The following is a 72,089-nucleotide window of genomic DNA, read 5'->3' as shown; positions in this document are numbered from 1 at the left end:
CCAAATCAAACTTCCATTCTGAATTCAAATCAGAATTGGACCTGGATCAATACATGCATGTCTTGAGCACCACTGCATGCCTGCCATGTAAAGCTTCACTGACCTGAATACTAGGTGAATGCCTCCACCAGGCATCCTGGCAGAACTGGGCTGAGACTCAGACCCATTTGGAAACTGGCAGAAATGGAACTGGGAAAGAAGCTTCCATCCTAAAGAAGCAATGCAGAAAGGAAATGGGTACCTCTGTAAAAATACTCCCATCAGCACAGTTAGATACTGAAGGCTTGAGGAAATACCTTACAGTTCTTTGCACAGGAAACACAGACAAGTCCTTTATCAGCCCTATACAGCAATGCTGGCCAATTTTCCCAGCCTTGACCCGCAATAACTTCAGAGTAAGATGAAAAGAGAGAACCAGCAAATCATGTAGAAACGCGCCACATGTCCCTCACTCGTGGATTAAAGAAAACAAAGAACACTTCATTTCATATTTCTGCAGAGTACTGATACCCTGTGATAGCTCAGCAAGAAAGCTTTAGGATGGTACATACTGTATTCCTCCTTGCTTTCTTAATAAAAGAATAATGAACACAGTGGGACTGAAGCAACACAACATGCTGCTATGAAGGAGATCTCAAAGCCCACTCAGCTGCTTCACTGGTGTGTATTAAAATTAATGAGTTTCTGCTACACACACACAGAAAAAAGAGGTATCCTTACATGGGAATGAGATCTATGATCTTTGTACTGTAGCACAACCACTGAGCAGCACAGAAACCCATACAGCTCAGTCTCAAATAATAAATTTCTTTTAACAGGAGGAAAGCAAGGACAGACCGAATACACTTACTGCATATATTGAAAGAGGGGATAGGGGAGCTTTTCATTTGCATCTTAAGCACCTTCCCATTAGTAAAGACTGGATTGCTGTTAAGGCTCTCTTTTCTCCCCCCTATTTACGTAGCTAACAGAGCAAAAAATTGGCAATATTGAATGCCAGCCAGCACCTGAGGCTGCTAACTCAGCCACTATAGCCACAACACTTAATGCGTCTCAATTACAGAGCCCTTATTTTTGTGCATAGGAACATATATCTGGAGGCCAGCACATTTCATTAATATTTTTGATTAACACAACCCTCACAGTGGTTTTGAGCTTTTAATGCTTCTCCGTTAATGAAGCAAAATTTTGAAGCAGCTATTAGCTTGGTACAAAGTACAATTAAAAAAATGCTGTTTCATTAAGACAGCTCAGTTTTATCCCATATTCTTCAAGGCTTCATCCAACTGCAAAGAGAAGCTAACAACACCCTGCTAAACTAACATCTCTCTGCAGCTTATTTCCTGCCTGAGTTGCAGTGGACAAGAGAAATGACTAGCATGTTCCCTATCTGTATTTTGAGTTCAGCTCAAGCCTGAACTTCTAACCTAGATTTAGATTATCTAAATCCCACAGAACAATAGCCCAAATTTATGGACAATCACTTCCTTTTCTTAGGTGCCAGTGACACAACCTCCAATACACTGAGTGCCAGCTTCAACCACAGTATACAATTACAAATGCCAAATCTTGGTAAAAGTCAGAAAATCAGGATTGACTAGAAACTGCTCTGAACTGTCCTACAGGCAGCAGATATTCCCATTTCACTGAGGGGATGTGATCTCAAACAATTCAGATTTAACATTTATATGCTTCCTGTTACAGAATTCATTGCAACCTGTAGCAAACTCTGCTTTTACAGAGCAGGGAAAATAAATTTAAAAAAAAAAACATAAAACAAACAACCTAAAGAAGCATCAACAATCCAACCTACCAATGCATGCAGCTTTCCAAATTCTGTTGTTGTTGTTATTCCTGTGATTGATTTATGCCTAAAAATCTTTGCTATGTCACTGATGTTGAACTCAATGTTTCCACAGTATACCTGCGTCAGTTTGCAAACTGCTTCAGTTCTAATTTAATCAAGTTCAGCCTATTAATAGTATCATATAAAGGGCAGTTATTTGGCTTATCTCATTAAACTACAGAAATTTGCTACACTGCCATGCCATTAAATCCCAGTCAGCCTAGGAGCATTCCATTAGGCCTGTGTTGGTCCATTGTTAGAGAAAACCATTTTTCTTTTAGTCCTACCAGAGTCAAGCTTCCTCAAAAGAGATACCATGTGAAGAAACGTGACATCTGAAGGTCAGCCTCCATCACTTTTTGGTGGGAACTATTTGGGAAGGCAAGAAAGAAAATGGAAATGAAAACACATCCCAGAATACTCCAGAAACATTTATATGGCATAAACTGAGAACCCTCCATTTTGCCACTTGTCTGTTGCTAGCTGGCAACCCCCCCCATTGTGTCTCTCTCCATTCCCCTACAGTTGTAGAAGGTGCAAGTCTGAAGTTAAGCTCCAGAAAATACCTGGAGAATACTCTGATTCTGGGGCTATTTGACCTAGAATAGAACCCCAGCACTGAGCAATTTGCCATGTATTCAGTGAAACCTCTGATTGAGCTTTGGGAAAGAACTGATTTCCTTCCTCCATTCATCCCCCTAAAACAGAGGAAGTGAAAACAGATGTGTGGTCCCACAGAAACATAATCGTTTAGAGATTATTTCCACAAGGACTTCCTAGGCCAAAGAGACCAATACAACCTCTGCTGAAAGGAATCATACTAGCAAGGCAGAGGCCATGTTTGTAGAAACAGCTGTAGAATGAAACAGTTGGTGCTGATGACCTGACATCCTCATGATTCCTATTTCATGGGGGTTTACCTCAGGCAAGAACTAATCAGGCACCCATTCAAGGCTGAATGCAATTGGTGAGCACTGAATGTGCACTCAGAAAACTCCCTCCTCTTCAGTTTCATCTGAAAGAGATCCTATAAAGCACCCCAAGACTGCTCCATGATGTGAGTCAAAGCACGTTTAGCAGGGACAGGCAGATACAGCTTCCTGACCTGAATTAAACCACTAATTAAACACACTCTAAATTCTTCTATATGAAACCCCAACAGCAGAAATACAGGCAAATAGAATACTTTCTGTGCTATGCCCAGAGATGCTCCCCTGAAAAGTGGAATCAGGATGCATGTTCCAAAGTGAGGTGATGCTATGTGAGACACAGATGGGCAGGCAATTTTTTAAATTAGAGATAATGGAATAAGGCAATTTAAAGCAATTTTACTCCCTCCAAGAGTAAAATTCGCTTTTATATCTTAAGCAAATGAGAGCAGCTATGCAGCACAGGCCACAGAGCTAAGCACCAAGAGGAGCGTCTCCTCCAGTGTCCTGGATCTATCTCCAGTGACATTCAACTGTCAGAAAAAAAGACTGGGATTTTTTCCAGGTTTAAGACCTTTGACACTCTCAGCTTTTCTTTATCTAGGCTTTATCACACAAAATTAACCAAAGGTATTTTGACATTAATTTCATTCTGAATAAAAATAAATATAGTAATAAAACATCAAAGCAATATCTGAGTGCTTGAACAAAAAAACCCCACGAAGCATAAAATTATCAGCTGCCCTGAGCCATTCAGTCATCAGCCCACCATGCTACTGCTTCTGTTCTGGTTAAACTCAGCAACAGTGAAACAGATGATACCTTAACAGAGGGGGAAAGGCATTCTTTTGTTTTAAAGCTGTTTGAGTTAAAATTCAGTAGTAACAAGAACCAAAATAAAGTAATCAAGAAAGTATCACACTATAATACTGTGTGGTTGGTCAGGAAACGAAATTATCTCTTCAGACAAGAAGCAAAGCTCCTATAGTACAGCAAATAACATCAAGATAACGTCAAGCCACAGCCACTACTATATGAAGACTAAGGTCTCAATATAAAGTAAAACCACCATGGTCTGTGATTCCTAACGTACACCTATGCATACTGCATGTTCCAATCTTTTGCATCACATAGGCCCAGACAAGGTTTTCATGTATAAACAAGAACATTTTTCTGTTCTGAAGGGAGATTTTTCTCACCAGTGACAGTCTGCCAGGTACCTCTCTGTTTAGTCTAGTCTTTTCTGAGTGTCTGTGTGTATTCATTCCATTCCCATCCTGCTTTTCAGGTTACTATTCAGGTATTGTTTTACCTGACTTTGACCAAAACATTTACAGTAGAGCAGAACTAAACCTTTGTGACTAATGCACAGACGTGGCACGCAGTAAGCCTTTATTAAACATATATAGGGGATGCATATAAATTAAAGAATTTTAATATTATAGTTACACTTCTGATCCCCTTTTTAAAGGGTGACATCCGTATAGCAAACAATAATCCCTTGTGTATGGTTTAAGATACATTAAAGCATTCAAAATAAAAATATCCACAAATTAACTCTATGGGGTCTGTCCAAGTAAGAAGCAGAATTTTTAAGGAATCAGGACTCTTACACTGCTCCAAAAATACCTGTGCCCAGAGGCATTAGGCAGTTAATACATCAAGCTTGAAATTCAGTGCTCTGTTCCTGCCGGTAACTATGGAGGTGTCAGGAAAGTGAGCAGCTTTTGGGATCGCCTCTACCTTTCTTTCGTGTCCGCCAGCGCAGCAGCGCTCGCACCGCGGCTCGCCGGGCTCCCGCAGTGCCCCCCGCAGTGCCCCCCCAGTGCCCCCCGCAGTGCCCCCCCAGTGCCCGCGGGCCGGCCCAAGGCGCGCAGCCCCCAGCCCGCACGCCCTGCGCAGCGCCCGTGCGAGCCCCTGCAATACCATAGAGATCCCATCAGAGGGAGACTGCACCGCACCGGGCGTTGTAAAGGAGTTACTTAACACGCAGCTATTAAAAGCGCTTTTATCCAGACAGACTCCACACTGCGGACTTTCCGGAAAGATTTAAATGTAAAGAATTAGTTTTAAAGGATTTTTTTTTTAAATGACAACATTTTCGTTCTTACACAACCTAACGAGGCAAACGTTGCCTTAAGGAGTTCATATTCAAGGCAGTGTAGTTAAAACAATCTTTAATCTCCTTCAAAATTATTTCCTCACTAGTATTTAGCATTTTTCTTCTCCTTCACTGAAGGCAGATAACTAGGGCAATATGTACACAAGCAGCATAGGATTTTTAGGGGTTTTACCTGACCAGTTCAGTTACATTTATGACCCAAAAGAACAGATTATGAGTTAAGAATCATAGAATCATAGAATCATAGAATCATAGAATGGTCTGGGTTGGAAGGGACCCCAAGGATCATAGAGCTCCAACCCCCCTGCCACAGGCAGGGACACCAACCTCCAGGCCTGGAGCTACACAAGGCTGCCCAGGGCCCCATCCAACCTGGCCTTGAACACCCCCAGGGATGGGGAATCCACCACCTCTCTGGGCAGCCTGTTCCAGCACCTCACCACTCTTTCTGTAAAAAACTTCCCCCTAATATCTAATCTAAACCTTCCCTCCTTTAGCTTTAGTCCGTTCCCCCTTGTCCTGCCATTATCTGCTCTTTTAAAAAGTCGAATCCCCTCCTGCCTATAAGCTCCCTTCAGGTACTGGAAGGCTTCAATGAGGTCCCCCCGCAGCCTTCTCTTCTCCAGGCTGAACAAGAAGGAAGGCTAGGAGCTGGTACCATGAGACTATTCACCTGCCTTCAGCTCTGCTGGTAGGAGACCAACACGCTGGGACCAGTAAGCAGATCTCCCTATCAGCAAACGCAAGACCTTATTTATAGCTGGTAATCTTGTGCAGTAGGAGTCACCTCTGGGACTTGCATAATAAAGCACGTATCAGCCAGCACAGGTTTCATAGACTTGGACCCAGACTGCCACTCAGCTGGCGGTTTTGTGCTAACCAATACCTGTGCCATTTTACCTTTGGTTGTGGATGTCACCTACATGGACTTCAGCAAAGTCTTGAACACAATTTCCCACAGCATTCTCCTGGAGAAACTGGCTGCTCATGGCTTAGACAGGCATAACCTTCACTGGGTAAAAAAACATGGCTGGATTGCCAGGCCCAAAGAGTTGTGGTGAACAGGTTAAATTCAGCTGGTGACTGGTCACAGGGCTCAATACTGGGGCCAGTTCTCTCTCATATTTTTTCCAGTCACCAGAATGAGGGGATGGAGTGCACCCTCAGTCAGTTTGCAGATGGCACCAAGTTGTGTGGGAGCGTTGATCTGCCTCAGGGCAGGAAGGCTCTACAGAGTGGTCTGGCCAGGCTGGACTGCTAGGCCGAGGCCAACTGTATGAGGTCCAGCAAGGCTCAGTACCGGGTCCTGCACTTGGGACACAAAAACCCCCTGTAATGCTGCAGGCTTGGGGAACAGTGGCTGGAAAGCTGCCCGGGAGAAAAGGGCCTGGGGTTGTTCATCCATAGCCAGCTGAATGTGAGCCAGCAGTGTGACCAGGTGGCCAAGAAGGTCAAGAACATCCTGGCTTGTACCAGAATAGTCTAGCCAGCAGGACTAGGGAAGTGACTGTCCCATACTCAGCGCTGGTGAGGCCACACCTCACATACTTTGGGCCACCACTACAAGAACAACGTTGAGGTGCTGGAACATACCCAAAGAAAGGCACAAGTCTCTGTAGCACAAGTTTTATGAGGAGCAGCTGAGGGAACTGAGGTTGCTTAGCCTAGAGAAAAGGAGGCTTCAAGTACAAGCAATAGGACAAGAGGAAATAGTCTCAAGTTGCACCAGGAGATGTTTAGATTGGATATTAGGAACAATTTCGTCACAAAAGGATTATCAAGCATTGGAACAGGCTGCCCAGGGAAGAGGTTGGGTTATCATCCTTGGAGGTATTTAAAAGACATGCAGATGTGGTGCTTAGGGACATGGCTTAGTGGTGGGCTTGGCAGTGTAAGGTTAATGGTTGGACTTGATGATGTTAAGAGTCTTTTTCAGCCTAGATGTTGTTATGTTTCTGTGTTTAAAAACACTAAACAAAATCCCAGATTGCCTTAGAACATTTCCATGTCTCAGAGATCCCACACTGACAAAATGGAAAGAACTAAAACAACTGTGTCTTTCCATGATAGCTCAGAGATTCACATGCCAGATACCCCAACCCCTGAAACTTCCACTGCAGGGAGCAGTGACCCCTCACATTTCTGCCCTGATCCCAATCTCCCTACTTCCTGAACATTTTGTTTGTGATGTATTTGTTTGGAGAAGTGTCTGCATCATATATGTTGAATCTTGCCCAGTGTGAGATACGGCTCAGAGAATGAGCATGGCATCCTGTTAAATACGGAGCCATGTTCCCTTTCATTCTTCTCAACACCACTTCAATGATAAATTGCTTTCAAAGCAATTTTGCATGAAACAAAATATGTACTAATTCCATATCCAATATAGTTCTCTCATTGTATCTTTAAGAAAATGTAGCATTCTTGAGCACAGTTGTTCAATTTTAGATTGCATGTGCTGTGAATTTTCCAGAAGACTTTTATTTCATTTAAAACATTTCATGAGATGAAAGTTTATAATTTTTGTTAAAAGCAACCTTTAGTACCTGTGGAGCATTTTTATCTGTGCAGAAATTACAGTAAATCAACACAATCTTTACCTCACCAGCTAATTCAGTTAGTCTATGTCCAGAACAAAGGGCCACAATAAATGCCAAAGTAAGGGCTACACCCACTTATAAATCACACAACCCCAAGTCTCTTATTTAGCAAGTTAAATATTTACTAGATGATAACCTGCACACAACACAAGTAGGACCCTTCAATGATAACTGATTTCTCAGAGGAAAAGGGTTTAGCAAATATTTCTTAGCACCAGCGTGGACATTTCTGAAACATCTTTTTCTGCTGGTTTTTCGTAGCCTCACAGAAGAAGATCACACTCACCTGGATGGATATGTTCATGAACAAACCACAATAACACAGCATCACAAGGATTCTTCATCTCAGACCACACTTCTTTCAGTCCTCTACCTCATCAGCCTTTGTAAAGTGGTAACAATAAATGTGACATCAAAATGCAGCCTGACACTTTGGTTTCTGAACATCAAAGTCAAAAAAGGTAAGATCCCAATTTTTTAAAAAACTATTTAGGCTTCATGCTGCTCTTGATGTGACTATCAAAATCTGTCTTTCCATAGTATTCTGGATCCTGCTCCTCACTCTGCTTTTCTTTCTTACTAAAAAAAAATTAAAATTGTTCATAGTTCATATATCTACAGTTATGGTGCAGATCTAGATTATGGGTTCCTGTGCTTTCAGATATGGGGAGACAGGACAGAGAACTAACCCAGCATCCCTTTAATCATTTGTGCCCATTCACAATAGATGAGTAACTGTTTCAAAGTTACAACTACACAAATATTAAAATATTTACGTGACTGACTCCAGCTGTTCTTGGGGCACACAGGGGAAACAGGGGGAGAGGATAGAAAGATGAAGAAGAAAGGGGAAGGGGATATTGAAATATAGTTATGCTTCATCTAGCTGTGCTAAGCCTGCTTCTGTGACATTAAGCAGTATTAGAGTGTCATTTTGAATGCAGAAGAACCTGCAGTCACTGTGCTGATTTGGCCATCAGCAAAGCAGCCATGCATAGCAATAATCAGAGCTATTTAGATACACAGATTGCATGGTTTGCTTTAATTTAAACCACTTTTCCACTGTCAGAATTAGAATTATTTATTTTAATAAGAGATTCTAATTAGCCAGTTCTAGTTTAAGCATTCTGCATGATCAGGAAAGGAAAGGCAGTAAAAAGCATTGTGAGGAGAGCCATCACTGAGAAACAAGTATAAAAAAAGATGACTTTTGCCTTGCTCTGCACATCACCTCTGGATATCAGAACTATATCCAGCAATAGATTGCCTTAAACATCCCCTCACTGGGTTTTCTGTCTTCTTTGTCCGTTCCCCTGTCAGAAGTTGCATTCTCATGAAGCTCATGTTCGACCTAACTTCTCAGTCCCTAACCATCACAATTTAGAACTCCTGCTCAGCTTTTCTCTTTCTTAAAATTGGTTATTATACCTTTCATACACTATGACACCCTAATCTTCTCTTTAAGTTACTGAAAACAGATCATTTCAATCTTCTCTCTCGTCTCTCTAAATTATATCCTCAGATTACAGTTTTAATTCGAGATCTCTTCTCCCAATTTTCTGTTGAATTTTGCTCCTCCCCTCCCTAGCCTCCACCTCATCTATCTAATTTGCTTGCACAGACAGAATTTCCTTCAAATTTAAGGGGTTTTCCTTGTTCAGGAGAAGCCTGCCCTGGCTGTTTACCTTTCTCTCACATCCTGCTTTAGTAATAAGGCTCAGGCTATTCAATTCAGTTTGAACCCTCAGAGATGAAAATTAACCACAGTCATTTTTGCCCAATTTGTTATGTTACAACCCTGGACATCCAGGGCAGGATGGAGGGTAGGAAGGCTCAGTTTTGGATTTGTTTTGGTAGAGACACCTGTCTTTCAGAGAAATCAACAGATGAAGAAACTCATTTAGAAATTAGCTAATTTCTCCTATGCTTTTTTCTTTCTTTCACACATTTAACTATAGCTGTTAGTGGTAGTTATTTCATGTAAATAATACACATAACACCATATATAGGTTGGGGGGGGCTTAATATGCTTAGCTACAACTTAAAGTTTCCCTATGCAGATTACTATGGGTTATTATTTCTATCTATAGGAATGTAGAATCTCAGTTTCACTATTAATAAATCAACACACCATGCACATCACAATAAAAACTGAAATTCTTACACAGAGGGCTCCAGGCACACTAGGTGAATAAACACACAGATGGAAAAGGGAAATCAAAGTTTTTAAGTGTGGTGTGAACACTTTGCTGAACTCTAAGTGAGCTGTAGGTATGTTCACACAGCAATATTTGGTCAAGAATGGACATCAGCATTATCTTAGGTAAGTAAAAGTGTAACTGTGTACTCAACTGTCACCAAAAATACAAAATTGTTGTGAATAACAATGTTAGAATGTGTTTCTAGAAATCATTAGCACAAATTTGTCTGCAATGCTGTACGTACTCTGACCTCTGCATCTGTGGAAAAGATTTTGGAGAATTAGAACAGACTTGGGGAAGGGTTAAAAAAACCAAACACCTTAGTCCCTGAAAAACAGAGACTATTAAAATCACTTATTTTAGAAACAATGCAGAAAGGAGCAGACAACGTGAGGAAGATGAAAACACTCCTAATCTTTGTGCATCTCCGTTCAAAAACAAAGGAGGCATTTCACAAAATGTAGAAAAATCAAAATAATGCTTTTATATTCACTGTGCAACCACACTGTGGAACCTGTTGCCACAGAAAGCTGTTAAAACCTATGACACAACATCAAGAAAGGGATTCAGTAGTTATTTCCAGAAATTAGGATACCACCTTCGTAGAAAAATTATTTAATATTTCCACATTTCTGTTCTCCTAGATTTGACAGTAGTCAACAGTCCAACAGTCCAACAGAGTTGGCACTCCTGAATGCTCCTATTTGGGGGCTCAAGAATGTACATTAACATGAAACCACAACAGAAATGCTTCTGTTCATGTTAAAATGCCTGTGGACATTCATCTGCCCACACACCAGACTTGTTCTAGCCTGCACAGGTTGTCAGTTGGGGCTTTTGATGCAAAAATATCAGGAACATGGTTTTGGTCAAGAGGAAAACTAACCCATCAGAAATAGACTCTAAATCAGCAGAGGGAGTCAGCCACTTCCAGAAAGAAACCCATCTACTTCAGGAACAACCAAAGTGCCCTCTGGAGATGCCCATCTCCACTACAGACTGCAGAGGGAATCTTGTCTGTCCTACCATTAGTGAAACTTGTACATGGAGTTGGTGGGCTGACACCCTCCCTCAAACTTGGGAACAATATTGGTGTGTAATGAGTTTGGCCTCAGGATGGCTATCTCAACAGAGGGCTGCTCTGCTAACTTCCTCTGAGAAGTATAAAGCAGGTGTAGGTTAATACATAGCAAAGACTTTCAATTATTATGGTTTTAAAAATATAGCTCATTTTAAAAGTGAAAATAAATCCAACCTCAGGTAAGGAGAAGGCTGAAATAAAATTCTGGCAGGTTCAGTCCATCAATCAGCCATTGATTTCTATAGTAAGGACTTACAAAGTTGCCCCAGTGTTTACATGCTCCTGTTGGTTGAAGCCTCATGTAAATTCCTCTCAGAAATCCAGGCCCTAGATGAACATGAAGGTTCTCCAGGTTTCCAGCAGTGCTCTACCACCATTCGCCTTCCAATCTGCATCAGAAAAATCTTTTTTAAAAGATTGCTGGTGTCTTTTAAAATATTTTTTTAAAAAATCTTACTGTCAGAAGGGCACAGAACACAGCTACACAGAGCAAAAGGCAAAGAGCTGCACTGGGATTGCCTGGCACTGTCTCTGTCCCTTCAGGCTGGGACTCGTGTGAATCAGTCACAGCCCACCATGCAACTGATAGCAAGGTTTATCTGCACACAGAGGAACAGGGGCCTGTATGATTTGGCTAATTTAAGTACTTGGAAGTAGCAAAGAAGAGGCACAACAGGTTGTTGTCTCAAAAGTCTGAAAGTAGAGGGGTTCAGAGGAGGGTAGGAAGGCTTGGTGTCGAGGGGAAGTCTGGACTGACTCAGAGTGACAGCAGTAACAGCCTGTTTGACATACAGTCTGTCAGTGCACAGAGTTTCCAGCAGTGCTACATAGCAGGACTCAGTGGTAGCAACCACAACCCAACACCTATCCAGCTGTTTTCAGGTGTGGGGGGGGTTGTAATAAGAGAGTAACTTTATGCAGGCGTTTGAAATGGTATAAACTGGTACTCACAGAACATGCTCATGACTTAAGACTCAAGAGAGCTGCTGCTATTTGTTTAAAGACACTTTAAGTTTTGGAAATCCAGGGGGAATTCACTGTCTACTATGGAAACACAGTGTCTACTGTGTATTTCCATATATGTTGGTGGACAACATGTTTCCTAGCAAACACTATGAAGGTGTAGTTACAGGTGTTTTCTAGCTACAGCACCAAAGCTTCGCTTGTTAACATTTTGGAAAGGTTTCCTTGGCTTATGCTATGGCAAATGCAGTTCTCTTCTTCTATCTAATTGTTGCACATCTTGAGGTACCTTTGTCCATACTGATCCCTAAAGAGATTAGAAGAATCAAGTTTCCCAAAGGCTAGATAGCAAGCAGTAAGAATGAAAGGGAAACCTCTAATGAGCAGCACTTATCAATTAGCCATTAGCTAGGGAGATTCCCACTCCATCTGTTGACTGAGAGTTATTTCAACAGGAAGATTACCCAGATCTGATAAGGAATATTCCCAGCATAGGAAGATCTCATGGCTAATAGATAATAACAATGAGACTAACATGTAAAGAGTGGCAAGCAGCACAAACAGGTTCCAAAGTATTTGATTATGGATTCATTATAGTATAAATTAACTAAAACTCAGTGATGCCATGCTGATAGTTTAATTCTCAAATTCATATATCATTTTCTACTTTGGACGAGCCACGCACTGAATGACAGAGTCAACGTGGACCTCTGGACAAATTAAATCATGGGAGAAGAGAGGAAGGTTTTTTCCTGGTTTGCTTTATAGCACTGTACTTACCTTTGGCCTGTAATAAACCCCCTGAAATTAGCAAACGAGAGCAATTTTCCAGAAATTGATAAATATAAGAAAGGCTGGGGATGCCAGTGACACAGCAAGCACTTGCCAGGCCTGCCAGTGAAAGTTCTTATGAAAAAAGCACATGGAAGCTGCTGGTGAGTTCCATAACTTCCCAAAACGGTTCCTCATTACCCAGCAGAGAACTGAGGGATGGCTTGTCACACCCTATTCTTGCAAAGCAGCCATTTCTAACAGTTACATTGTCTATATAAAAACAGAAATAAGGCTCTATAAACCAGTACTTGTTGCTGGTTTCTTTACTTGTTCTTTTCTAGCAGTTGCCACATGTAAGTTACAGAAAAACACGGCTCCCTCTGAGATCTATATATACACACACACAAATAGAATGACCATCAATTAATTCAGTTGATAATCCAATTCTTAATCTGGTTTTAAGACAGGGAGATCCCAATATCTTAATAGTTACCTATGAAATCTGGCCTGTCTAAAGCCTTTTGCAGAAAGTTGGAATAATTTTTACACATCCCTCTACTTTTTCCGCAGTTCTGGGTATTTCCTAATTGAGGCATTTCTGAATGGGCAACACTGCCTTAACTGTAAAGTCATTCCATACACCAGGTGAGGCTGAGAAATGACTCAGTAGATCAGAATTTCATATCCTGAAAAAACTACCCTGCAACACTCTGGCTGTAGACCGCAGGAAAATGAAGACAGCAGTCACGCTCCTTCAGGAGTCCTGGCCATGCTGACTAGAAATCCAAAATAGCCAAGCCAGAGTTCTGGGATCACAAATCCCCATCACAAAAATGACACAAGACATCTCTTAGGTAAGTTAACGACATCTCTGCCCCCGTGGTGGCACCCATGGTACCTGACCACTCCCATTTATAGAACAGGATCAGCCAACTGAAAGGACGCCAGGAGGCAGGCTCAGAGATCCTTGCACTTTGGCAGCTGCACATGGAGGTGGAACACTTGGCCCCTCAGCCCAGTTCTAAAGTTCTCCTGATGACTGCAATGGAATTTGGGTGTGAATCTATTCATCTTCCATTCCTCTATCTAGAACATGATAAGGCTAGGCCAACAATTCAGGCTGCAGTTGTGCTTTTTCCTTAAATGCCTTCTTTTCCTGTTTGCCACACTTTTCAAGATGCTATCTCCTGTGGGAATATAGAGCTCAAGAAGCAAAAGAAAAATAATAACTTTCTGCATTTCATGATGAGATGCTTGGAACACATTTCTTTCACATTCCCAAATGTTTTTTCCAGCTCACAGCTATTTCAAAGATATATTTGAGATCCAGGCATTAACAGTGCTTTGCTTCTATATTTATGGTAAGATCTTATTTCTTTGTATGTAAAGATTACAAATGTTTTCCATCTTCAAACAGATGACAGGACAACTTGCTTCATTCAAAAGAAAGTTTCCATTAGTCTGGGAACAGCTAGTGTTGGTGATGTTCACTTAGGAAACAGCAAGCTGGAAAATACAGCAGCTGTTATGTTAAAGAGAATAAAGTGGGAAAAATAGCAAAAGTTTGTCTCCCAGCCTGGGTTTGTCCATCAGAGTTCCATTGTGATGGCCCCCAAAGCAAATGCTTGTAGGTAACTGTATGTCTGCTATATAGACCAAAAATGCCAAGTATTTGCAACTTGCTCTGAGTTGCAAATGATGCAAGTCAATCCTATTGGTAACATCCTAATGTGATACTAAAGTGGGAGTACTGGGGAAGAAAACCTTCAACAGGGATTATCAGGTGCATAAAACTCCCATTAACATCCAGTGAAAAAGCCCTAATGAGGCAAGTGAAGCAGACAGTGGAAAACCAGATGCTTTTCTCTCACAGTGACCCTGGCTGTAACCTTGGTCAAAGGCTGCAGACACCAGGCCTATTGTGACTTTTTACACCAAGCAGAGAAGATGAGGTAAAGACACAGTGCTGTAATGGCAAAAGGAACCCTATTAAGTCTTTTGGGCACCAAGAAACATTTTAATGCAGTAATGGAAGCAGAATATTATCACCTTTATTATGACCTTTACCCTAGCTGACCCATCTTCTCATTAACCCACAGCATGCTGATGGGCCTAAGCATGACTCTTAATTGTTTTCTTGAGATTTTTTTCATGTTTCACTGAAAACTGAGAAAAGCCAAAACCACTTCTCTGCAAATGCATCTTTTGAACAGGCAGCAAGGTGACTCATGATGATAATGAAAAGTTACACTAAACACAGCATTCCATTAGAGAAAAGCTCACAAAAGAGGATTCTCCTGCAAGATTCAACACTATGTTTATACTAAGCAGCTTGGGACTTTGTACAACTGAAACTCCTCTGACTTCAAAGATAGCCAGAAAATGAATTTGGCCCTCATTGTTTTGGTGATGGCTGATTAGACATAAATGAAAACTAAAAGACTCAGGAAATGCCAGGGTAATTTTATTTCCTTTTTCCCTAACAGTTAGTGCAGAGCTCCCAGCTGACTACAGGACAGCCAGGATGATGTGTGTGTTGTGTTAACTGTGATATGTCCACACACTGCTGCTAAAAATTAAAGATTTATTTTCTAAAAAAACCTTCTTGGCAGATATTCCTAACTGCACTGCAGAGCAATTTGATGTACAGAGCACGTTAATGCAGGTTTGTCTTGCATTTGGGCAGATGAGAAATATATTCCTAGATAGACTTAATCCTTAGCTGCCATTTCCCACAAAAATTCTTTCTCGAGGCAACAAGCCTGACCTGGAGTCTGCCTAGACAACTGTATGTTTGAACTACAAATACTTAATCTCTAGGTGCTCATTGCTTCCTCAGCCCCTGCTAATAGAGAACCCAGTGCCCTGGGATTGCTCAGTAGAGCCCAAAACCAGTCAGCAAATGCCATAAGTGAAATTCCTTATGATAAGATGTTATTTTACATATTGAAAGAAAAAACTGAACTGTATCTATCTACAAACATACAATTTAAGAATTAGATTTCAGGGGTGCTTAAACAAATAATACATGGATGCTCTTTTGGGACATGCACAGTGATCCATGCAAGACTGAGCATAAGGATGGACACGGTCCCTCAGTGGGATTTTTGGTTGATTCAAGAATTTTTGCTTCAAAACAAACATGTTCTTTCCAGAAGGTTCACAGAGTTCCCAGAAGTGACTCTCTCTGAAGTGAAAATTGAACTGTATCAAGAAGTGATATTTCCCATCTACACATCGCTTTTCAAGGGCTCCCAGGTAGAAGATAGATCCAGGCTGTTTATTGTTCCTAGCATCACACTACAGCATCTATCAAAATAACAGATATAAAATACTCAACCTTCCTTGCAAAGTCAGTATTGGGGGGATAAATATTGCATGTGTGTCTTCAGAAAGATACCCACAAGAAATGTTATTTTAGAAAACTACACCCAGGAGTCTGAGAATGAGCCAAAACCTACCTTATGCATGCCACTGAAAATCACTTTAGCTTTCCAGTCAATTCTGAGCATTACAAGAGAACATTCTTTTGGCTGGCTCCCTCGGTGAAGATGAGATGCTAAGCTGCTTGGTTGGCCTGTCCTTCAGCCCAAGTGTGCACTATCCCAGCAGATGCTTTAAAGAAATTACACTGCACAGCCAGCACCTTTCTTAATGAATTTATGTCTACAAATGACGACAACTACTTCCCCCCCAGCTCACCCCCAGGAGCAAACGTTTTGCCATAGCCAGGGGACTAAAGCTCTTTGGAGCCTCACATTGGCAGGCAATGCCCAGAGCTGCTTAAAAACAGCAGGCCTGATTCTGTGCATTGTTGACAGAAACCTGAAGTAACTCCATCAAGGTTACTCATTACACTTGGGGGACTTGGGCTACATCTGAACTGGTGAACAGACATAAAGGAGAATCAGGCTCTAGAGACTGAGGATCAGTTTCCATATAATTAAGTCCTAGGCACACTGAGTTGTTAGTATTAATTTCCCTATGCTGTAGGCTAAAAGGATCACAATGGATAAGTATGAAGTGTGTGCTAGTACTCACAGCTCTCAGAGCCATGGTACACAAACACCTATGGACACTTCCTTGGCACCACTAATTTCATACAGTACCAGATGACACAAAGTGAACTGCTGGTACCCTTAGAAGGAACCATTATCGTGTTGTGACTTCAGAATAGGGAGAGTTCTCTCACATACATGGAAATCCCAGCTCAAGCAGTGTCTTTCTGCTCTCACCAAGTTTCATGCAGTCTGAGGACTCTGTCATTGTGCTGTTTCCACACTATACTGTGTCATCCCACGTTTACCTGTCAGAACACAGCCCAGCCCTCTCCACAGGCAGTGCCAGATCTGATGAAACACGTAGAGAACCTACCCACCCTCCACACACAGCTGCCATCTACAAGCCCTGGCAGGTTCCCCTCTGGAGCAAGGCCAGTTTCTGTGCTTCCTTTTGAAAAAGTACTTCCTTTGCTCCAGCTGAACAAGTAACACCAGATGTGCTGTTGGTTAACCTCTCCATGCTCTCCTCCTACAGGCAGGAGTCACACTGACTCCAGCTCTATGTCCATCCTGTAACGCTGTGTGTGTGTCAGAAGGAGGTATCAGTTGAGTGATCCCTGCCTCATCCCCAGCGTGGGAGCTGAACTGCTGATCAAAGAGCTTTCAAGCTTTGTTATTATGTACCAAACTATAGATCATGAATACTGCTTCTTCAGCAACTTCCTTTTGCATGTATCAGTTAACTTTTTCCCCAGTGTTCATCATGATCTCTGATCCTCATGATCTCTTCCCTGTTTTATGTGTTCTTGAGATTACCTTTACAACACAACCTCTTCCAGAAATTCAAGCATGATCTATTTGAACATTTCCAGAGGTGCTAAGACACATCTATAAGTTAGTCATTAACATGAAATAGCACCCAAAGGTAAAATGAAATCAAACTTATCAAAAGTAGTGAGCTTCCTATATGTTTTTCTGACACTTTTTTCCCCCTGGTTTTAAATACCCCTTCTGGTGTTAATTTTCCCCTCATCTCACTCATTTTCAATACTACCACCCAGAGAAATCTCCCACTACCAGATGCATTTTTCTGCCAAGCCTCTATGACTACTCATCAGAAACATGTTTACTCATATATTCCAAATGTTCAGGACCATGCCCCACTTTTCCCATTAAATCTTGTAACCTTTCAGGCAGTGAAATGTTCTGTATCTTGTCCCAAACTGGAAGGTATATCTGTAAAAAAACCCCAAAACCATAAATACCTTAAACCACACTACTGACTAGAATAAATGCAGATAAACCTTTTTGAAAATGAGTTATCTAGTTAGAGCTCAAGTTAAGGAGTGGAAGGCTAAGTAAGTTCAGCTAGCTGCAGGTGATCTTTGGTCACAGTAAGCACTGAATCATGTTATGTTAACGTACATTAAAATAGGTGTTTTCTATCAGTGCACTTTGCCCTGTATAGATAAGGGCTCTAACGTTATCAGAAAGGGTTGTGCATACAAAGCATTGCAGATCTGAAGCCAGGCCTCTTAGGAAGGCCCACTCTATTTTCTGAAGCTTGTAAGGTCACCACTGGCACCATCACCTGCCCAAGTGTTTATAAACAGCTGGCATGACTGGAGCACAAGCTACAGTGGTCGTACAGACCCTGCACAGGCTGTGTTCTGTCAGTGGTCAGCTCTCTGAATGGAGGGGTTAGAGACATGTGCCTAAGAGGAATATCTAGGTTTGTGGGGTTTACATTCACAGGTACACACCTTCCTGATGTGTGCAGGCAGCTAGAGAGAGCTGTTGTGATTCTTCTGCCCTGTATTGTGGCTTGTGCTGTATGTTCACCATACAGGAATCTGTCACTACCTACTAAAACTTAGCAAGGCAGGAGGGCTTCAATGCCAACCAGAAGCTCAGCTATTTTATCCTTTCAAAAGCAAATAAACAGGCCCTCTGAGAACAAGAGAACTTGCACAAATACATGTGTGCTGCACACAGACACAGACTTCCTGTGCTGCTGAGAGAGGCAGAGTTTCTACAGCTCTTCTGTGTTCTGAGCTCACTGTACAAGGTCTGCAAAAATCTTCCTGTGTCACAAGAGCCGACTGAGCCCTCAAAGACCTGCCTCTGTGCTGGGCCTGACACACAAGGCCGGCCACTGTAAAGAGCAGTTGTGGCTCCTGGGGCAAACATCCTTGTCACAAAGATTGAACTGAGGCAGTGACACCACTGCAGTACAGCCCAGTGGGAGAAGTACAGCTCCTCCCAGGTAGTTCATCTCAATGGCATCATGCTGACCCCTAAGGAAACCCTGAGTGCAAAGAGACACAGGATTTACCAGAAGCCCTGCTTACTGGTTGCATTTTCTACTGCATATCAAAACAGCCAGGGATTCCTGCACAAGCTGTGACTGAGGTGAAATTCGATGGCAGCCCCTGGCTTAGCCTCCAGTCTCCCAGGGTGAAAAATGCCACTCCTCATCACCAAATCAAGTGCTGTCATCTGCTAATGCACAACATCAGCCTTGTTGCTGATTGAGAAAGGGCACTGAGATCTGAACTATAGCCCTCTGCAAAGATAGTCAGCCTGCTATATTCAAACAGTCTCAGCACGCAAAGAATCAAGAAGTCAGCCAAACCACACAGAGACATTTTTTGAGAGGTACTAAATCACATGACAGGACCTTCCCTTGGCAAATCGACAGGGGCAAATTTCTTTTAGCAAATACAGCACAGAATGGTTAGCTCAGGACACTGTTCAAGGGCAAATCATATTTGCTAATGATGACTATAGTACATTTGGCTGCTGCTGGGTCTGCATGATCCAAAATAATTCATTAAAATAAAGTTATGGAGACCAGTAAGGCACAGCAGCCTATTGCAACAGAAATAAAGTAGAGCAGAGACACCCTTTGAAACATCAGCAGCTCACACTTCACAGTCAGCACTTGCTTAAGACTTCCAGAGTTACCAACAGGAATCAAGCAGCTATTTCAGTTCTCTTCTGAGCTGGGCTGCATTTTGGTAGCACAATTATGGCAATATGCCATTATTGGCATGGTTGGTTGCACTGGTTATTTTTGCATGCACATCTATAAGTCCAAAAGGCTGCTTAAAGTTATTTTTCTCAGATGTTTATTTTACCAAATGACCACCCATCACTTCAGCTAGATTGTGATTTCAGATCTCGTCTGAACGGTGTGCAAAAGTAGTCAGTGTTCAGGGCGTGGCTACCCTTCCTTACAAGCTAGGAAAGCAATTCCTCTCCTCATCTATCAGATGGGAAGCAAGAAATAAACAATAGAGCAGCGCTGATTTTCCTGAGTTACACAAACTCATTGACACGTCCCCTAGGCTGGTGAGAAGAACTCCACAAGACACAGTCCTTACACCTACATTTCATTACTGAGACCACCAGACAACTGGCAAATCCAGTCCCCACTTGAAAATCACTGGTTCTGGATTATAAGAGACAGGTTAGAATGCACAAAGTTCCAGAAGGAAGCTTGCAAGCAAGTGGATTCAGCAGCTGTCACAACAAACATGTTCTGTAAATATGTTCTGCAGCCGGTAGGACTGTGCACGTTACTTTAATACTGACAGAGAACTGACAAAACCACCACCCACCTGTGACAAAGAGCAAATTCTGGAATGACAGAATTTTAAAAAAAATTCGTTCAGTAATGGGAAAATTCAGCAGAAAACTGAAAAAATATTGATAAGAAACGTTTTTAAATTGTCCTGTAAGCAGTGTTTTCAATTACTCAGGAAGTGACTTGTTTCTAAATAACTTGAATGTTTTTACTTCTCTTCATTCATGCAATACTGATTACCAAAAAGAGGTAGATGAATATAAGGTGAATATAAGTGTATTAGTAAGGTATAATTCTCAAATAAATTTAGTGTAAGGGAAGAGTCTTACTCCCACCTACACTCTGAAGTATGTCAACCACTAGGAAAACTTCTCTTTGGAGAGTAACATGGAAATGTTTCAGTAAAACTAGGAAATGCACATCTAGATTGTAAGGAAAGCTTAGGTGTTCCCAACCTGAAAACAGCTCTGGAGAAACTGTGGAGAAGCAGAGAATGTTTCTGATGGCTGGGATGGCAAAATGGCTGGGGAAAAAAGAATACCCATCTGTACATCAAGGATTTTTGATGCTCTTACTTCAGTAATGCCCAAAACAGAACTTGATTAAGCCATTTTTGTACCATTTGTCCCTTTCCTGAACATTTTAAGGAATTTGTCAGGTTTTGTCACAGGTTTCATAATTTTGCTCTTGCCACTCCACCAGAATTAGTGTCTACTGATTTTAAGGCCAAAGGAATCTGCTTTTTTTTTAAGTCTGCAGCAATAGATACTGCACACAGACCTTGGTACACTAACTGGTGAATATCTCTGCTAAAAATCTCTTCTATTCTGCAGAAATTTCAATTTTCAGCATCCAGCCACTGAATTTCACTATTATTTTCCTTAAGAAGCTGTTTATTGTCAAATTTCTGTTTCTTGTAGTGTTCCTGATGCACCACTTAACCTCCTGTTTAATAAGTTAAGCTCCTTTTGCAGGATACAGTTTCTATTAAAACTTTCTATCATTCCTCTCATAACATTCCAGTCAGATTTTAGCATCCTTCTTGAAACATTGCCAGCAAAATTGGATAATCAATTCCCCAGAACAGTTGCACACATTCCAATATGCAGGGGAACTTTAGAACATTAGTCATTTTAGCTGCAGCTTTGCTATCTGAGTAAATAGTCGTCTGATTATCCAGCATGACTCCCAAGACCTCCTCAACATCATGAGGTTTCAGGGCAGTGCCTTAATCTGAGGCATTCCATTCTTCCCAAACAAGCCACCCTGCTTTTGCCAGTATTGAAATGAATGTTGTTTATGGTGTTCCAGATCACCCCGTGCCAGTGGTTCCTAACAAAAAGGAATCAATTAAAAGATTATATCTTTGCCATTGCCTTTTCCAGAAGCAGCATCAAATTAGGGTGGCAGGATTTATTTCCCATGTATTGGTACTCACTACATCACTTCTCTTTAATGCATTGTAAGTTCTTCTAGCACCCTACCCAACACTTCACCTGCAACTGATGATGTTAGCCCAACAAACCTGAAATTATCTGAGTCATACTGTCCACCTCTTTTAATAGCAAAGCACATTTCTCTCAGGAATTTTAACTTACTGCACATGCTACAGTTTAAATTGATGACTTCCATTGAAGGCTACACTTACTGTACCAAAGAACAGTTAAAAACATCATTTCTCTCAATTAAAAAAATAACAACATCTGCAAAGGAGAGAAGACCACAGCCAAGGCTTTCAGGTTTTGTGATACTGTCTTCAAATATTACAGCAGCCCATCTGGAAAGTAACACAGCTTGTTAGAAGTCACTAGAACTAGAGAAACTGGAACACAGAAAGCCAGTGATCAACCCTCAGTAGATCAAACTCTAGCATGACGTAGTAGATTTGTAAACTGTTTCTTGAATGCGCAGCATTATGTATCTTTCATTTAATTGATGCCTATGGATAATAATTCTAATCCCTCATGGTGTTGAGGGGAGAGGAAAACCACAAAAATCTGACTTAGGTATTCATTCAACTCTTCTTCAAAGAATTGTCAATTTATTCTCTACTTCTATATCACAAGGTTATCTTGCAATGAGTTTTTATATGGTAACGTACTTGTAAGTTATTAGTATTTTTATTCTTGTTTAAAGGAATAAAGAAGAATTTGTGATGCTTACATTGTTTTCCCAGCCAGTATATTAATCCTCAAGCAAGAGTTGGCTGATCAAGATACCTAACAGTAAGCCATTGCCTGTTGAGTTAGATGGTTTTAGATTCAGATGTGGATCAAAACACTGAAGAATATAAAAGGCCACTTGTAGTTTGATTTAAGAAGCACAGTCTTCCTACTGTACAACAGCACATCAAAACCTCAACCCCTGCTAATGCTTTAGTGCTGAGCAGTGCTGGGTTTCAATTATGATTTACGCGATGCCACTCGTACACATGAGCCTTAAGTCAAAAATAAGATTCACTTTCTTAGACCTACAAAACACATATGGAGCAGTTGGTCATTTTGGAAGGGCAGAGGGCCACTGCAAAGGTCTGTTTGCCACATGTAAGAATTATTGTCAGAGGAAAAATACAAAGCCCTGGTGATGAAGAATTCTCAGGATACGCAGAAGTCCAAAGGAAAATAGAGATTCTCAGCTATTCCTTCACAAAGCCCTGATATTGATATGAGCATTGCAAACCAGAGTTTGAAAGGCAAAAAACAAAAGCCTGATTAGGCAAATCTAACTGTTTTGTAATTAAGCACACTGGAAGCAGATGTCATTAGAGACTCCCTGTGCTGAGATTAACCCAGGCAGACTAATTTAGCCCCCAGATAAACGAGAATGCATGACAGATCTCAAACTGTTTATTGATCGTCCTGTATCTCCATGGGATGACATGGCACCTTGTTCATGAATTGTTGTAAACCTTTTCATTGCTCAAGAGAATCAAATTATCTAGAATTAGATGAAACAATAATTAAATAAACAAATATGTACAAACCAGGGATTTAAAACAATTCTTAGCCCACTTTCATGTCAGAAACTGAGGGTATCTAGGTACTGGAGTAACTGTAAATTACAGACATTCATCATTGTCTCACCAGCCAGGAGCGTTCTTGTAAATTAGACCAAATTTTGTAGCCTAATGACTCAAAAGGTCAAGTGAGTAAACTAAAGGCAAAACTAGATTAAAAAATGCAGCTATGAGGTTAATGTAGAATAACAGATTGTAGGATCTAGTAATTGTAGGATTCATTCACAGCATACAGATAGAAGTATATGGTGGGGAAAAAATACCCCAAACAAACCAGAACATAAAGTGGATCCAAAAAGCATTGATTTAGCACAGGAGGATTTGTGGCAGAGTCAAGTATATTCCCCCTTCACATCACATCTTTTTGACAAGCTGTACTACAGACAGCTTTTACCTACAGGAATCAGAAAAATCAGTACTTCCAAGTAAAGAGCAGTTAGAGAATTTATAGTCATTTTCTAGAAGAAAACCAAGAAGGAAGAGTCAAGATGTTTTCTTGATTCACATTTCTCTCTGAAAGCTCTGTGTAGCCAGAATAAAACTCCTGTTTGCTTCAGTCATGTGCATGATCTTTCAAACTCTTGGATATCTATTGAATTATTCATGTTGTTTTCAGAACTGGCATTTCATTTCACTCGCCCCAAGACAGTCCTACAGTACAAGCATTATATACAACACAACCTGAGGGACCAGAACATAAGGAATATTTTCAGAATGTCCTATGAGCACCTAAAGCTGCTCTGAAGGTTTCATTATTGCTTCAGTTTGGGACAATTAAACTGGGGGATTCAACTGTGGTCAGTTTTGACTGCAGCCTGTCAACGTGGACTGTGCTCACTGAGAGCTGTCACCCTGGAGAACAGGACCTTCCTCACCAACCACTGACAGAGGTAGACAGATTTGCTCAGGGTTTATAAGATTAATACAGGGTAGGAGAAAGACTGAGGATTAGGATAATGTCTAGCAGGAGTGGGAGGAGGAGGTGGAAGAGGCTGAGGCTCACACAGGGTTTTTTGGGAAAGGAGATGCTGTCGCTTTGGAGAAAGTACCAGCCGGCAGCTCAGGTGCTGCTGACAGTTTTGCTGAAGCTGTCATAATGATGAGGCAATTAAGACAAAAGGCTGCAGTCAAAGGAATCGCTTCTAAAGGCTTAGAAGCAGAGTTGGTTTTAACCTCCTAGCAGGAGCCACTAGACAAGCCCATTGCCGTACCTGCAGCTCAGTTCTGATCACTACTTTACACGTGGTAGCACACTGGCAGTGCTTGCTCAGCTCAGGACAGCCCAGTCAGCACAAGCACAGGACACTCACACAGCTCTGAAAATCCCTGACACACACCTTCACCTATTTTTCAGGACAGGTCCCAACAAGGGTAAACTGAGCTAAACACAGCTAAGAGTTGTGCTCATAACATGTAGAAATGGCTGATTTTCTGATCTGTATTTGCACTTCTTGAGAATTCACACATGTATCTTAAAAACCAGCTTCAGAGAGCCAGTGATCAGTGATCACAGTAACTTGTTTCTGAAGTTCTCTGAAGCTCAAAAGGCATTTTCTGCCTCTGTTAAAAGCAGGTAGCCCTTGAGACAGCTCTTAATTGAAGCTCAATTTGTGGTGGTGGTAAGGTACTCAAAAATATAAATTAATTTTTATTTTGTCTACTACGCTGCAACCAGCATTCAAAGAAGGAACCTGAAATCACAGCCTGTCAGTATTGAAGTGTTCTTGATTTTTCCTTCAAACACCAAAATTAATTATGTCAAATCCAGTGACGATTACAAGCAAGAAATATGGATTAAGTTTGCAATCTAAACCCCAAGAACTAGCTTCTCAAAATCTACTAACTTTTGGTCTGACAATAAAGCTTGATCCCTGTTACATGAAGCTTTGTGAAATAAGAAATTACCTGACAAGCACCTTTTCCACTCTGCATCAAAACAATTTTCAAAAAGTCATTTCCCCTACAGGCTAAATGCAACAGTGTTATTTTTGAAATGCAAAAATGTTTTGCTAAAATAGATGATTGAAACAGTATCTAACTCCAACCTTCACAGGCCATCAGCCTCCAGGTTTGTTTGGACAGAGAAATCCGTACAAAGGCTGCCATGGATCTTGCAAACACCCCATTTGCTAGGCTGAAGAGAGTCATGGAAAGGGCCTCTTCAGAAGGAACATCAAATTAAGAAGTACCATAAGTTTCAGATCAGCTTGGTTTTCCTGGTGTCCTGGGTAAAAAACTTGTTCACAGCAAAGAAGATACAGCAAGGAAAGAACTTTTATATCCCTAAATGCTCTTTCATACAATATGTAGTAAGAAGGGTTTTCTTTTGCATTATTCATAGATGACAATAAAATATTAACCTTTGATCTGCCAGCATGTTTGGAAGGGCTATTCAGCATTCAGGGGAAGAAAAAAAGAATGAAAGGTTTCCCTATGTTGTGTTAAATAGTCTGGAAAGGTAAATTTACATTTAACAGCATAGTTTATCTGACAGTTAACCACCACTTCCCTTTCTTCCTTCTCCTCCCTCCTTTTCCCCTGCTTTTTCCCTCTCCTTTGCATTTTCCAGTAGGCAGAGTTCCACCCTCTGCCCGCTTCCTTTACACATTTTGGCGCTCAGCCAGCCTCTCTGGGCAATGACTTGACTCACTAGCTCAGCAATAGCCACCTTTTTACTGCTTAACTCCTGCCAGCCTAGCGAGTGGATTCAGGGAGCAGACATCCAAGTGGGCTGTGGGAATACATGCCCAGGACAGAGAGAGCAAAGCAGGATGCTTCTTCTCAACACCCATTCCATCAGTTGAAACTCCTCAAGTCATTTCATGCTAAGTGAATACCAAGCAAACCACAGAATATCACCCAGAGGATACACTTCAGGCTCAGGTGAAAGGAAGGAACATGGCATTATCTTACTGTGAAGAAAATGCAGCTACAAAACAGGTCTGAAATCCAGACAATCAAAACAAATACTGAAAAAAAATAAAGGAAACCGTATTAGAATAATTTTTTTCCCCTCCTAGTTAATAATAATTTCTCTGAGGTAAGGGATTAAGCAAATATAGTGCTATGAGAAGCAGGGGTAAAACACTTGAATCTGTTGGAAAACAGAAGTGGGTGACATAGTTTCACAGGCATCCGGATGACTCTTCAGCCTCAGCTGTTCGGGCTGCATCGCTTGGCTCCACGCAGCAGCCACTCAGCCAGGGCCCCCGCGTTATTCAGATGACCTCCCTGGCTCTGCAAACAAACAGGGGACAGCTGAAGTTAACAGTTTGAATGACAAGTTGAGAGTTTCTCAGCCACCCCTTGCAAATTACAACCTCCTATGAAAAGAAAACAGGTCTTCCCTGAAGAAAACAGGCCTGCATTAGCAACAAGTGTTATCTGCTATAGATATTCTTAACAACGCTGCTAACAATGAAGTTTTGCATAATCTCATTATGTATTTTTTCCATTAATACCTGGAAGGGCTTACGCAAAACAAAGTGTATGTGGGATATTTTTTGCCCACCCACAGTGGAGGATACTGAGTATCTGGAAGCACAGGAAGGATTGCCGGAGTATGAAGTCATCCTGTTTTCACAGCAGCTTCAAGTTTCAGATGAACAGCTAAGCATACATGCTTATTACACACATCACTATAAGGTCTCTTGTGGTCTCTGGACCACTGTGGTAAGGTAAGCCTGAGGACTGCGGGATGGCTGGGTCCATTCAGCAACTCACTGCTGCCAGAAGAGTCACATTTTCTCCACCTCTCCTGCTGCTCATCTCCTCACCAGAATCCCATTCTTTCTTTCTTATTCCTTAACACTACTGCTCCTCTTGTCTCCCATTGAGCCAATTCAGCTCGCTGGCATAGTGGATGCTCATGGACTCAAGGTGTTTATGTTTGGTTCTGGTTTCTTGTTTTGTTTGGTTGTTGGGGTAGGTTGTTTTTGTTTGTTGGTGGGTTTTTTAATTGCTTTCCTTATAGATTAGTAAATTCGCTTGGCTGACAGTAGTCAGAGGAAGGAAAGCAGCTGGAAAAAGTGGCTGGAAGTGTGAGTGGAGAAAGCAGCAATTCTCTTTAGTCTGCTGAGAGCTATCAGATAAGGTTCATCCCATCTTGCAGAACACCTGAGCTCCAGTGATCAGGGTAGACCTCGTTACAAGCACAGGCTAGTTTTGCACCTTCCCTAGGGAGCTGGGTGAGCATTCTGCCCATGCCTTAGGAGATGGGATTCACCTGATGTAACCTACACAGCTTCCATTTTCAGCCTCCAAACAAGGGGTTGGTCATTAGGGGAACTTGCTAAATGGCTTCACCACCTCCAGTCTCATCCCTGTACCCCACCCCAGCTGCAATAGAGATGTAACTCCTACTTCAACTTAGTGCCCAGACCAAATCATCTACAATTTCAAAGCTTCTAGCAGCAGTGCTTTTAGTCAGAGGAACCACACCTGGCACTAAACATTCACAAAAATATGTGTGCATGGTCTTAATTTTGCTCTACCATCCTGCTGAGGCCCATTAGACCCCACTGTTCGCTGTGTTCTCTTGTTTTCTGATGCTCTTGGGAACAGGAAGATGTGTCATGCAGTTTACTTTTCTATGGACATCACAGTATCCCTGCAGGCTCCGCTATCTGCCCCAGGATCTGGCCCTGGTTTCCCTTAATGGAGTGTTACCAAACTACACAACAACAAAAGCTGGTTCTCCGAGCCCTGCTAAAAATTCCCTGTGCAGTTGGCTGGGTAGGATTTAAAACTCTGCACTATTCTTAGAAGAGCCTATCTGCAGCAGTTGGAAAATGGCTGGGCTGCAAGCAACACATTCCACCACATGTTTAAGGGTCTGCTCCTGAGCATTGCAGACTTTGGGGTTTTACTTACTTCAGTTTACATCAAAACAAGCAAACAGAAACCAAACAAAACCCAAACAACCCCGTCGTTTATCGAGGCACCTGGATACATCCTGCCAGCAATCTCACATTTAACACCACCACAGTAATTGCACTTAAACTATTCACTGAAGTGTGAGTTTTAAATGAGAGGGAACAGAGTTTGTTCGAGCTGCTTTGGAAAGCCTCAGAGTTTCATAAAACGTTTCCAAAACAAGAGGCCAAGAATTGACAAGTGCCTGGGAACATGAAAAAGACTTTAAAAAAGTTTAACTGATTAAAAAATAGTCAATAGACTTGGACAAATTCATTGGGTAGTTTTAAAGACCAGGGGCAAGATGATCTGCATTTAGCACAACAGCATTCACAGCAAGGCTCCAGCATGTCTAACACACACACACCTGTCACAGAGAGACAGCAGAGCCCGAGCTGCATTCTAAAACGTCTCCATAACACTGCAAGTTGGCTGACAAGAAGATTTATCATAAAATATGATTAAAATAATCAGCATCTTAAAAACAATTGGAGGCAATGACCAACAGCTGTTTCTTCAGTTTGATTTTAATGCCCTAATATATTCATGGATATGAATAGCAACAGGAAGGGAGTTGTACCAACAGAAACATAATAGACCAAGGCTTTTCCTCCCAAAGATTCAGGGTGTGTATCTACTCTGACAAGTAAGGAAGGTAGAATTTAGCTTCATAAAACTGTATAAAACTGAGATAGTCTGATACTGTTTTGCTCCAGCAACAGGACCCAAAAAAAGTCATAATGTAACCAGACGTGCCTAGCAGGGGATTACTTCTCCAAAATCAGCATTCAAAACAAAATTTTAATCCTTCCTGGAACCTGGCTGAGGGTTTGTCTAAGATCCTAAAAATTTTCATAATTTCTAATACTGTATTGTTTGATGGAGGACATAAAGCTTCCACCCCTTCTCAACCACTCCCCTCTCCATCCCCTCCCTCCCCCCGAATTATGACATCTCTTTAAGCATACAGGCAAATATAACCCTGACTGGCTAAAGTATAAAAGAAAACATCTTAAATTTTATTTACCTGATAAGGGTCAGACAATCTCACGTACTAAACAAGTCATCAGATTAAAGATTTAGGACCAACAGAAACTGAGAGGCTACAGAGCTGTAGAGGTATCAGCCACAGAAGGAAAACAAGCGATGAGAAAGTCCTTTGACAGGCGTACTACACACAACTAGTCTGGTACTTACACACACCCCTAGGTGCAACATTTAACCACCTGTAGGTGCCCATAAAGATACTAAATACCTTTAACTACTAATGATTATTTTATATGTGTATTTGTGGACATACATATCAAATATATTCCAGGGATACCTTTTAACTTTTTCTAACTTATCCACACTTTAAAGCTTCCCCCCCCCCATTTTTAACATACACATTTTTCATGTAACACCTTCTAGTTTGGCTTAGAATTTATGACTTGATACATGAAAATGTATTATTTATAATATGAAATAAATCAGGTTAAAGAGCATTTATTGCACTAGGTGCTGCTTCTGACCAGTATTCTTTCCCTGAATTTAAGCCTTACATTTACTGAAGGATGAGTCTTCCATTCCTTGGAAGTTTAACCTTATTAAGCTTTTTGGCCAAAAATAAAGTGTGATTATGAACCCAAGAGTTCTTTAGCTAGATGTATCTTAGACAAAAAGCTGTGTGCTGCTGCTTGTGTAATATTAATGCAGCATTGACTGAAACGGTTGGAAGTACTTTGCAAACTAAGGGCAGAAGCGGCCTTCAAAACCAACCTTTAGACCTTGTTTATTTTGGAAATACCATGCAGCTGGAGACAAAGTCTCAACCCCCTTCAAAAAAGGAAAAAAAAGCCCCAACACATGATTTTTGGGGCAACAGGGCAACTGCCCAAAGGCTTTATTTGTCTACTTGTATGCATTTCATCTGGAAAAAGCAAAAGTTTAGATGTCAAACTTCTAACTCTTGCAGGCTTCTTTTTCACCTTTAAAATGCACAGACTTGGTTCTAGCTGAAGACAACATTCCTCAATCAGCCGAGGCATCCTAGACACCGGACCTTTGGGGCAACTGGCAGGATGCTGCAGTAGAAGTTTTCAACAAGGGACCATCAGTAAAATTTATTTTCTCTCCATTCCTCTGTTGTCAGAGAGTCAAGGCTGCATGCAAATGCATCTTGGCAGCATGTTTGCTCGCTGTTAGAACATAAAATTCATTTTGATACCACGTCCAAAACGTCCTTTTCCCGTTTCAAACGCACACAAAAGGCAGCTCATCACACAGCAAAATAATCACACTAGTCAAGATACAGAAAATGGTGATTCATCAACTCAGTAACTCTCCTTCCTGAGAGGCTATGGCTGGTTTCAACTGACAACAGCCTGATCAACTCCATTCCTTCACACTCACTTCTTCAAGCAGTGGAAGCTTCTTACTCCTTACGTTTCCTCTTGGAAGCAATTATTTGCCACCATGATAACCTACAGCTCACTGTACATGCAGTTCCTTAGGTTAATGATTTGTTTCAAAAGAAAACCCAGTAAATGAGTAAGAGTAGAAACAAGGATGGTTTTGTTTGACAGCCGTTCCAGTCCTGCAGTGAAGAGACTTCTCTAAGCTCAGACTTCAATCCAGAACTGGACAACAGAACTTGCTTTTCCAGCTGTGGAAGTGTTCCTGTGGTTCTGCATCTAGATTCTAGTCCAAGATATTGCACATCTCCCGAATTCCCACCCATTTTTCTTGAAAACTTCATAATGCAATTGTTTCACCTTGTGCTTTAGATTCTCATTGTTACTCCTACATTAGATACCCAGTGCAAAATGGAAATGAACAAAGGAAGAAACAAAGCCAAAAAAACCCAACCTGTATGACTCATGATGTGATACAGCATCTGCAGAACTCAGAATCTGCTCTACCAAAAGAAAAACGTACAGTTGCCAGTTACAGAAACACAGGCTAACAAGTTTTTATTTATTTTCCCCCTTAAACTTGCAGAATTGGTAGATAGTTTCCACTGGATATATTTCTGGCAGGAAAAACCTTGTTCCAAGAATCCTGCAGATTGAAAACACAGCTGTTCAGATTCACTGATCTAACCTGCAACACTGTGGATGCTACTCTTGGTGAAGCAGGCTTAAGGGGCAGACAAAATGACAGCTGGTCCATTTCTTCTCTTGCACATAAATCCCATTTAGAATAGGATTAAGATAACTGGAAAACAACCTATTGACTGAACAACAAATCCTGCCTAGCAAGGGGATATATGCGACTTAAATAATTTAAAAATGTTTAAAGTGGGCTTCAAGTACTTTCTTAATAATGGTTATTTAAAGGGAAGCAACGTTTATAGAAGCCACCTTCAGGTTACTTCAAAATCTGGGAATGATGTTAAATACTTTTCTGGTCTGTAAATATATATCACCCACAAGTAAGGCTTTTAAAAGCACTTAAATAGGTTTGGAGCACAAAGTTTGGGAAATATTTTAGATAATAAAAATTCAAAGCTATGCATTCCCATTAATTCTAATTTGAACTGGAAGCACTGATCCCATTTCTCCACCTGTTGGGAACTGAATTCCATTTATATCAGAGTACAGATTCTGGCCCCAAACAGACTTCTTATTTTTGATGTTCAGAAATATTCAAAGCAGCAAATGACTACATCTTGAAGTCCACATACACACTGAAATTGAGATGAACTTTGCAGAAGACAAAGACGAAATAAGTTTGGGTCTTTTTTCAACATATAATAATGCAGGTTATACCAACTTGTGAAAGATTAAACAGAAAGTCTGCCTCTCTATTGGCTTCTGCAGCAAGAATATATTTAAATGAGTGGGGTGGTTGAGCATATTCTCAGATCCATAAACTGCAGGCATTTAAATTCCCATGTAATCTGTCTCTTGATATACCTCAGTACACTTGCCTTTGAACTTCACATTTGCTTTCATGTGGGATATTTTTAATTTCAGGTGCTGACCGAACGAGGCATATAATATATTTTGTAAAAAATCTTCACTGGAGAGTAAAACATGGGGTCTTTGCAAGTTTGAACAAAACCTGAGGGTGGATCACAGTGTAAACAAAACATTAATGTATCCTTAATCCCAGTGTGGAGGGCGGGTAGTCTGCTTGTGTGTATGGATACGTGGTGACGTAACAGAAAGGTGGAAATCAAAATTAAATATTGATTCATATTGAATTATGAGAATATAACTTCACCACTAAGTGTTCAATCACCTAAGAAATTGCTAATAACACCTAAGAATTTGCTAATAACGAGCCTCCTTTGCCACCAAGATGCAGGTCAGTGTATTGAAATGAAATGAAACCCCCTTTACCAAATCGTGCTGAGTTTACTCATCTCAGTGAACTGGCAGGAAAAACCCAACATGCTGACTGACCCTGCTGCTGGTGTCCTTACTGAAGTTACACGATGCTGAGAGCAACAAAGGGATTCTAGCTTCATGTTACATCTTTATGCTGTTTGCATTCAGCTTTATCTTGCTTTAGAATTTTTTCCACAACTGGATTTTAGTAGAGGCAGCTCCACTTGTTCTGCAAATTTCCTACACTGGTTTTGGAAGGCTGACACCCACTCCTGTAACTAGAAAGGTCAAGACGTACACCATCCCTTAAGGAGCATAATGCTGCTTTCAGCAGAAGCCCACAGCAGAAAAAGCAAATCCTTCAAGTCAGCTGAATAGAAATCCAGGGAGAGAGCCTCTGGCATTTTAGAGTCATCTTGGTAACACTGAAATGATGATCCTGAAATCCTTACTTAGGCAAAGCTTCCCCTGAGTCCTAGATAGCTAACCAGTAATTGCAGAGATTAACACTTGCATTCAATGACAGACCTGGCTGCTTAAATTCATTTCACTTTAGGTTGGCAGTTCTAAAATATTCCTCCAGCTACAAATGCAGCTTCTCTACAGATTTCATCTAGGAAACTGGAACTGCCATCTCAGAAAACCCATGCCACCTCCAGTGCTAATATTACATGAGTTTCAAACACAACGGGTGAATTAAGTTTCCTAAGAAATGGAATTCTTACTAAGTTTTAAATATCTGATTATAACCAGAAGCATAATCAAAAGAAAGAGAGAGAAACAGGAGTATAACAAAAGTTTACTTCTACCATGGTCCTGGAAGATTCTGTTTTGGGCATTTAACAGTTAAAGCAGCAGTGGCATGCTAACTGAGCACATTAAAACAAAGAGTTGGCAGCTTCTGAAGGAAAAGGGCTTGTGCTCCACTGTTCCAACTTGTCAGTCAACTCATGCCAGCGCTCTCCACGTCTGCCTCTTCCACACACCCTCATTACATGTGTCTGTCTGGGCTGATCTGCTCATCTGCTCAGGGACTCTCCTGACAAGTCAAAAATTCTGCCTTCTTGCTGCTCTGGAACTGGATCAAATCTCACCTCAGTTTTTTTTTTGCAGCCCCACCAGGAGGCTTTCTGCTTATGGTCTCCTCCTATTTTCCTTCACTACTTGTCTGTTTTTGATTTCTAGAATGGAAGAAACTGAATTGCTGAAAGAAAGATTCCAGGCCATAACAGTAAGTACTTATATATAACTCACTACTAAAAAACAAACAAAAAACCCCACTTAGGAGTCGTATTGTGTTAATGAGCTACTGTGTGCTTGCTGAGGAATGATTTATCCCAGCTCAGAGAAACAAAGAGACTTATGTTTGCTTGAAATTGCTACTTTTTAATTCTGGTTTAGAAGCTATTGCTCTAAGACAGCAAAGTTGCCTGTGCTGACTTTATTATAGGTTATATTGCACTTTAAAATTAAACTCACAGCAGTGAAAGTCTGGGTGCAAATCACTACGGGACAGTCTAAATACGTAATACTGTCTTCTCAACTGAGCGTTTGCCTGAAGGACAGCAGGTCAAAAGGTAGCTAGAGAATTCCAGAGCCAATATATTTTCCCATTTCACAACAAGACTGGGAGATGAAAGATTTTTAGCTGTGCATTGTGAAATTAAATATAATTTTTGAATTATTGATGATCTATCATAAATATTTCTGCCTGAAAAGTAAAAGAGGACAAGCTTTACTTAATCCATTCCTACCTGTCAGTTTTCAGGACAGGGGGTGCTGAGGGTGGGGTTGGGGAGGGGTAGGGGTAATAAAGGACTCTGAAAACTTTATGCTGAAGATATTAGAAAATATTTTCAGTTTCTCTTCTAAAGGGAAATCTGATTCAAAAGATTTATTGTGCTTTAAAGAAAACTTATAAGTTATTTTTTTTTAAGGAATATAACCTGATGTAACAAAAATGGCTCAATCCAAACTCTCCTCTGATTTGATATCCACTGAAATCTATTTGGTTACAAAAGAATTAAAACTGAAACTAAAATTGGCCCTTTGGGACAAAAGGAAAACTGCAGAAGGAATACTTGCTGTCACCAGCACTCTTTAAAAACAAATAATGACAACAAAAGTATTTTTCACCCTCAACATGATAGATTAATTGTGAAACAAACACTAGTAGCTGAGTAAGTGGTGGGCAGAATTAAAAATACCATATTGGAACTAAAATTAACGCGAGAAGGCATTAATGGAAGCAGGTTGAATAGGTTGGGGTTTAATTATGATACTTGATAAAAGCCAACAAGCACATTTATCCTATTTACTCGAGCCCTGACTCGAGCCCACAGTGAGGTAACATGAAGCGTTTCAGAGGGTTTAGAGCACGTTTGTTTGAATGTAATGGTGTTTGAGAGAGCCTCATAGCCTGGACTTTGTCTCTAGTGTGTGGGTTCAAAAGATAAGAAATGTTTTGGCACTCCAGTCAAGTCCAGGCCTTGAGATGCTTTACGCTTCCTGGTACCTGGCAGGAGAAACGGGGCAGCACGCTGGCCTGATGAGGTCTCCTATGAGTGTACTGGGGTTAGTGTCCTCTGGCTGCATCTTTACATCCAGACCAAGAGTGGAGAACTAGTTTTTAAGGAACTGTGACAGCTTCCAGCATCTTACATTACAGGAACTACGAAATCCTATTTGGGTTCTGGTCATTCCTGCATTCCTGACACTTGCTGTATAAAGGAACTAGTTGCTCTCTTCTTTCATCACTTGAGAGCATTTAATTGAAACACTCAGTGTATACTGCACTGCAGAAATGAAGGAGCCTAAATAAGGTGAAATCATCATCAGGCTTAAGAATCTGCAATACAAGTTGCCCAAGAAAACAAACATGTTACAACTGCAATCGCAGGTGACTCAGTGGCTCTGGGAAGGTTTGTCCCAAGCAACACACCTGGAAATTTCAACTCCTACCCATGAAATATTTGTCCTAAAGGATCTAACAGAGGACAGGAAGGGGCAATCAGATCACTAAGAGCTGATTGGCTTCTGTTATTAATTCCTGGTTCCTCTACAGCATCTGGCTCTCTGAGCCATGGTGGGTTTTCCAATTTTTTCATATATTCTCTATGTAGCAAAGCAAAAAGAAAACTCCTATTATAATTACTGCTAGTGTTTTAATATTTCAATGGTCCCATGGCTCTGAAAAGGAACCAGTTTTCTCTTATAAGGCTTCCACCTGCTGCTGGTATACATAGAATATAACAAGTAAAACATAAAATGCATCCATTTTGTTGAGAGACTCTTGTATCTTAAAATACAAAAAAGTATTTGCTGTGGCAAACATCTTGAGACAAAACATTCAAAGAGGAACCTTAGGCTTAATCTCTAATTAAATCATCCATCCTGTTGGAAAACAAAAATGATAGATTTGAATTATGACACTTCTGCAGTCTCATGCTAACAGAATAAAGTGCCCATACCTCTAGATAAGCTCCTTCAATAACCAAGCTTTAACTCAGGAAAATTACATGAAGGCAAAAATTCTTCAGCTAAAATATTAGCTGCTCCATTGGTCTTGCCATGGGGACCAAGAACACTGACACAGAGTAACTGACTTGGCACACAAGGTCCATAGCAAGACACTGCTCCACAGAAGCATCTCCTTTTAAGACACATCCAATTTAGAACACAATTCTTTTCTCTGCTCAAAAGCCAGGGACATTTCCTACATGTTTCAGCAGAAGTGGAGATTAGGACCAAGGCTCAAGTCTCACTGTGCACTGATGCACAGCAGAGAGGAAGAGATGCAGGTGCTTGTTCATAAAAAGTGAGTCTTGCTCACTTGAGCAGGAGCACAATGAGAGGGGATCAGAGGACTCCTGCCAGCAACCCAGTTCTCTACAGGGGCAGAGCGTGGAGTTGAGCAGAAGCATGGATCTCTTCACTATCTAGAAATAAACAATTACTCCATGACTTGTGCCATCACAGCTTTGTACAGCAAGACATGATTTGCAGTCAAAGCAGAACACACTGTGGGAAGTGTCCCGACAGGTTCTAACGATTATTCTAGCGACACCAGGTTCTTCATTCATCTCCCTGGAATTTGGCTTCTAGCATTAGAGCTTTGTCTTTTATATATCTAGTCAAGGAAAGTTAATCTACTTCAACCTGTTTAATCTGGATAATTGTATAATGGATGTCTGTTACTAACCAGAAAAATTAAAACATCCTAGAACACCAAAGGATACAAGTAGAAAACTTTAAGAGAAAAAATATGGGATGAAAATAAATCTCTAGACATCTAATAAGAGAAACAGGCAAAAGTTTCATTGCAAAGTAAGTTCCTTATAGCACAATAAGTTTAAGATGCAGTTCTTTGTGCCTTTACATTATGATTTCTTCCTGCATACAATTCTCATGTACCACTTGTCATTTCAGGCTGCCCAAACTCAGTACACATCTCCACTGCTATAAAAGTAATACTTAAATTTACTTAGAGTACTTTTTATAGTATAAAGCAAGTAAAGGTTTATTTTCTGGCTAAGAATGTTGTCCAGACCTTCCGTAAAGGAAAAAAAAAAAGCAAAAGCTGTTTCCCCTCAAGACCTGTAACAGTCTGTAAACAAAAGCTGATTTCAATTTGATCATCTAATGATGGGTTATTTAGAACAATGAGATCAGGAATGTTTCCTAATTAAGGTGTGAAGGTCAAAGACCAGATGTTATGACTCCAAAATCAGAACTAGCTAAGTATAATCCAGCGTAGCAGCTCCTGGATAAAGTCTCTGTAAAGGGACATTGCAGAAAAACTTTATATCATAGTGATCCTGGAATCACTGGCTTTGTTAACTGTATTCAAGAGCATTGGCAAAACTCGAAACCATTACAGAGGTGAAGGTAGCATGTATCTTGAGGCAAGACTCCTACCTGCTCTGGCTATTAAAGAAACAGGCTAACACTGAAGAAAAATTGCTAACTACAGATGGTGTTTAGAGATGGCTACTGCACTTCACAGACTGTGAGAGAGAAGATCTCACTGACACTCATTCATCTTCTGAACCCCAGCATGCCATCAGTCACATGTGGCCAGCCTGTAGTCCTGCCTCAATCTTCACAAAGCCAGTTGGTTTCTTCTACCTACTGTCCTGCAGAGTGTCCCTACAGCCTGTGGCCACACTGCTCATTTCTAACTCCCAGTAACAGTGAAGTGACTCAGCCAAGCATACTATGGCTTTTCCCGTTTCTAAATCCCAGGGAAACAGTAGAGGACAACCCCCAGCCTTATGCCCAGCACTCCCTTCTCACTGACTCCTCACTCACAGCTTGTACCTCAGTTGAGCTGAAAAGGGCAAGTCTGTTCCTATGTTTATGACAAGCTTCACTCCTTCCAAAACCACGTTGGGCTGAAAACAGACTGTTAAAACACACCTATCCGCAACCTGTTCCAGCTGAAAGGAAATGGGGATTAGCCTCTGGTCAGCAAACATGGATGATTACATTTACTTCCCTAAGTCCTGCTGAGAAACAAGTGCAAAAGTTTCCATGTCCAGTAACAGGATTTTATAGACTTAAGGCTGACCAAGAAAACAGCCTATTAATACAGCTTGTAAACAGTAGTTTCCTTTGGCACGGTTCCTTTCCCACCGACTGGTGAGGACACAAACTGCTAAATCAGTGCTTGGCCTCACACAGTGGAGCCACAAGGATACTCTGCATGACAGCAGCTTTAGGAAGATGGAAGAAGCTCGTGTGTCACCAGTGTTTAGAGACTGTTCACCCATTCCCCTGCTTCCATAATCCACAGCAAAAAGGTTAACAGTGGCACCATTATATTGAGTACTACTGGATATTTTCCCCTCTGAAGCTTAGCAGCCATAAAAACAGCCTTTGCACAGATCAATTTCTTTAAGAACCTACAGGAAGCTTACATTTCTCTGTGTTCATCTTCACCACTGTGACTAATACATCTCTTGGCCTTTATCTATTCCTGTTTATTTCAGCTATTAGCCTCAAGATACATAAGCTCAGTGCTGGATTCACCAACCGCCTGTTTCATTTAGCGATGTATCACAGCTGCTCAGTGCAGACCCTGCAGACTCTTTCCTCTCCTAAATGATGTGTGGGCTGCCTTAGGAAATTTGGTCAGGACCCATTTGCAACCTCATTTTGCATGTATGATTGTGCTCAAATATTATTTCTTCCTGTTTTCTTCCCCTACTCTTCTCAACAGTGTTTTTAAATCGGATCACCTCTGCTTTGTGGTCATTGACATGTTTAAACATAGGTCAGAGAAAGAGTAGTGGGAACTGTACCTGCACAGGCCACAAACTATTGCTGCTAGAATTATGCACCACTTGAGCACCATGTAAGCTTTCAAACAAGGCTTTATTTGCATGGATTGATTGCACCTTGCTGAGCACAAACTTTTTTAGCCACAAATAATTTCTCTATAAAAAGTTTGACTGTTCTCTTAATCTGTAGGACAAAAGGAAACTGCAAGAAGAAATTACACAAAAGCGCCTAAAAGTGGAAGAGGAGAAAATGAAACACCAGCATTTAAAAGTGAGTAAAGCGTTGGATTTCTATAGCTAAAGATAGCCCCAAGTTGTTCAGCGTGAATAAAGGGTTCGGATTTTGGAATGCAAATCTTCATGCATTCAAGTCATGCTTTTACTGTCAAATTTTCACAGCTTTTTGGAGTGTTGCCAGAACTCCATTTGACTTTAATAAGCATCACCCTTTGAAAAAAAATTTACACTCAGGAGCTAATGTTATTTGATCGCTTTCACGGCGTAAAATGAGATCATAACCAAGAATAACTCAGAGTTGAAACTTCAGACTCACATTTCAGGCTGGGTGTGTTCTTAATTCCTCTAAAGCAAGCTCGCTTGGTACAGGGCACAGCACAATCATGAGGTCTGACTGAACTTCTTTCTGGAAAAAGCTGCCTGTTTTTATTTGGCTGTAGCCTTTTATCAGCTAGTTTAATGACACTCTGGTAAAATAATTCTGTTTCTCTGTATATTTAATAAAAAAAGCATATACACTGCAAATATTATCCTGACATACAGCCTGGTAAACTCCGGATTATAAAGTCCAAATTACCAAGAAACAAAAAGATCCACCTTGGTAGACACTTGAAGCTGCAGCAATTTCCACCCAACACCTCCATTCATTAAATGTCTATTGCAGTCTGGCAGTACACAGCAATTAGGGAGATGCTTCTAGAAACAAGCAAGACTCTTTAACAGATCTTGCTTGAAAAAGTTTAGCCACTCCTAATTAAAAGGGTATGTAAAATAAATGCAATAGTAGGAGCCTGGCGTGTCTCCTTGAGCAAACGTGGGAGGAGCACATTTCAAACAGACTCCTCTTCAAAACAGGCACCTGATCCCAGGTTTCATCCACCCTCCTCTTTTGTGTCAATCCAAACCCATGAGAAGTTACCATAAACTAGCCCACTGGACCTGGCAAGCCAACGCAGAACTCACCCATACTTAGGTTTGGTTGGAAGGTAGTGATCGTAAGGACAGGTTTGACCAATTTTGTAAAGTCTTACCTAAAACAGGGGAGTATCTTTTCCAAATCCTGTAATTAACCAGCAGTGAACACCTGACAGTTTTCCTCCATCTTCATATATGGTTACATGGAATATTTCATTTTATCTTTCAAGTTTCCACACCTACAATTCCAGAATGACTCTTTTGCCCTTATTTTAAGGAGGACAAGCTGATCCATACTGGACAACCTGCTAATCCTCACTACCGCTGTGTGCCCACAGAGCCATAGGGCAGTTTCCTTACTAACTTAGTACATGCCTTCAGCCAACATTAATAGGCACCATCAAGTTAAAATAAGAAAACAAAAACCCACCTTGCACTTATTCTAGATATTTTCTGGAATTTTACAGAGGCTAAAACACTCTTGGGAAAACATTTCTGAAATGTCCTTCCTTTGGAAGAGAACAGAGGATGTGATTTGTTTGCCCAATCTATGAAAAATCACACAGATATCATCAGAAAAGTTTAAAAAATAAAATCAGTCATATTGCATGAGGCAAATCAATGATCTGTAGAGAAACATTCAACTGGCAAAGAGAGATGAAGCATGTGTTTAAACATGTATGTATGATGTAGAAATGCATACATATTGGTAGCTATTTGGAGCACACAAAATGGAGGCTCCTTTTCCCAACTGAGCACTAGGACAGGCACATAATCTCAGATGCAACATTACTACACAAACAGCCTCCTGAAGACCTAAAAGCCTTTTCCTTTAACGAGCATTTGTGCTGCAGACTAATTCAGGTATTTCCATGGAATCAAACGCCACAAGAACTGGGTACAAAAGTCACTTTAAAACATGTTTAGACTTCCCAGACTTTCAGGTGCTTCTGTAAAATGTATTGAGGGTTCATTTCCCTAGTGAGTCAGGCTGATGCTTCCAGCAGTTATTCGTGGGGAAATCTAGAGCTCCATGACGTACTCAACTCACACCTGTCCCTTAGGAAACCATTGCAGGTTAGTAAATCTCACTGTCACATAGATGTTAGCTGGATATCGCTATCCAGTTCCTCAGTTTGTCCTTCATTCCTATTTATAGCCCTAAGCAAAGGCTTTCTTAGAAGGTTGTTTTGCAGGGGGTTTTAGGGGGTTTACTTTATTTTTGTTTTTAAATGGGAATCACTGCTTTAGCTTTCCAGTGACTTTTTTTGCTGTCCCCATGATAACTTATTGCTAGAATGAGACAGATGAGGCATCACAACAGGTCTTTGTTACCTGGCAGCACCATACTGGAGAAGGAATATTTATTCCCTGCATGTGCACCTCTGTCACCCAAAGTAGAGGACACGCAAGCAAATACAAACACCGGTATGGATACGGCTTCATGGAAATGCAAGGGATAATGAGGGCTACTAGTGAAGGTACAGGGGAAATTCCAACTTCAAGTAATTCTAGATAAACAACAGTTCATTCTTCCTCCTACATAGCATCCTTCTCATGGCAGTACCAAGGGAAAAGACCATACAGAATTCCTTGAAAAGCATAGTCAGCACCAATTTGCACATACTTTACAAGAGCTCTTCTAGTTTAGCTTATTAAGTTTTTGGTTTCTGACATGCCTGAACCCCATTAGCATTGCCTTGTAGGTGCTGGTCACACACCTTCTTATTCCAGCAGTTAAGTGTTGAATTACATCCTCTGTGAAAACCACAGAAGAGATGTATGCCTCCCCCAGCACCCCATACCACCGGCAGGTGAACTGCCATACCACTGGGAGAGCAAGACCCACAAACCCCAAACACCCGTGCCTTCCAGGGAAGGATGAACCTCTCAGTGTCAGTCTAGCCTTGTTAAAGACTACAGGAGAATTATAAACCTGGAGGATGCATACAACTTCATTCACAGGATTTGCAGAACACTGTCACAGCACTCCCAGTGTGGCCGTGAACTTGGAAAAGAAAGCGATTGTTTTCCAACACTGGCCATTCCCAGGGTGTAAGTACCCTCTTCCCTTAAAGCACAGAGCCTAGAGGAAAATGGAAGTGCCTTCAGCTGTAATACATACACAACTTCATGCTGGAGATGCTTTACAGTGGGAGGAAACATTGGACAGCAGAAAGAACCTGAGAGCCCCAGAGCAGCTGCTCCTGCCCTGGCTTGTGCTGACACCTCAGCAGAGCAGCCTTGGAACAGTCTGGTGTTCAAAGGCTGTTTCCTAACTACCCCATGTGTCATTCTTTCAGAAATGGCTAGTTAAGTCACAAAGATTCCATGGCATTTTGTTGGGAGCAGTAGTGAACTATTGCAGGAAAAGGCAAGAACAACACTACTGCATTATGTCTGTATTTAGGGAGTTTGTTTGCTTGGGGCTAACCTCACAGGTAAGCACAGCTTTTGTTGATTTCAATGCCTGCTATCAGTTTCAGAGGGCTACAGTGCCAGCTCCCCTGTAATTCTCACAAAGCATTACAGAATTATTTTAGGAGAGCCATGTTAGACTAATTCAGTTCCAGCCACTTTCCTAGGAGCCTCACTTACTAAATTTTTAACAGCTTGGTTGAAAGGGAATTAATAACTGTGTTCTCTCCAACTTGAGGAAAAACACTATTTTGTGGTCAAAAAAAGTGTTGTAAGGACACCAGACCAAGCAGAACTATTCTGTAAAATCTGCATTTATTTTGTTTGAGCTTAAGACACAACTGCCAGGAAGCACTGCCAGCCAGAGCCAAGATTCAGGAGAGTCTGTAGTTCCTGGGATCCCGTGTTGAGAGAACACTGTTCTGGAGGGCTAAGGCAACTGCAAGCATTGCTCCTATTGGGGGGGGGTGGAGGGGGGGGAGAAGTCGTACTGTGTAGTGCCACAGAATTCCCAGCAAGCCTGTTTTAACCACAGTTCCTACCACATCACGTCTGACAGACATCAAGCAAGTTGAATCTTGAATTTAACTGCAGTCAGGCCCTACATGCATTCTCCATCACCTGAGCCTCATGAATGACTTCATGTAAAGTATACAGTACACAGAACGCTTGAGGAAGCAACAGTTTGAGTGCCTCTGCACACAGGATGCAGGCAGGGATTCCAACAGGCACTGCATGCAGCACTAAGGTTAATGCAGCTCTCACCAGTGCTGGGTACAGCTCTGCCTCACAGCAGCGTGGCCAAAATTCAATTTAATCTTCATCTGCATCTTACAACTAAAAAAAACTATATAGGGAAAACCATAAAAACCTAGCATAGAAATCAGACAGCCTGAAAAACCTAAATTACAAATGGAAAATTCAGTTAATTAAAAACCTTATACACATGCTACTTTTCCCTGTTGAAAGTGTTTTTCTAAGGAGCCCCCAACTCCCAGTTCTTCCCCAAGGCAGCAACTGGATTTATGTTCCTGAGTTAGACTGAAGGGAGTAAAAAGAACATGAGAAAGTTTGCATGGTTTATACCCTCTAGCCTGCAAATATGGACTTAACTCCGTGATCCTTTCATTCCACCAGGAATATTTTAGAGAGCTCTGATGACTTTCAGATGCCACCTTTAATATTGTAAAGCAGCTGTAGGAAGCTATCAGTCCATATAGCCACATCTTCCACAGTTTGAAAACACAACTGGGAGATACACTCATCTGCACACATGCAATGCACCTATTCATACAGCACTACTGTACAGAAAGAACTCCACAGGCACTGAACAGGTCAGGATCTGAACACATAAACCCCAGAATTCATCCACAACAGCAGTTCTAAACATGTAGCAGATCTTCTGAAACACTAACCAGACATCAGCAACTCACACTTCACCTTTTCCATCCCACTCTTAACCCCACACATCCTCACCAGGTGAAACATGAGTTCACTACCACAATTATCACTGCCATAATTACCCAAGTTTCTTGTGACTTCCAGAGAAAGCATTGCATCACTAACTCCCTAGAGATCTCTTCCTCCTATACAACCTTATTTGCAGAAACTTTTCATCTTTTACATCCAGAAATTCCTGCATTGCCATGACCCTAGAAACAAGTCTGTAGTAGGGACACTTTCATGCAACTCTTGCTTTAAGAACAAAGACACCACTGGATCCACTTAGAAATATTCATCAGTTATAAGTAGCAACTGACATCCCCCAGGTGTTTTCTTGGGTGGGCTAACAGAATGGGACATAGCTTTTAATGAGTTTGGGTTAAAGTCAATCTCAAAATCCAAATTTTTTTTAGTATTTCTGTTTCAGAGACACTCACTGTTATCAAGTTGCCTTACACTAGATACAGCACAAGAACGTGGATCACGCCTATGGCATCATCACATAAATGACTGACCAGCCCAACTTTTCAGCCATGCTTACTTGTCTGTATTTTTCCCACCAGAAAAAAGCCTTGCGAGAAAAGTGGCTCTTGGATGGCCTTAGCTCTCTCACCCCAAAGGAGCAAGAAGAAATGCAAAAGCAGAATCAGGAGGACCAACAACGGACTCACGAGCTGGAACAAGACATTTTCAGGTAGGGCAATACCCCTGCCCTTCCCTCCCAGTTAATCATCCCTTCTTAAAAGCCCTGCCTTACTTTGTAAAAGGCTAAAAGGCCAGCAAAGCAATCTTTGTTATATTTCCTGGCCAGCCAAAATTAGAGAATACACAATGCCAGCTTCCATACTATGAATTCTATCCAAGTGAACAATAGATGTCTTGCAAAGTACATGTTTCTCTAAATCCAGACTCCCCTTTCAGGCTATACTCCATAGATGTAAGCCACTCTGTGTGGGTTTCCCCTGAAATAGCAATTGTTAAATCAGAATTTAAAAATAACACCGAATGGCTATAAAAATTCCCCAGTTTCACTAGGTCCTGCACAGCCTTTAATATACAGCTTCTACCAGGACAGTACAAGCTGCCCAGCCCTATTAGTCTTGCTTATTTTCTGTCTTCTATGCTGTATCGTCCTTGATTTATTCTCAGAAACCTTTTATAGCAAAGGCCTTTTTCTACTTTTATTAGAGATATTCCTGCAAGTGTTATTGCCTAGTACCTCCTACCACACATGCCAACTCCTTTATTTACTATAGACACGATTGCAGGCACTTACTAGCTGTTGTGAGCATCTCTCAAATACCTCAGGGCTCTGTACACATACACACATCAGGTCCTTCCCTGAGCCCAGGCATGCTGACTGCTCTTGTTTCTTTAGATTCTGGAAAGTTTCATCATCCCTTTTTTTTTTTTTTTTTTTTGAGGCGTCTTCCTTCATTTCAGTTCAACAGCATCTTCCTCCAAACTCTCTTCTTCCTCCACTGTCCTCCTACACACACCTTTTTGGCAAAGCTGTCACCAAGATTACCTCCTCCAGCTATCTCCCACCCATTCCCTCCTTAGCCCATCTCTCTGACACTCAGGGCAATTCCCTGGGCTGGCAGGCAGCAGCCCAGGGCTGGTTTGCCCTGTAAGACCGATTGCTTGCTTCAAGCGCTTCTCCCAATGCAACAGTCTTTCATGGGCTGCTGGGGAGTTCTTTGCTGCAGTGGTAGGAGGTAGACAGTGTGCTCTAAAAGCATCCCAGCTGGTTGTGATTATGACAACAGGTCATACAACAGTCCCTACAAGGGTCCCTACAACAGAGTGATCACCAGGAAAAAGCCAAGTGGGGAAGGACTGGCTTCGGAGCAACAGGGAAGTTCCACTGAGCACATACAGCCCTTCTGGAAGTTCAGCCCTTCTCCAAGCGCTGTGAGGATAGACTGGGTTTTCAGAGTCCTCTGAGGAAGAGCTGGAGGTTTAGCCAAGATGATCTTTATACCCAGAGAAATATGGTGATGGGAGATCTTTAAAACTACTTCTGTCCTATCCCTGGGAAGATTTGGAATGCAGGATTAGGACTTTAAAAATCTTCCTACACTACTATTTACATTTCAGCAAATAGGGTTAATTATTCACATTATTTAACTACATTTCCACATCTCACAGAACCTCACAGTTTTATAACTACAGTTATAAAGTCTTTTGATACTGTTTTTGTAATTATTGACCTGAAACTGACATCAGCTCAGTGGCCTTAATTTTTATTTCCTCAGAGACCAAAACTGAACAGACAGTGAGCTTTACTTGTCTGAATACAGCCATACAACCTTTGGGCTTTTTAGCATGATTAGAATTTTACTATTACAAATAGTAAAACAGTAATCCAACTGGAGCTTCAAACCTGAAACCCTCCTTTAATTCATGTAGGTCAATTAGCATCAGAGGAAAAATCCCTCTGCTTTAATTCTAGATTGGATCCAAAAGCTGATAAGGCATTATAAATTTTGAAGTTTATCTGAGTTAGAAGCTTCCAGGTCTTTTAAATGATGCTCGTAGGCACTTAAAGGGAAATTTCTGTATGCATTTGTGCTTTAAGGGGGGAGAAATGAAATTGCCAAGCCCATCACGTTCCCAGATTGCTTTCTTAAATCAGAACATGAATCTTGGAGTAACATCTCAGCCCATCTCTGTGTTTTGATACCGACAAGGACTAGAGGCAGCTACACTGTGAATGGGAAGACCTCACATTTAGTGCCACATCCCATCACCAGGAGCACGTGTCACACCAAGCCAGGCAGGGGTTCTTCAGCTCACACACCGGCTGCGTGCCTGAGCCTGTAGCAACCTAACTACAGAAATGCGCCGGCAACATTCCCACTGCAAGGTCTGCCAGAGACTTGGTTAACACTCAGCATGGACAAAAATACCCATTTTAGAATTCCTTTCCCATCTAGGGACAGGTTTGGTTTGGTGTCTTTGGGGTTCTTCCTTTTGTTTTGTTGGGGCTTTTGGGAGGATTCTTTTTTAGAAATTTATATGCCTGCATTTAGGAGAAATCTAAGTATGAATTCTTTCACATTCAGTTAATTATAAGCACAAATAACATTAGTACATCTAGATCACTAATATTCTGACCAAAAACCAGTAATTTAAATGCTGATGCAAATGAAGTTATGTAAATGAACTTGCAACCTGTAAGCACTACAGTAGGGAAAAAAAATCAAATCAGGAAGTGTTTGATTGTAGCAGCTGGTCTTTCTCCTCAGATCAAAAATATTCTTTTCCCAAGAATGAGGCTTTTACTACACTTGATTAACAGAACCTGTGAATAGTTCCTCTTATATTTCTATATGCTGCTCAACCATGGCAGTTTTTTCATGGTGAACTAAGTACTTCCACACCCATTTGGTGTTAAACCAACTCTTCTCGTTTGTGACCCTCTCCTGGGAAGCTCTACCAAATTACTTTCTCCTTACAATGATTCCTACTTCTTGACATACAGCTGAAATACTTCAGATGTATTTGTAGTGAAGTGAATCAGACGAATCACACCAGCATAAAATGAAAAGATGAAGTGACAATGAAAGCACAACACAGAGTGACACGCTGTCTTCACTCTTACGGTAGCAGTATCAGTGATACTCATTTCTAGGCTGCATTATACCTGTACAGAAATGCTCCTCATTACATTCCTGAGGTCCTCTGAATTCAGAGGGCCTAATTCATCATTGCTGAAGTTCTAAAGGCAGTTTAGAGGTTTGTAAGGCCTTGATATCAAGAGAAATATGTTCATTACTGATATGCTTATGCTAATAACAAAACAAATCTACACACCTTAACGTCTTTGGCAACTTTTATCTTGATGATACATCAAGGATACCTGCATACCTGAAATCATGTGGGAAATTCCTTTTGAACTAGGAATTTAAGCATTTATTCACATCAAGCATCTTTTGCTACAAATTACACTTCCAAACATTCCTCAACAGCTCTCTAGTAAAGGCCCCTAGAAAAACATCCAGGTATCATTGTGCTTTGTTTAGTCATACCCAGCCCAGTTACAAACCAGCCAATAGTGACACAGGAACCTAGTTCAGACTTCAACACAAACAAAATCCACTGAAGCACAACACACACACCATGCAGTACTCACACTGTGCTTTTGCACCCAAGCTAACACAAGCTTGCTTAACTACATATATGTGAAGTCATACCTTTAACCTGCCCTGTAAACCAAAGGCTGCTAAACTGATCCTATAGACACTTGTCATGCAGTAGCAGTAAAATACATTAAGAAGCTCAGGGAAATTCTTTCTTCTGATCATCTAATTATTAAACTTCATTTGATTCACATAGATTCTGTCTGATGATTACTCTGCATGGGTTTTATCATCAATTAAAAAATGTGAATCATTGTAAAGACACTTGGAACACCCATAGGCCAGTCTTTGTTTCTTTCTGCTGAGAGGACAATCACAGCTGTAGGTAGATTATTTCCAGTAGTGGCACAGGCCTTTCCATCACCTTCCTAAATGGGACCTCTGTTTCAAAATGTTTTTTACTCAGGAGTCAAACAGAGCTAGCCTATGCCTGCTATCAGTTCAGATTTGAGCATTTTTGATAAAAGGGAGAGTTCCACTCTTTGTACCAGCAACAAAATAGTGAATAGTGAGTGGCCTGAGCCACCTTGCACATACACAGCTGAACGCTCTGGTTACAGACAAAACCAGCATTTCCATTGTCTGCCCTATTCACCCTCTGCATGTTACAAGTTACAGTGAGCACGCCCTTGGTCAGGGTACAAGCTGAATGAAGAATTAGCAACCCCATGTTCTAATGTAATTTTCAGCAAATAGCACTCATTCTTGAGGGAATTAGTTGCTGAACAACATACTTAAACATGCACAAATACCACCACTCAATGGTTTAAATGCGAGCCATGAAGGCAGGCTAAGGCTAGACAGGCTCCAGAGCTGCTAAGGCATTTGACTTACCTCAAAATGTGCAAGGCCTTGCTGAAGTGCCTTTGCCTCTCAGTCCAGTATTCTCCAGGGTGGTATCCTCCTGTCTGCTTTCAGTCTTAAGCCATTTATTTTTCTTCTGGGGTGGCAGCAGTGCCAGCCCCAGCCGATCAGCTGGGGACCTGCAGCAGTCAGGTTTACCCTGTAGAATTTCTTAATTCAGCAACTCTTGTAGCAGAGAAACCTCTGATTTAGTATCTCAGCTTCTAAGGTTCCTTCTTTTATTCACACCTCCATACTTCTTAATTTCCTCTCTCAACTGATTAGCACTACTGAAGGCAAAAAGGACAAATATCCAAAGAACTGATGTAATACAGTAGCTACATCATACTTGTATTTCTCTACAAAACAGAGCAGCATCATTGAGAGGTAGCTTGCTATAATTGCTAATGTAGTTGCTTTCAGGACTAATACAAACTGTGATGTAACTTCACAAAAGAATCATTGATTTAGATGTTTCTAAAGATGTCAACACACCAGAAAGACTCTGGTCTAACTTTTAAACAGCATGGAATAAAAAGGACTTGGATTTCCAACTATACAGATTGCATCTTTTAAAACTTTCTTCTCAACAAATTCCAGTGAGCACACCCACAACATCCTCTGAAAACACACCAGAAAGATCTATGTCTATAAGCAAGTATAAGTGCAAAAGAGACAACAAAGGTCTAAGCGTAAGTCCCAACACGTGGGTATAAGAATTTTTTCCCCAACCCCACTGAGAAGTGAATCAGTCTTCTCAATCACCATATAAAGCAGGGGTTGGCATGGGTGTGAAAGTGTGTATATATATACACACTTAAATAAAATGTTTCTTGATCTCCCAGATATCTACAATTGATTTATTTGAAGAGGTGTTTTTCTGTCTCACTCTCTTCCCTTCTATTTATTTATTTTTAATACCTTTCCAGGATTTATCCTCCTCTTCTTCCATTATGTGTGTTTGGGCATGTTTAGAGTCCAGACTGAAATAAACCCATAGTAAATGTTAATAGCTTCAGTTCATTATGCCTCTGCAGTTTTTAATGATTAGTTTTTCCATTATGAAAATATTACAATCAGTTCTCATGTAAAAATATATTTCAGTGTATTAAACAAATACTGTTCAGAAATATGGCACACGGTCATTGCACTTCCTACTTCTATGACCCTTCAAGAACATTCACCCCCCTAATTATAAAATTTAAGTTTTATCACTACAATCACTATCTTTCAGCAGAGTCCTAAGAGCACCTTGCAGAGCTCAGGTCCAGAGTGTTATCTGCTTTTGAATATTAATTTTTTAGCTTTTATTTTTGTCCTGAATGCATTTTTCTTCACATCTCAGTTCTGAGGTGTGGTATTTCAATATAGAGGATATTCTCACTAACAGAGAGTCCACTCAGCATCCTACTATTGTAGCTCTACAAATCTGAGTTTCAAACAGGGCAACAGCCACAGCATTAATACAGACTCCTCAAGCAGTCACACAGAAGCAGACAAGCCCTGCTTCTCTGCCAGCAGGCATCCAACTTCTCTGGTGTACTTACTTTAGAGGGACAATAGGCTTCCATTATTAACGTTGGCATTGGGGTAAGATTGTGGATCCTTGCATACATTGAAGAGTATGTCAAAACAGAAACCAATTTTTACTCTCAGGGTTATAGGCCATCATTACTCGATTTGTAACTTCAACTCAGATTGCCTAATTGTAACTTTACTCTGAGTAGTCTGGAAAGATCAGTTGTAGTTACCTTAAGTCTACAGTCATAAATTTCTGACATGGATTCAAAAACCAATGGAAGACAGATTTCCCTCTAATATGGAAGATTTTCAAATTTGCTTTTGTTTTTTCTTCTAAGTCAAAAAAAAATCCAACCAACCAACCTTCAAAAAATGATCCTGAAAAGAAAAGGCCAATAAACCAGGGAATAAAGCTATATGACACTCACCTTAACCTAGTTTAAGTCCCACTTCAGCGTTAAATCCAGACTTGATTCTTAATCTTCATGGAAAAGGGTCTTTCCAACCACTACTCCATGAATTTCTCCAATATGAGTCCTTCCCATGGGCTGTAGTTCTTCACAAACTGCTCACGTGCGTGTCCCCCACAGGTTCATAAGTCCTTCCAGAAATCCTGCTCTGTCATGGGCTCCTCTGTCCATGGGACCACAGGTCCTACCAGGAGCCTGCTCCAGCAAGGGCTTCCCATAGGATCAGAGCCTTCCTTCAGGCACCTACCTGCTCTGGTGTGGTGTCCTCCACAGGCTCCCCTCCTTTATTGACCCGGGTGTCTGCAGAGTTGGTCCTTTCACACATTGTCACTCCTCTCTCTGTTCCAATTGTTCTTGACTTTTTTTCTCCCCCGTTAAATGTGTTACCCCAGAGGCACTGATGGACTCAGCCTTGGCCAGCCAGTGGTAGGCCCATCTTTGAGCCAGCTGGCATTAGCTCTCAGACATGGGGGTAGCTTCTGGCATTTTCTCACAGACACCACCCCTGTAGCCAACCTTGCTGCGCAAACCTCATCGTTTTCTCCCCCTCTCACACCTAGAGATTAGACATTTTATCCTGGACCTCTCTGTCTAGAAGCATTTTGTCAAACATCTTAGTGCTAAGAAAATGGAACCTGTAATTAGGAAAAAGATGCCTTAAACACTGTGCTCAGCTTTAACATGCACGACCACATACAAGATATTTAACCTATCACAGAAAAGAGGGGGGAGAGAGCTGTGACTCCTTTCAAATTATGTACAAGCAGATGTCAGTACCCCAAAAGACAATTTTGACTGCTGAACTTCAATCTCCCTTTTACATAAAGTTTTTATTAAGAGACTTGTTAGCAAATCAGCCAAGTCTTAACTGGCAAGATACTTCTTGTTCTCACTGCTAAAACCTGACAGCAGTAAGTCGACTGGTCAACATCCTGCTGCCTTGGACCATACCCAAAGTTAGTATATTTGGTGTTTGTAAGAGGTAGCCTTGAAGTCTTTGTAAAACAAAGCTCTGGCTGATGAGACCTGGCTCAAATCAAGGCTCCTCCTCCAACAGAAAAACCCTTAACGATTGTTTCTTGGCATTGCAAGTGCCACCTCAGAACCTGGTTGCTATTTGCACCTGATGCAACATGTGTCACAGTTACGGGCACTACCCAGTCTTCTCTTGCGAATCCCTTGGCAACCCTTTGTATTGAGCAAACATCCTTCCCAGTTACTTCCTAGGTGTGTAGAACCAGGGTACCTCACCCGACCACTGCTCTGCTGGAAAGGAATGCTTTCCAGAAACAAGATTCCAGCACTTTTCCCAGAGAATCAAGTACACAAAGTGCTGATGAGTGACAGACAGACATATATATGCCTGCTGAAACCCCCAAGAGGAGCCCTTCAAACTTACCAGTATTTTTAAGAACACAGGTACACAAGCTCTGATTGAGTCTATCAGGAATGCCACAGTAACACCCACCTCACATCAGCAATATCTGGCTTTTTAAATCAGAATTTTTTTCCTTCTGCTGCAGAACCAAGCTTCAGGCTGTTAGTCAAGCACTGTTACACCTGCGTTACCAAAGCAAAGAATTTTGAAACCCCAGAACTCACATTCACACATGCAAAACCATTGAGAGTCAGAGTTTAACACACACCCCTTCAGAAAGCACCTTCATCATCCTGGGTGCCTGTGAATTCTTCATTCTAAATCCCAGACAGACTGGAAAACAGAAAAGCTTCAGGCTTTAGCCTCTTGACATCCTCCCACTATGCAGGTTGCTTAGTTTTCAGAATCCACACAATTCTGAGGTTCTCTCTTCATAAAAGCAGCCTGCAAAGCACATAATAGAGCTAGAAATCATAACTATTAAGTTTCATATAAGAAAATAAGTACAAGTAGTACTTGCAAAAGCTATTATTATTTTATCACAAAGTATTACCTGTTGTAGCCCTCAGAAATATGGATGTAGTTTGACTGCCATCGATAGAGGTGGCTCTTCTGGAATCGTAGCACCTAGTTATAGATGAACTAGAACTTTCCTCTACAGGGGATCCTCCTGAATACAGTTTGGCTGCACATATTAAAGTATAGCATATGAGGTGATGTGTTCTATCCCTTTAAGTACTACCAGGCCCAAGAACATTCAGACTTTCCTACAACAAAAGAATTTGTTTCATCACATGTGCAAGTACACAACAAATTAAAGAGACAAAGTCACAACCCTGGTGTCTGTATACTAAATTCCTACAACTTAATTACAAAGTAATCACATTTCTTGAGACCATGTAGGAGAGAAAATTTGCTTAGAGATGGGCATGGCAGCAGCTATATTCCTGATGTATTCCCTTATGTAAGTTCATTTCAGCCACTGTTTGCCAAGTAGACTCAAAAGGAATCTATGGCAAGTAGTGTGGGGGAAAAAAACAAAAACCAAACCAGAAAACCCCACACCCCACAACACCCCCCAACAAAACCAGTACTGCTTCACAGTATGTCCTGATGCACATGAAATTACAAGCTGATCTCATCAGAAATAAATTTGTCAGGGTATGTACGACCAACCCCATGACTGTCCATATTCATAGTTACTGAACCTGCAGTGCTGCTCTCTGCCTGGCATTGAAGTGAATTGTGATTGCAGATTGGAGAAGGAAATTGAGGCTCTGGAGAGAGAGGAAATGGAAGTCTCTGCTAAGGAAGAAGCTATTTTAAAGAAACTTAAGACTGTTGAGAAAACAACAGAAGACATAATAAAGGTCAGTGTCAAATCATTCCAGAAGTTGGATTCATTACTTGTTCATCATAATAACCAGGGAAGGGGGAAATGGCTGGATCCTGTGAACGGTCAGGAGCTTTTCTCTAAAGTGACAATAGTTCTGATACAAGAGGGGTCAAGATGTTGCACTGTTCATGTTACAGGGGTGGAGGTGTAATTGCTATCATTACTCATCTATAGCACATCTTAAAAAAAAAACCAAAACCCAACGCTGCCACCAGCCAGCAACGCTGCATCTCAGCACAAGAGATCTAACAGGACAACATACACTCCTGCAGGTGGTGTGCCCAGCTAGCCAGACTCATGCTTTCCCCTAGGAGATGCTATAGTGAAAAATTACTTAGTATTTTCAATTGCTAGAAAGTCATTTTGATATTTGGAAATCATCTTAACCCATCTCAACAACACAGTGATGAAACTAAACTTCAGGTCTCCAATTATTACAGGCAGACATACTCTAAAGACACACAGGGAGATAAGCACAACTGGAAAGTCAAAGTAGAGCCTTTGAAAATCTCTGAGGCCAAGCAGCTTGGGCCACAGCGTGAGGCTGTGTCACTGATTACCACTGCATAGTGTCCCATCCTCTCATGTGACTTGGAATCATATTGGCAGAAAGAGACCAGAGAAATTTCCCTTTCTCCCTTGCCACGTTCCCACTGAGCATGTTACACTTCCAGCCCCTTCTCAGGATGAAGCCATGCACACAAAAAGCAAAAACTAACTAGACAGCACTTCACCTGATAACCACTTAAAACTGACTAATCACATTTACTGTTGATGTTTCTCTTCCCTAGTCAGTGAAGACCGAAAAAGCAGGAGTTGAAACAGGTAAGTTGAGTTAAAAAAAAAAAAAAGGGGGGGGTTTGAAAAAGGTTGTTGTAGAAGACAGGGAAAGCATACTGAAGGCACTGTGGATCTTCTTTATCCAGAGGCAGCAGACTACATATATGCCAACATACCTGACCTCCCCAAGTGTTTCAAGCCTTCTGCACTGAAAAGCACAGCCCACACTGCCAGCAGCGACGAGGAAAAGAAAAAAGGTACTACTGCTTCTTAGTAACTCCCAAGGGTGTCAACACATGCAAAGAATTCCTATAAATTGGATCAAACACACTTTAAGGGGAGGATAAACAAGGACAAGGCTGTTCTCGTTTCTGCTGTGCTATGTTATCCAAACTGAGAGGTAGGACACTAGTGTCAGGTACTTGACACTGAGGGTACAGATGAAGCATTTTCAACACTGACACTTTGCAGCACTTCATTCCTTCTACCTGGCATAACTTCAAGTAGTTCCCCTCCCTTCATACCGTACATTTCACATTTTCCATCCACACTTGTGCTTACTGGAGAACAGGCAGTAGTCTGGTTACTTCCCAACTACTACAAAGCCTCCCAGCCATTCTGAGTGCCCAACACGCTTCAGTCCTGTGGCACGTTGAGCTCATTCAACTGGTATTGCCCAGCACAACACCCAGGGCCAAGGTCACATCTGGTGTTCTCAGTCTAACAACCATAAGAACAGCCTCTTATTTTTCCTCACAGAAGTAGATCCAAATGAAAGCTTTTCCACTTCATTTTTTCACAGGGGTGGGAGTGTTGAAAAAGAGAATCCAATATATTGGTTATGTATGTGATAATTTCACATATTTGGTAATTCATTCTGATAGTCCTTCTCTATCACTGTCAGAGCCTCTACAATATTTCTTACAGCTCCTGCATTATCAGTTTAAGCACTTGTTTCTTTCAACAGCATTGTTTGCCATGGAAATTAAAGTTGAAAAAGACATGAAGACAGGAGAAAACACAGTGTTATCAACAATTCCTCTTCCCTCAAAAGAGTTTAAAGAGACAGGAGTTAAAGTCTATGATGATGGCAGAAAGTCAATCTATGCAGTGTCTTCAAATGGCAGCACAACACAAAATGGGATGGATGAACTTGCTCCTGTTGAAGTGGAAGACCTGCTACGGCAGGCCACTGAAAAAAATTCCCAGTCTCCCACAGAGTATCACGAGCCTGTGTTTGCAAACAAATTTTGCAGGCCAGCTACTCCTCAGAAAGACAAATTAGTTTCTGGACCAAAACTGGAAGAAGCTCACAGAAGAGAGATGAATGGATTTAGCAATCATCAGACAGACTTCTCCTCCAAAACAGAGCCCTTTATGCAGCAACATAAGGAGAATGGGCTTGATCTTCCAAAGATAATAGGGCCAAAGTCTCCCTTGCCAGTACTTTCCCATTCAGAAAAGAAAGTGCACACTGACCCTGAGAACAGGATGATAAATAATGAAGAAAGAAAAGCTGCACATGAAGAATTAAAGCCTTACCAGAACACAAGAGAAAGACATAATGAGACAAGGCTTTCAAGTCCCGGCCACCTTAATGAAACACCCCCTGCACCTCAAGACGAGGAAGATGTTCAGTACAGCGTTGTCCAAGCTGTCCCATGTTATGTGGATGATTCTGAACCCGTAACAATGATTTTCATGGGTTATCAGCGTGTTGACGATGATGATGATGCAGAAGCAGACCAAAAGCTGTCACGATACGACGGGGTTATCCGTGCAGAATTAGTTATTATTGATGATGATGATGATGAAGATGACAGCAAGTCTGAGAAACCAGCATATCATCCCGTCGGCCACTATAGTCAGGTCTACCAGCCACCAAGCAGGAAAATGACAGAAGCCCCACAGATGAACCCTGGGAGCACTTTGGGCACAAGCCTGAACAGCATCCCCCACAAAAACTCCATCTCCCTGCGAGAACAAGAGGAGCGTTTGAGCTCGCCACTACACCGCGCCCCCCTCCACAGCCAGGTATCTGGAGATGGCACCGAAGACCCCTCACTCACAGGTAACAGAAATGGGAAGTCATGTCACTGCTGTTTGCTCATGTAGCCAACTGATACCACGCTTGTCTGTCAGCAGCTGTTTCACTTTTCTGTCTGGATGGTTTCACGGACTAATGTGGAGTTACTAATCATTTACCTGCTCTTGTTCGTTAACAAACGCCAATCTGCATTTTGGTCCTGTTGAGTTATTTAATCTTCAGCAATGCACAAGTTACCCTACCAAAATTCAGAAGAAATAAACTGTCTCAGAAAAGCCATTTCTGTAACCTGCAGAGGTTAAAAGTGGTTCTCTTCCAAGTGACAATTAGAAGTCCCATTAACGCTACCCCAATTAGCAGACTTAGTTTTCATTTCTACCAGGTAACAAACAGCATTGCTTCCTAACACTGTCTCCTCACTGGAATGTTTTTGTGCCTATCTGCATTCTAACCACTGCCTAGATAATCCAAACTGGTCCTTAAATCAGAAAGGCTGCTTAATAACCAGCTTTACTTTGCATTTTTCTGGAATCAGCTTTGCCAACCTTGCCTTGACAGCATTCATGCAAGTTTTAACAGTTTTTTCTTACCCTGAGTTAAATATTTTGTAGCCTTTAGATTCAAACAAAGCAGTTACCACTATGTGCAGTTAGTCAGTAGTGGTGGGGTTTTTAACACTTTTTATAGTCTATTAATACTCAACATTTCTATTTCTTACTATAAAGTTTTATAATAAAAGGTTGAAAGAACAATAGCAAGATGCTCCAGAAACAGAAAGCTCTTCCTTACTTTAACACATACAATTAAACTATACTTGAGTATGTTTACAGAGCAACAGATTTCAGACAGAAGTCACATTCTGCTTCAAGGAAAGAACACTGTGCATGAGTAACAGGAAGATTTGGGGTCCTGATCCCAGATTCTCTCCTAGCTCCTCTTCCAGGCCATATTCCAAATATTTTTGCTATTTGGCAGCAAAAGGATAAGTTTGGGCCCTGCCTAAGGCTGCATTGGCAGCCCAGCCACAGGTAAAGGCAGGAGAGAGGGCAGTTACTGGATCACAAACGGAGTTTCAGGTAGTTTTGCATCAGTATCAAGCTCAAGCAGCCACACACACTACAGCCTGAAACACGCCAGCAGTGCTGCCCAGCCTTTGTGATCTGTGAGGCCACCTCATTTTCTATCCCTTGAGAGGATCTTCGCATCTCTCAATCACCACTCCTGCCATCTGTGCAGACCCATGTCCTCTAGGACAACAGGATGCTGCCAGCAACTGAAGGCAGAAGTAGCTGGTACAGGCATGAAAAAACCCACTCCAGCAACTGATGAAGCCCATTACGTTTTAGGGATAGTCCCTTAATTCCCCCATCACACATGAAGGGCTTATAATGGAGAAGCAACACTCACCCACCCACCAGCTGGTGGGTACTGAAACAACTTATTTATCCTACAGACCACTGCATGGCCACTGCCACACAGAGCCTTGGGAAGAGGTTTCCAAAGCTGGCACTACCTTTGGGTGGGCCACAGGCAGGCCAGGACATGTTAGCTAAGTACTGCTGCCTGTAACAGCCTCTGCTTATTTTTGTCTCCTGGAAGTAGCATCTGAACACTTCTTAAGTGCCCTGAACAACATGAGTTCTCCTGAGCTCTCTCTCCATTCAGGTTAGTGGAAAATGAACACTGACTGTCAGAGAAGGGGGATAAGTACAACTGGCAAAGACATTTGAGAATCTGTTCTGTTTGCCTGTGTTTAACTGTACCCATTTATCTACAAGCATTCTACCAGGCAGAAAATAGTCAGGGGAAAAAAATGGTCCCAATTGAATTAAAAGCAGTTTAGCAACTGCCTCAAATTCCCCCCAGTCAGCACTGCCTCCAAGAGAGGGTCTCAAGCTCCCAGCAGAATTTAGAACTAAGCCACATTCCTCTTCTCTCCTCCACTTCTTTATTGCCACTCCCTGGGACATTTTGATCAGTGGAAAAAGCCAGGAAGTGACTCAGTTTTTCCCAAGCAGTCCTGCAATCCTACTGTGACTTCTAAAAAGGAAACAAAACCAGGAAAGCCTCTTAAATCTAGAACAATGTATTACAGGGAGCTATGTCTTAGGGAAATAAACTGTTTTCAAAGCAGCCACTGATGCCCAGCCTAGCAGGTTCACCCTAAATACCACCAGTAAAGAGAGGGGAGTCAAAGCTGTTTGGGATCTCATCATTCATTACTGAAACAACAAACAGTACAACAGAAAACACACTCCCCTGAAACAAAAGCTTTGGGAGGCAACTGCAGCACTTGAACATTAAATAGGCACAAAGGACTCGGAAAAAAGAATGGAAAACAAGGAAGCACAGGACAGACCAAGGAGACCTTCCCTTACACAACAACCTAGCTTTGGGAAAGAAATTAACCTTCAGAGCAAGTTTCTGAAAGAGTTAGCAGTGGCCAAGAATAACCAGGAGGCAGATAAATTGTTCCACGTGCCCAATCTGTATAGAGAAACACCAGATTATATTAGGAACTTTCAGCATGCCCCCAGGCTCACAGAAACACAGGACATACTTCTTTCCATAGAGGAACAATTTCCCTTTCCCCATGACCTTCATGGGGGCCCAATACCTCCAAATATGTGCCCTCAGAAAAAGCCATGGAGAAAGAAGGATGACAATGCTGTAATTAGGACAACAGTGTTTCACATTATTAGAGCTTATTTTCCTCTTTAAAATTCAATACTCATTAAGGAAATCTAAAAATCTAAGAAGTCTTTGGGGGGAGCAAAGGCTAGACATGGAGGAATGAACAAGGTAACAAAAAACAGAAGCTGAATAGGCAGTAAAACCTACTCAGTGTGGAACAGGGCCTCATGGGACATGAGGGCCCAAGGCTTTTAGCAGGTAGCTAGCCCAGGTGAGCTAATTTTTCCCTTGCCACTGGATGCTGAGAGACCTTCAAAAAGCCTAACAGAGACTGAGATCCGTTTGCACTGAAGTAACATACAACTTTTTACAGAAAGATTCATGCCTATCATCTGTTTCTGTAACACACAGAGCCAGATAAAACCATGATATTGGCTATAAGAAAGCATCACATTGTCCTCTTAAACCACAACCAGGACTTGCATCCTTCGGAATTCCTTGGTCTACAAAGAGTACAGAGGGCCTTTGTGAAACCTAAGCTAAACATCAATGGCCCTATGACATGAAGTTACACTCAGATGCTTCTGATTTGCAACAACTTCAGCATTCAAAACATAACTCACATCGGCCATCTGCTGACACGCATAAAGCCAGCAAACAGCTGCCTTGACCCCCATCTCTCAGTAGACACACACATGCAGGATGAAGGAATGAGACAAGCTATTTTTGGTGACTCCTCAAACAGGTCAGAGAGCTGGAGGTTATTCCCACTGTGTTCTCAGATCAGCTACACGCCGGGGGGAAAGCTCTTACATGTCAAACAGCAGCATTATATTGCTGTTCTAAAAATAACCTTAACATTTAATCACCTGCCCTGCGCTGCCACGTTCACACTAACCCACTCTCTACCCAGTTACAGACAATAGCCATACTGATGTTTACACAGACAGAGCCTCAAGGCAGGAATCTGACTAACTCCCACTGACTCACTACAGCAGGAAGAGAAGAAAGTTTTCTGTGAACATCAACACAAAAGAAGTGCTTCCAAACAGTTACAGCTCCCACTGTGGAGTTCAGTTTAGACAAAGAGTTGGTTTAATTATTCATGCATCCTTTTAATCTGTCAGTATCTAGTCAGGGACAACACCATCTGTCTGCAACGCCTTGGTGAAGGTAACAGAAACCAAACAGAAGAGAGTTGTGCTAATTGTCAAGTAGTGATAATGAAGCAATGTCTTAGTATACTTGCTCTATTGCAAAAGTACCAGAACTAATGCCTTCTACTGATTTCTTTCTATAACACTAAAACAATGCTTATTCTGCTGGATTAACCACCGGAGGTACGTGTATTCCTGATTTTCCTAAATAAAGAGATTTAGCAACAGAAATAGAAAGTTAGTCTTACAGCACAATGGATTTCTCTGTTTTCTTCTTTCAGCTCTGAGGATGAGAATGGCAAAGCTGGGGAAAAAGGTGATTTAACAGCTGTAATGACATGGAAGTAAAATTTACTACTCAAAGCAGAATAAAGTTAAGAAGAATTTCAACACACCTTTTTGGATCATGCTTGCTTTACTCCTGTTTTATGCATCTGGGTCATTTTGCCCTCTGCATAACCCAATGGATTTTAACAGACTTTCAGATTTGACCAACTGTCACAAACACACACAAATGGCATCCTGGATTTTGCTGAAAGTAGCAGAAAGTTACTTAAGGCCATAAATGCAGTGTATATCCAAGTACAAAGACATGTGCGTGCCTGTTCCCACCATCAGGAACACAGTGTTGCCATATACACTCAGCAGATAAACACCCATCTCCACAGAACTCCCCAGGACATTGTTTGACTTCAAAGTGTGCCAATCTACTTGATCTGGATTGCAAACACCGTCCCAGCATTTCCCTGGTAAAAGCACTGGTTAATAACAAGCTGAACATGAGAGATGGGAGCCAAAACCTAAAGCATTCCTTTTCACATAACAGCAAAACAAACTGAAAATACTAAGTTCAGTATTTAAATATTTAGCCACCTTCTAGAGTCTCACAGTCCCCCAACCTTCTATTTCACATATGACAGTATAGCCATTCTCAGACCCTGCTCCCTTCCCCATGCTACATACATGCTGTCCTCCTGTCACCTCACAGACCAAACCTGTGCATAACACCATGAACAGCCTGACCTCCCAAGGATGGTTTCACCTCCTAGCTTGCTGTAGAAAGCTCTGGTTTTCCAGGAATCTCCTTGCCAGACAGGCAGTACCTATCCATCAAAAAAAACAAGCCCAAAGCAATACTGACTGGTATGCTGGTTTCAGCTGGCTGGGGAAGCTAAACCTAGCACCAGCCTCCCATCAGAAATACTGCCTTGCCTGTCCTGCAGCCAAAGATCTGTTACAGGTGCAGCCACTGCTGGGCACAGCTCTGCAGCAAGGTCCAGTGCTCCCACCAAGGAGCCAGTAATTCTCTCCACATAAGGGGGAGGGTAAGGGCCCCTAAGCAGCAACAAAGTACAACTATACCTAGAAATATCACACACCAATCAGATGTTTCCAGTACATAGTTCCTGGAGGAGGAAGTGCCTTATAGCACTACATCCTTATATTCACACCAGTGCAATAGCTTTATTCTGTTAGGTCATACTGGTTTGATAAAGCTTAGGTTGTGTTACTCTAGTAGAGCTGACTCAGATCAGGCACCAGCAAAAGAACACCATAACTTTCTTGCTGGTCTGCCTCATCTCAAAGCAGGAGAATGAAGTTGCTACCTCATAATGAGGCATGATGGTAGTGATCAGCTGACTTGTAGCCTCTCAACACTTGGTGTTTCCCAGGCTGAAGTAGGTAATCATCTCAAATTTTAGGACCTGTCAGAGACCAGTACCTGGAGAGTGGACTAACAGATAAAAACAAATAAATTTATATTATACTTTCTCTCTGTCTATCCTGAGTTATTTGCTTTGGGATTTTTTTATAGTGGTTTTTTTCCTTTTTGTTTCATCTGTTCTTTTTTTTCCTGAGAGTAGCAGAGGGAGTTACTTGCAATTTGTTAAAAATATGTTTTATTTGACATCTTCTCAAAAGTTCTAAACAGGATAGGCCAAGAAGTGGGAGAGTAGGAGCGCACTACGTAGTCACAAGTAGTTTGTGTAACAGCAACAGATTGCTATGGCCACTCATCCCTCATTCCCCCCAACAATCTGTGCTATCAAACAATTTGGAACAGTAAGAAAAAAATCATGCTGCCAAGATAACATTATTCAAAGCAGTTTAAAATAAAGAAGACTGAAAAGATACTCCAAAATGGTGAACATATAGTAAGTCCACAGGTAAGCATCACTAAAAATACAAGAAAATTAATGGTAAAAGAGCCACAACATAACAAAGCAACAACTAACAATACACAGCACAAGGCACAGCTGTTAAATTAGTTAGAGACCTCCTGGGTAGGAAGCAGAACACCCTGGCATTATTTTAGCCAGTCCTCCAAAACCAGCAACCCATGCTCAGAAGCCATGAACGAGAAGAGAGCTTTAGGGCTCACTAGGGAACACCAGAAGAACAAATGAACACGCAACTGTGTCAGAGCACTTCACATTCACAACTTCAGTAGAGTTGGGTCAGCCCATCTCTGAAGAGACCAATAGAGAAGGGTAATGAAGACTATCAGAAGTGTGTAATAGCTAAAGACACAAGAGAGACAGTAAGGCACAGACATGAGAAGCCCAGAGAACTGTGATAAAGGAAGGTAAAAACAAGACACAGATCATTAAGCAGTGATAACAGGCACAGGCTTAAAGCAAAACCAACCAGCACTTTCTCACAGTGACTGAATAAATGGGAGAGCAAAAGCATGAACAGATTCAATTAACTGCAAACTTCATAGATAAAATCCAACCACTATAGAAGTTCATGATCCAGCTGCAGGTTTAGCTTAGGACATCCTTGCACATATTCTGACAAGAGGCAAGAAAATCTTATCAGGAAGAGAAAATAGCACTGCTATACTTCTTGCTCTAAGCACTCATTGCTACCATGTCTGAAGACAGCTCTTGGCTCAGGATATTTCTGCTTGGCCATGTGGCAATTCTGATGTCACATACGTGAAAGCTGTTTGGTTTGTGCCAGATGAACCTGAACTACACACACTGCCTATGTAGCAGCATAGATACCAAATCCTTAATTCAAAGGAGATGAACAAAATGGAGCACTGAAAAGAAAGCTGTGTGCTTCTGGGAAGCTGGGATGTTCATCATCTAAGTGCTGCAACCCCAGAGCCTTCCCACATCCCATATCACAAAGAACAGAATTACAAGGCAGCAAATGATCTTTTTCAGACATCGCACAAAAATTCCAATTCATCATTAAAGACAAACAATTTCTAAGGTCCAGCACAGTGTCTCTGAAAGAAAACCAAAGCTGGAGTCTTCCTTAGTGCAGTATCACTTGTCCAGGATGATCATCATAGATGTGTGATGCAGATGTCCAACTCTTGTGGTTTGCAATAGGTAAAGTCACTTTCAACAGCTCAAGGAAGAGCAACAGAAGCCATACAGCACTTGAATTAGCTCACGTATGAGCTAAAAATAGATGGTACCAAGTGAGTTCTGAAGGACTTGTCCTGTGCTGGTTCTTCTGTGCCACTCCCTCAGGTAAGTGAATGCAACAGCTCCTCCCTTCACACAGACCCCTTGGAGAGCCTGGAACCAGACTTACATGAGCAAAGAATGTTTCATAATTACTACCATATCATCCCTCTTAGACTCCAGGTGACTAGAACAACAGCTGTCTTGCTTCAGAAGGTCTAAAAATCATTAAGATTCTAACTTCTGCATCAAAACACAAGAGACCAGTTTTTCCTCAATGATTTCCTCAATGATTTCCAAACCTCAGCTGTTTGGAAAGGCACACACCCACACAGGGAACAGTTTACACACATGACAAAAGGAAACAACTTCAACTGTTCCTGCAAAAGCTTAAGCACAGACATCAAGTAAAGACCCGTTTCATAACGTCTCTCTGTAAGAACCGGCTTGGAGTTTAGAGACCGAGCTCCTCAATAAAGCTTGAGAATTCTTCCGATGTGGCTCATCGCGGAGCACTTGTGGTTTGGGCATCTTTCACACGCCTCCTCCTGCCGCTGAGACGGAAGGGAAGCGTGACAAGGCCGCTGTTACCTGAGCAAGAGCGCCACGCAGCGTTACGACGCCAACAGCAGGCGGGAGTCTCGGCCTTTCAGAGCCGGGCAGAGGGACAACGCGGGCGCTGCCGCCGAAGCCCCCTCTGCTTGTGACCGTAGACAAACAGAAAACAGCGCAGCACTCGGCGTTAGGAAGCGCAGCCAAGCCCACGTCCTCCCGCTTCACGCTGCAGCCTGCCGTCAGCCAGCACAGCCGGTTGTGTCCAGGAAAGCGAAGTGGCAGCGAACTCCAGTGCCTCTGGGCTGTTTGCATCAGCCTTCAGTCGATGTGGAACTACAAATCACCTTCCTGTGCCAGTGAGGAGTGGATGAATGGGATTTAGAGGCTGCATGTAACTGGACAGTGAGCTGCTGGCTGTGGACTGATGAGAAGTTTCCACTGGACTCAGAGAACCCTCCCTACTTGACTCGCCCAGAAGAACCCAAGAAATACACCAGCACTGATTAGTTACCACAATTTAATCTGAGAGTAAAAGACAACACCAAAACCTTCTTGATCTCTTCCTATGAAGAGGTTTTCTTGACTTTAGTGGGATTCATTCAGGAAGCAGAGCATGGAAATTGACTTTAAAAAATAGTGTGTAGAAGAAAAACATATTCACAGCAGCCACCACTGACTGTCTATCACCTATTTTCTTGCTGATATCAACCACTTCTGTAGACTTTTTTCCTCCAAAGGAGCATACCAGAAGTTTTACAAGTCACTAGAATACAATGACACATTGCTTCCTCTTAACAGTCACACAGGAGGCAGGCACGAACAAACACTGCACAAAATTAACGAGCTTTTCCATTAAATAAGTCATTATACAGCACATAAAGCCCCACATAAAGAGCCACACAAGAGTACAAACACTGCAAAGGAACAAGTTATCCCAAAAAGCAACTGATAATTTTGCCAATTTTAAAATTCTATTACACATGGAACGAGAATAATTTGTTTTCTTCTTCTTGAGGAAAGAAACACTACAGTACAAAGAAAAACCACTCTAATATTCAGTTTCAATAAGAGTTTCTCCAGGAAATCTTTAGATACTTTTAATTTATAAAACCACCTCTACAAAGAAATCAATCCATTTCCATTAATCCAAAGACTAATCTTTCCCAGTTTCTATTTGATAGTGTTTTCACCTTATTAAAAGGGATGAAAACTTTAAGATATTTAGATCTGTGTTTTAAAAACCCTGTGTTCATTGTCACAAGCAAATGAAACAACACACAGTACAGCTATTGTATTATAGCAAGAACCCAAGATTGACTTTAATTTTTTAAAAAAAATCAATTGTGCCTAGGCTGAAGAGATTTTTCTTCTTTGAGCTCACAGTACACTGAGTCCCCCAAAACTTCAGCATGAGACAGGCCTGTGATCTCCAGGCTTTTGAAGTCAGAGTTCTCTTAAAACCCCAAACACCCACACAATTCGCCAGATACTTCTTGCCCTTCAGCCCACATTTTGACATATTTCTTTAGAGTCCCCCTTTCCCAAACTGCTCATGACTTTTCCAACTTCCAAAAAGAAGGGGAATGATTCAACTTGCACTCACTTGCAGCCTGACACTGCTGCTGCTGAAGGGATTAATCCCAACTCTATAAATGCCCTTAAACTGGTTACTTTACCTGCCAAAAGAAGATCACTCACTGCAAACTTGTAGCTTTCTGACTATGACTTGTCCTGCAACAGGTGGCACCGTGGATTTGAGGAAATGGAGGAAGAGACAAAAATAGATAGCTTTAGTAAATGGAGAGAACCAATACCTGACACACACAGAGAAGTATTTTAGAGCTGGCCATCAGGTTGTAGGGACATTGCTGTGTTACTATTCTAACTGATGCTCTAACTTCTTTATTCCCATGTATCTTAGCAGCCCTGGGCCAAAAGCATATTTTGACGTGTTACAAGTAAAAATCAAAACTTCCCAGTATCAGAAATGAAGTAGTGTGGAAGCCAACTGTTCAGAGCTGCAAAAACAAAACAAACAGAAAAGCAAAGCACTGTACTTCAAACCATGAACCAAAACAGTTAAACAATATAGTCTCTTTCCATCCCCTGTATCTAGTTTATATATTTAGATAAATCTTTTGACTAAAATATAATTTCCCTCCCATATTGTTACAGAGACAGTTGTGTCTCTTAGGTATGCCACTGCAAGGACTCTCACTTCACTTCAACAGGAGCTGCTTTTCCTGAAGTCAAACCAACTCCTCATGCACGTTTCACTCGATAGTGTGAGTACAACTGCAACATTCCTGAGGAAATCTTTTCACTTCCATTTAAACATCAGGTGGCATGAATCTATCTTATTCAGACAGAACAGTAATTCAGAAGCACAACCAAAGACAGGAAAACATGGAAATCCATACACACAGATACGTTCTTCCTGGTTGAGTTTTGGAGAAGCACGCCTGGCTTTAAAGCACTTCAGTTGCAAACACGCTTTCTCTTTATGGCTTGCAAGCACTGAGGGGAATGGGACAGAACAGTGCTTTGAATGAGACAAATGGTGGTTTTACAGGAGGACTGAAGTTCACACTCATATACTAAGTAAAAGGATTGCTCTTAGACCAGAGAGAATGTGTGTTGCATTTAGCTCGTGCATCAACCTACATTTGTGACAATTTTTCACTACTGTTTTAGGGCTTTTAATGCACAAAACTTTCATGAGCCATTTCATTGTCATATCATGTGCCATTAGAACACAGTAAAATGAACAGATAGCATTCTGGATCAGTCTCTCCAGTTCTCCCAATAGTAGTCATAAAAGGTTTAGGAAACCAACTATCAAAACAACATTCACAGCACATCTTCTCTGTCTTCTTAACCTGTGACCTTCAATCAAGTTAATTACTGCAGTTAAAAAAATAGAGCCTTCATTCCTTACTCAGGCCAAGTTCCATGTTAGAAGTCCCACCAGAAGACAGCTTTTGCAGGCCTCACTGTCCTTCTGTAGATTTGAATTCAAGTTCTCCTGAACAGCAAGTGTAACATACACGCTACTGTCCTTCAGTTACATCTTCAGGAAGGTGTTGAGGGAAAATTGTACTAGAAAGCATTCCTTACAGGGTTTTTTTTAACTGTGCAATATTCTATTACAAAATCCTCGATGACTTATCTCATATTTGGTTGATTGCTGCCAGGAAGGCAATGAGGAATGCTATATTGCCACAGACATAGATGGTTAACACAATCTGTTTAAACAGACGACCCTGCAAAAGAAGAAAAGCCATAGTAATGTCAGAGCTTGTCCTGGTTTAAACAAAGAATCAGCCCATCTCATAGCAGTTATTGACAGAATTGCGACTTACCTCTGCTTCTGCAGATGTGAGTGACTGCAGTATCTGTACTCTGTCATCCTCTATCACTTCAACTGTTAGTAGGAAGGAAAAAACAGATAAGTCTGCTCTTAAGAGGAAGGGTGTGGGGTTTTTTTCATTCATATATTGCAGAAGTCCTGATTGTGCTTCTAAGTAACTCAAGTCTTATGCAGCATCAAATTTGAAAAGCACTTGGAAGTCTCATTTGACATTTCACAACCCGTAGTATCATGCTCACAGCACAAGTGAAAAATTATTCTGGAGCTGACCCACAAAAAGTAGCAGAACATTTTGTCTCTTTTGCCACACTGAATTATCAAAACATTTAGTTTTGATCTGAATAAAACATTCATTTGATCTAAAACCTTTTCTTTTTCAAGATAACTGTATTTCCATTAGCCAACATGAGAACTTTCATCTTTCATGATTTCATGTTCATTTCTCTGTTTCTAGGAAGCTATTACTGCAGCTAAATTTCAATCCACATAGCATCATAGAAGTCATAGAATATCCAGTATTGGAAGGGACCAATAAGGATCAAACCCAAGTCCTGGCTCCACACAGGGCCAGCCAAGTCAGAGCATGGGACTGAGGGCATCGTCCAGATGCTTCATGAACTCAGTCAGGCTCAGTGCTGTGACCACTTCCCTGGGGAGCCTGTTCCAGTGCCCAACCACCATCTCAGTAAAGAGCTTCTTCCTAACATCCAGCCTAAACCTCCCCTGTCTTGGCTTCGTACAGTTCCCTCACATTCTATCACTGGTCACCAGAGAGAGGAGATTGGCACTTGCCCCTTTGCTCCCCCAAATCAGGAAGCCATACACCGTGATGAGGCCTCCCCTCAGCCTCCTCTTCTCCAGGCTGAACAAACCCAGGGACTTCAGCATCTCCTTGTTCTCCCCTCCAGACCCTTCAGCATCCTCATTGCCCTCCTCTGGAGGTTCTCTAATATTTTTATGTCCCTCTCGCACAGTGGCACCCAAAACTGCACACACAGTACTCACGGTGAGGCCGCACCAGCACAGTGTAGAGCAGGACAGTTACCTCCCTGGACTGGCTGGCAATGCCATGCTTGATGCACCCCAGGGTACGGCTGGGCCCTCCTGGCTGCCTGGGAACACTGCTGGCTCACATTTACCTTGTCAACCAAGACCCTCAAATCCCTCTTAGCATCGCTGTAGCCACTCCTCCTCCACATACCAGCTTACACACCCTCTTAACTAACCATGCTTCTTCACTTCTGCAGATGTCTCATCTCTGCCTTAGATACAGGTCATCTGTATGCACATAGTCATCTCCTTTCTGTGACACCAGCCAGTGAAGCACAGAATTTCCAATGCAGTTCCTACCAGTCTCTTCACTAGACATACTGGAATCAGGATTTCACCTTTATTCACAAGCGTTTGTGCTCAAGTCTCTGATCATTTTGCTCATGCAGTAACAGCCATTCACAGCAGCAATTTGTCACAGTAAAAGGCATAAGCAGCTGCATGAGTTCACCTGGACTTTACCTACCCACTTGGGATCAGCTTCACTGCAGACAGCAACAGGTTCTGGGAAAATACTTGCTCAAACCACAGTTTGAGAGTTAAGAGGCTACTATTTAAAATGGCACAGTACCAGTTCTTCTACAATGCTTTGGTCTTGAAAACACATTTACTCCCATGTTAGTTTGAATAAGACTATGACAACATTAATCAAGAGTTATTCCCTTTCATCTTCCAAGTTAGAGGCCAAAAGAATACCTCCTGAAATTCAATCCACTGTTACAGCAAGCAGGGACTCAGCAGGAGTTTTGCTGGGTTTGTACCTTTACGCACGAGGCAGTAGCTGTGTACTTCCAGAAGAACTTCAGTACCGACATGCCAACCTACAAATCCAATCATTGTGTAGGTGTCCCACGGGTCTGGTAGGTCAAGTGCTGGTAGATCCATTCCCAAGAACATAGTCACCACTAGTCAGTTTAAAAAAGAAGAGAAAAAAATGACACTACAAGAGCTTTGTCAGGGTAATTAAAACAAACCCTCTCAATACCTCTGGTAACAGATTCCCCATGAACTGCCTACAGCTACTTAGAGAACGAGGCTAAATAGGGGAAAGAAGAAGGGCGAGATGGTGCACTGAGTAGGATGAAAACTATCACACCCCAGTCACACAAACACTGGCAACAAGACCAAAGTCACCACAACGTTTGCACTTAAGCTACCTGTGGAAACTTGCCATTATTGACAGAATGAAACCCAGCTTCTGGTTGTGAGCTTCCCCTCTCCCATGAAATAACATCAAACTATATTACTGCAAGGTAAAAAGTCTATCCTCCAGTCTTCCAAGCCAAAAAGAAATGATTCAGACTAGGTCCTCATCACAGAGATCTTTCAGATTTGCCTGTAATCTCTTTTGGTTTACATAGTCACTTTTGGTCCCTAAAGTTATACCCAAAGGCCATTTAAAACTCACAGATGGCCAGCAAGAAAACGAATCTTCTGAGATGCCTGAACTGGATGGAGGTCCATAGAAGTTTTAGACCAGCAATAGCCCAGACAACGAACAAAGTTCCTTCAAATGAGTTAAAAGGGTGTTACAACTGTTACCTCTACTCACCAGCTAGTATTCTAGCTGTTGTACCAGTACTCCAGTGAAACCAGTTAAACAACTGCCTCCTATAAAACAATGAAAAGCATTTTTTTAAGAACATTTTTTGCAGGAAAAAAGTCAAAGAACATTGTTACCCATTTTAAAGACAGCTTTTCAATGTAAAAAGATTTTTTTACAGAAGTGGGCACATTTAATTCCTGTGGCAGTAACATAATTAGTTGTGAGTACCTTGGTGCATGACGAGATGGTCTGAAACCTGCCATAAGAGGTTGAAAGATTGTCAGAGCCATCACGGTACAGCCGAGATAGGGATGAAAACCTGCTTGCTAAACACAGGACATTTTTCTTTATTATCATGTTTACATAAAGATATAGAAGAAAACAACAGAGAAGTTGATATTGTTATTCATACTTGTATTAGTAAGTTACAAGGGTGGAACAGTACTGTTCAGACCAACAGAAGCAGCAGAACAGTGAGCTGCCCTGCAGCTGGACAGTGATATTTCTCCTTGGCAGCATAAGACACTGGTAATCCTGCTCAGGGTTTCTCTCACTTTTTTGCTGTACTGAGAAATTCTACTATCTGAAGAGCAGAAAGCAGGGGACAGCAACAGGTATACAATCTAATGTTCCAGTCTAGGTTTTATCACTGGATACAGTTACTGCAGTCTAAATTTGTAACAACGCTTATTCACAGCACCTTGACCAGCTTAAGTTCGCTGTCCCATCCTCACTTGCCTCCCAAATTCAAGTTTTCTAAGGAAACAAGAATGCTGATTTAGTACATAAAGAAACTGTGATGACTTTATTTGGGAGAAAGACGTAGGTACTGAAATTTTTCAATTGTAATTAGAGGCAACTTCTGTGCTGCAGGAGTTTGAATTCAGCCTATTTCTGGAGAGATTCACAGCAATTTCCTCAGCAATAGCTGTAGCATGTTAGTAGACCACCTTCTCATTCATTTGGTCCAACCCTTACATTTGAGTTCAACAAAACAAACCCACACACTTACATGGCTCCAGCCTCCTCGGTATATAAAAGGCAGCAAAAAAGAAACGCTTGTAAGCGTGACTGTGGTCAACATCAGTATACGATGCACCTAGAAAAGTTAAGTTTGCTTTTAGAAAATCTACTGCTTTCTTCATACTCCATTAAAATACATTTGACAGATCTACAGTTAAAGATCTTGGCATCCTCTGTAGACTTTGTTTTAACTAGTAAAACAGGTGAACTTCCAATTTGTAATTGTTTCACTTTATAGGATTAAAGAAAGGTAAAAGTCATATCAAGTTTAATCTCCTCTTTCTTGGATCTAGCAGGTTTACAATTCTCCTTACAATCCTAGAATACACAGCTGGACACACAGGGAGATTTTGCCCACCTGAAACCACATTTCCTTTCCAAACAGGAATGAATGTGACCAGACAGGTTTGAAGAATCGTGCAACAATAACACCAATACTAACTGTGGTAATCCAAGCAACAAACATCAGCGCTCCTGGAAATGGGAAAAAAAAAAACAAGCAGAAGGTAAACATGAGTAATCTAGCTACATACAAATACAATCTCAAAGACTGTGTAATAGTTTGGTCTGTACTCATATGGTTCAGAATTTACCAGTGATAGGTTTTTAACCACCTGGTTCAAACTACAACTTCATAGCATTTATCTTGCTAGAGGGCTGAAACATCCAGATACAAGACAGTCATGCTATGCCCACACAGCATGAGTAGCTCCAGCTACTCCACTTTTCATATGCACCAGTACAGTCAATGCATACTGGTGAGAGATGATAGAATATCACTGTCATACAGTGAAAGGTGACAACTCTTAAAACTTATTTGACAAAAAAATGAATGATAGCTCTCTCACAGGCCTGCCCCAAAGCCCAATACTGCAAGAGAAAAATGTCTCCTTAAATTTATTAGCTCTGGACTGCCAGTTGATGGGTTTCTCACTTCAAACAGAATTAAACCAATAATGTAACTAAAATTAAACCAGAGAGAAAGAGATAACCAGAAACAAGTCGAATTTAGGAGAAAAGGCAAACATAGGCTCATTTTCCCAGGCAAAGAGAATCTTATAAAGCTGTTCTTGAAATTAAAAATCATTAATAACTTTACTCTGTCT

At 41.4% G+C, this 72,089-nt stretch overlaps 2 protein-coding genes across 2 annotated transcripts in view; one reads left to right on the top strand and one right to left on the bottom strand.

The window, feature by feature from the left end:
• Window positions 1-33,445: 33,445 nt before the first annotated feature.
• On the top strand, window positions 33,446-61,787 carry PALMD (palmdelphin). Its single transcript, XM_084266370.1, has 8 exons — window positions 33,446-33,580; window positions 38,821-38,901; window positions 44,207-44,337; window positions 53,256-53,370; window positions 54,188-54,221; window positions 54,323-54,433; window positions 55,144-56,247; window positions 60,296-61,787. The coding sequence occupies exons 1-8, from the start codon at window positions 33,536-33,538 to the stop codon at window positions 60,337-60,339; spliced, it is 1,665 nt and encodes a 554-aa protein (XP_084122496.1). The 5' UTR covers window positions 33,446-33,535; the 3' UTR covers window positions 60,340-61,787.
• Window positions 61,788-66,692: 4,905 nt separating this feature from the next.
• The window catches only part of FRRS1 (ferric chelate reductase 1), a 19,791-nt gene continuing 14,394 nt past the window's right edge, over window positions 66,693-72,089 (bottom strand). Inside the window, exons 10-16 of the mRNA XM_084266253.1 lie at window positions 71,342-71,457; window positions 70,973-71,059; window positions 70,189-70,286; window positions 69,967-70,025; window positions 69,176-69,319; window positions 67,357-67,418; window positions 66,693-67,257 (exon numbers count right to left, since the gene is read on the bottom strand). Coding sequence (XP_084122379.1) covers window positions 67,165-67,257; window positions 67,357-67,418; window positions 69,176-69,319; window positions 69,967-70,025; window positions 70,189-70,286; window positions 70,973-71,059; window positions 71,342-71,457 — 659 coding nt within the window. The 3' untranslated portion in view covers window positions 66,693-67,164. The remainder of the gene's footprint in view (window positions 67,258-67,356; window positions 67,419-69,175; window positions 69,320-69,966; window positions 70,026-70,188; window positions 70,287-70,972; window positions 71,060-71,341; window positions 71,458-72,089) is intronic.

This window comes from Gallinula chloropus (assembly GCF_964237585.1).
Source record: "Gallinula chloropus genome assembly, chromosome: 6".
Taxonomy (NCBI): Eukaryota; Metazoa; Chordata; class Aves; order Gruiformes; family Rallidae; genus Gallinula; species Gallinula chloropus.
This window is presented reverse-complemented; position numbering and strand designations above follow the sequence as displayed.

Coding starts and splice junctions, on each gene's coding strand:
- PALMD (XM_084266370.1), top strand. CDS start 33,536: ATGGAAGAAACTGAATTGCTGAAAGAAAGATTCCAGGCCATAACA. Junction 38,902..44,206: donor TGAAACACCAGCATTTAAAA/GTGAGTAAAGCG, acceptor TTTTCCCACCAG/AAAAAAGCCTTGCGAGAAAA. Junction 54,434..55,143: donor CGACGAGGAAAAGAAAAAAG/GTACTACTGCTT, acceptor TTCTTTCAACAG/CATTGTTTGCCATGGAAATT.